This window comes from Stegostoma tigrinum, chromosome 12 (genome assembly GCF_030684315.1).
Source record: "Stegostoma tigrinum isolate sSteTig4 chromosome 12, sSteTig4.hap1, whole genome shotgun sequence".
In the NCBI taxonomy this organism is placed as follows: Eukaryota; Metazoa; Chordata; class Chondrichthyes; order Orectolobiformes; family Stegostomatidae; genus Stegostoma; species Stegostoma tigrinum.
Genome location: NC_081365.1, coordinates 13851250 through 13923338, shown reverse-complemented (window position 1 = coordinate 13923338; position 72089 = coordinate 13851250).

The following is a 72089-nucleotide window of genomic DNA, read 5'->3' as shown; positions in this document are numbered from 1 at the left end:
CAGGTTTTGGGGAGTCAGGAGGTGAATTACTCGCCACAGTATTCCTAGCCTCTGACCTGCTCTTGTTGTGACCGTGTTTATGTGGGGAGCCCAGTTGAGTTTCTGGTCAATGATAACACCCAAGATGTTGGGAGTGGGGGATTTAGTAATGGTTACACCATTGAATGTCAAGGAGTAAGACCATAAGACCATAAGGCATAGAAGTGGGAGTAAGGCCATTCGGCCCATCAAGTCCACTCCGCCATTGAAATCATAGCTGATGGGCATTTCAACTCCACTTCCCTGCAGTTATACTAGAATGGCGTGGCCAGGGGAGCGGCAAGTTCTGGAGCACAAGTCTTCAGTACAATTACTGGAATGTTATCAGGTCCTGTAGCCTTTGCAGTAGCCCGCGTCTCCAACCGTTTCTTGATATCATGTGGACTGTATCAAATTGGCTGAAGACTGGTATCAGTAATGCTGGGGACCATTGGAAGAGGCCAGATGGATCACCTACTTGGCACTTCCGGTTGCAGATTGCTGCGAAAGCTTCAGTTTTATCTTTTGTGATGTGCTGGTCTCTTCCATAATTGAGGATGGAGATAGTTGTAGAGCGCGCCCCCCCCCCCCCACCCCTCCAGTGGGTTGTTTAATTGTCCACCACCATTCATGACTGGATATGAAAAAATGCAGAGCTTAGATCTCATGACTTAGCTCTGTCTATCACTTGCTGCTTATGTTGTTTGTCATGCAAGTGGTCCTGTTTGGTGGCTGCACCAGTTTGATAGCTCATCTTCAGGTATTCCTAGTGCTGCTCCTGGCATCTCCTCCTGCATTGTCTATTCAAGCAGGGTTGATCCCCTGTTTTGATGGCAATGGTTGAGTGGGGGAATATGCCGGGCCATGAAATTGCGCTGGAGTGTAATTCCGCTGCTGTTGATGATCCTCAGGGATGCCCAGTCTTCAGTTGCCGAATCTAGACTAGGTCTGTCCCAGTAAGCATGGTGATAGTGCCACAAAACACAATGGAGGTTATTCTCAATGTGAAGGTAAGACTTTATCTACCACAAAGACTTTTATCAAAACTGTCACAGAAAGATGCATCTGCAGCTGGCAGATTGTTAACGACGAGGTCAAGTATATTCTTCCCTCCTGTTGGTTCCCTCACCACCTGCTGCAGACTCAGTCTAGCTGTTATGTCTTTTAGGACCCGACCAGTTTGATCTGTAATACTGCTGACAAGCCACCCTTGGTGGTGGACATTGAAATCTCCCATCCAGAGCACATTTTGTGCCCCTGCCATCCTTAGTTCTTCCTCCAAGTGTCGTTCAAAAGGAGAAGCACAGATGCATCAGCTGAGGGAGGCCAGTACATGATAATCAGCAGGAGGTTTCCTTGCCCATGTTTAACCTGAAGCAATGAGACTTCATGGCGTCCAGAGTCAATGCTGAGGATTCCCAGAGCAACTCCCTCCCAACTGTATACCACTGTACCACCTCCGCTGCTGGGTTGATCCTACTGGTGAGACAGGACATATCCAGGGATGGTGACAGTGGTGCAGAGGGGCACTGGCCTAGTGGTATTATTACTGGACTGCTAATCCAGTGACCCAGGTAATGTTCTGGGGACCTGGGTTCAAATCCTGCCATAGCAGATAGGGGAATTTGAATTCAGTAAAATATCTGGAATTAAGAGTCTTACAATGACCATGAACCCATTGCTAATTGATGGGAAAACCCCATCTGGTTCACAAATGCCCTTTTGGGAAGGAAACTACCATCCTTACCTGGTCGGGCCTACACATGACTCCAGGCCCACAGCAATGTGGCCAACTCATAACTGCCCTCTCGGCGATTAGGGATGAGCAATAAACGCTAGCTAGCCAGCGACACCCTCATCCCCTAAATGAATATTTTTTTTTTTAAGAACAACCTGCATGTCCCTCAATACTACGGGCAATTATCATGACCAATCCACCCTAATCTGTACATCTTTAGACTGTGGGAGGAAACCAGAGCACCCGCAGGAAATCCACACAGACACAGGGAGAATGTGCAAACTCCACACACACAGTTGCCTGAGGGTGGAATTGAACCTGGGTCCTTGGTGCTGTGGGCCAGCTTGCCACTGAGCCACTGTGCTGAAAGGAGCAAATGTTCTGTCCTCTCCACTGCTGTTTGTCTAATTGTAGAGAAGGCTGGATATATTACATAATGAAGAGGTTGCTGGAGTGTAACATCTTTCTTCATATTCTAACAACTGCGTACATTTACACTCAGCATGAGTTCGAGACTATTGCTTCTTTCTTCAGAGCCTCTCCATTATCAGCTCGTGAAATCTTTTACATCGCTACCGCCTGCTTCCTACTTACATTGTCAAGTGTTAATCCTTCCCTCTATATCTGTTCCCAAGTCAACATCTTTAAGTAATGTTTACAAAGAATGTCAGCTAAATTCTCCCCCCGGATGTTTAAATAATTTGTCTAGCCTAATAATTAGTTATTTTCTCACTGATCATCTTTGTCTCCTTCTTTTCCCCTCAGAGTTATAACTGTTTGTTTTTTTTTCTGAGATTTTTTGAGTTCCTGCTACTTTCTTGTGGTTGCATGAATTCATCTAGTAGGCAAAGATGTGAAAGCCTTTATTTCTTCTCTGAAGTTTTTGACTTCCTACTCCAGTGGATTAACTTGAATTCTTGGCAGTGTATCTTGTCACGGACCAGATCAAACTTCTCCCTCAAATTATATTTAAGAAGATTGTATAGGCCCTAGCTTTTCTTATTTTAAGGGTAAGTGTAAGAAGAATGTGGGGAGATCTTATAAAAACATATAAGATTCTGAAGGAAATAGATAAGGTGGAGGAAGGGAGGTTGTTTCTGCTAGCAGATGAAACTAGGGTTAGAGGGCATCGCCTCAAAATAAAGGGAAGCAGATGTAGGACTGAGGCCAGGAGGAACTTCTTCACCCAAAGGGTTGTGAATCTGTGGAATTCCCTGCCCAGTGAAGTGGTTGAAGCTACCTCACTGAATGCTTTTAAGGCAAGGCTAGATAAATATTTGAACAATAAAGGAATTAACGATTATGGTGAGTGGGCGGGTAAGTGGAGCTGAGTCTCAAAAAGGTCAGCCATGATCTTATTAAATGGCGGAGCAGGCTCGAGGCACCAGATGACCTACTCCTGCTCCTAGTTATTATGCTCTTATGTTCTATTAAGTGTAAGGCTTTGTATTCCAGTTCAACTGGTCAAATTATTTGACTTTAAACAAACACGCTTTATTTTTACACTCCAATTAAAATATGGACAAAACAAAAATTAAAGTGCTAGTTTAACAGTAACTCTATCAAAATGCTTAACAAAATAATAACTATACTAACCATGATGAGTTAACTGTTCCAATGTAGTAACATCCTTGGCAAAGGCAAAATCAGTAAAACAAACAGTCTCACATGCAATTCTAGCAGCAGGAAGAGAATCCCAGCTTTTAGCTGTAACAAAAAGAGGAATAAGAGCTTCCACATCCAGCTTCAAGAACCCAACCACAGCAGAAAGCTAGAACTAAAAGTCTCGGTTCTGTGGGAGCTTGTTCCTACCTATTCAGGCCATTTCTGTTGGTACATTTTTTTTTAAAAAAGCCCAAGCTTTTCAAGCCATTGGCTTATTGACTTTTGGCAGACTAGCCATCCCTGCTGTCTCAATCTTTCTCCATTTAAAAAAAAGGCAAAATACACCTTTTAAAGCCAGAGTATGGTCACAACCTACAATGGCTTGACACTTCCAAACGTATTCTGTTGTAACTCAAATCTCATTACTGTTAATGTGAACCTTTGTTTATGTAGAATTTTTGTCATTTTGACTGGTACTCAATAATGGTTTCTGCTCTATTTCTACTATAAATTGAAAGCCTAGAATGTAATCAGAAAGTATTTTTTTGCATTCCCAAATAGCTATAGTCATTTTTCTTTGTTCACAGCTTACCATTGTTCCATTCCGGTTCATGGTCTGGGACAGTTTTGTATTGCCATCTTTTTGGATTTGGAATAGCACTGCCTCTTGTTGGTGATATGCCAGTTGATAGTTCAAAATCATTATACAAGATCCTGACTGCTCTAGGACCAATGGTCTCATCTTCTTCATCTACTTAGATTGTCATTCCTTCCCCTTTACCTCCTCCACCATCACTACTTTCAACACATTATCTCCTCTCATCCTGCCAAACTATTGTTCTCAATGACTGCCTCTAATTGCCTTCTTCAATTTTCTCCATCTCACTGTCTCTCTCATTCCATTTTCATTCTTTGATATGAAATGAAAAACAATTTGCATTCAACGTTGACACCTATGTCTTCAAAGAGTAATTTACTTAGGATGTGGATTGATGGAGAAATTGTCCTATAAGGAGAGACCAGACAGCCTTGGAATGTTTTCTTGAGAGCACAGAAGACTGAGGTGGGGACATGATTGAGGTGTGTAAGATCATGAGGGGCATGGACAGGGTGAATAGAGAGCCGCTGTAAGCCTGGGTTGAGGGGCCAATCACAAGATTCAGAGGGGATTTGGTAAAAAGCCTTTTCACCTGGCAGCTGGTAGGAATCTGAAATGCTCTACTTGGGAAGGTAGTGGAGTCTGGAAACCTTATAACCTGTGAAAAATGTCTCGATGGGTATTTCATAACATTCAAGGATACGGCACAAGTGCAGGAAATTGGGATCAGCGCATTTTTAGTGGCAGTTATGTTGATGCAGACTCGATGGGCTGAAGGGTCTTTTCTGTACTGTATAACTCTATGATTTTATGATTGCCGTAGTATGACATTAGCTAGTTATATTTAGGTGGTGCCTTCATTATGGAACAAATGATGTAAAGCACTACCCTTATTCATTCATGGGATGAGGACATCACTGGCCAGGCAGCATTTATTGCCCATCCCTCATTGCCCAGAGGGTAGTCAAGAGTCAACCACGTTGCTGTGGGTCTGGAGTCACATGCAAGCCAGACCAGGTGAGGATGGCAGTTTCCTTCCCTAAAGTGCAGTCATGAATAAGATGGGCTTTTCTGACAATTGACAATGGATTCACATTAGATTTTTATCATTAGATTTTTAACTCCAGATATTTTTATTGAATTTAAATTCCACCATCTGCCATGGCAGGATTCAAACCCAGGTGCCTGGAATGTTGTCTGTTAATCCAGAGATAATACCATGAGGCCATCACCTCCCCCAATTCAGAGAATTGACCAAAATGCAGGGCTAAACCACACGCTTTGAAGATATACAATGCAAAAAAAAAAGACAGCTTCAGCGTTTAAGAAGCTAATTCCTAAACTGTGAGATTGTTCTTCTACATCAGTTGGGGATAGGGGATAAGAAGAGACAGGAAGCTGGACTGAAAGTCATTGAAGAGGTTAAGTGGGTTAAGGTTGAATTGAACAGTGAATTGTGAGTGAGATGTTTGCATCAATGTTATAGAGAGAGGGTGAATTAGAATCTAATGGAGACTGTTGACAGGAGAGGTGATTGACTCGAAAATTTGAACAAAAAATGTTTGGGTTCTAGCTCAGGATATTGATAAGAAAGTTTAGATTGGATAATTACAAAATGTACATCATAGCGGCAGAAACCAAAGGTGCATGATCTTGCAGAAATAAGCTGCCTTGGAATCCAAGAACAGGGGCCATTTCATTTGGCTCCAATTTGAAGAGTGAACAGTTGATCAGAACATGAGCAAGAAATAGAAGCCCTACAGTGTGGAAACAGTTCATTTGGCCTGTTGAGTCCACACCGACCTTGCAAAGGGCATCATACCCAGACACACACCCCGACCCAATCCCTGTAACCCCACATTTCCCATGGCCAACCTACCCTAACCTGCAAACTCTGGGCAATTTAGCATAGCCAATCCACCCTAAAGTGCATAGCTTTGGACCGAGGAAGGAAACTGGCAGTCAGAGGAAACCCACACAGACACAGGGAGAATGTGCAAACTCCACACAGACAAGTGCCTGAGGGTGGAATCAAACCCGGGTCCTTGGCACTATGAGGCAGTGATAACCATTGAGTCACTGTGCCGCCCAAGCATCCGAACTGCTTCGATTTCAATAAAAGATTTCTGAGGGATTGGTGGGACAGGAAGTAAAAACGTTAATTTCCTGTGTCATGCAGTATAAAAAAACGGATTGTGTTAAAAGCTGTGAAGGAGAGATGTGAGGGCTGATTCAATGCTGAATTCTCCTAATATACTTGGCTGCAGTGTGCAGTTCAGAACTGTGATCTGTTCTGTCCAATAGTCTAAATACAGACAAATTGTGGTTAAGTTAAAGATCATTCCTGACAATCTGGCACCTAATATCCCTCTAGTTAAACTTCAATATTGACATGGCAAAAATATTTATGTAAAATGCAGTTGGCAAATTCCAAATCTTATACTTGCGAGCACACAATATATGATCTTAACTAACAATTTACTAATCATTGTGAGGAATACCATTAAATCTTAACTCCTGAATGAGTAACACAGCTTTGGTGATTTAGAATACTTTCAAGTAAGAAATAGAAAGGCCACATCAACTGAAAAGACTTTGCAGGAGTGAAATGTGAATGATACAAAAACAGTGTCCAGCATTTCAAAACAAAAGGAACTGCAGATGTTGAAAATCTGAAACAAACAAAAATACAAAATGCTGGAGAAACTCAGCAGGTCTGGCAGCATCTATTGAGAGAAAACCGAGTTAACCTTTTGTGTCCAGTGGCCCTATGGATGCAAAATATTGATTCTGCTTTTGCTTCACAGATTTTTCCAGACTTGCTGAATTCCACCAACAATTTCTGTTTTGTTTGTTTCAGATCGCCAATATCCACAGTTCTTTATCCTATTAAAATATGCAACATTCTGTTGATATTGTACAAACTGCAAACTAACACAATCAAATGATACACAGGCGTTAGAGTTGATGTATATATTTCTGATGTAACTTCTGAAAATTCAAAACACCGTGCTTTTATCAAGCCAATAAAACACAAAAGGTACAGAATCTGAAAATGGTACAAACAAAGTTATGTTCAGATGGACATAGCCACAGGGTAGTTTGCTGGTGTTTGACTAACAGGTAGATTGCATTATGAAGTCAGGGTTGAACCCTTCTAATAACTAGACAAACACCCAGAGACCCACGCCTTGCCTCATAATCTGTTAAAAGGAGTGTAAAAAGTAGTATAACGTGCTTCTCACCTTCACCACCGCGCCCCCCCCACTCAGTTAAAAAGGAGTAGTTAGATAAAATGAGATCCTTTCAATTAGTTCACAATCATCAAGTGACAATTTATTTATCTGACTCTAACAGTGAACAAATTAACAGAACTACTAACAAACCAAACAATTCCCACTTAACAATAAATAATCCCAAATAAAATAAAATTCTCATAGTATACTGCTCCGAAAAATACATGTCTCACTTATATAAACTAAAAAAAACAAACATAATATCTTAAAATTACAGCCAGGATACATCTGCCAGAATGCTACACACCCTTTCTGCTGATCTTCAGTCAGCAGCACCTTTCTCTGTTGAATTCTGTGTCAGGAACATTAGCTAGGATTGCCATGATATCTTTTGTTAGGTGATGGTTGTTCTGAGAGCTGAGGGAATTCTGTGAAAGCTAGTGGTTTTCTCTTTAGCTGGTGGGTTGTTTACTGTATGAGATGGAAGTTGCTCTCATACTGACTTTCGAACATTGTCTTCTTTTACATACTTGATGACCTATTAATTTCTTACAAAAGGACTAGTCCTAGGTTGCCAAAATTATCATATTTAAATTTCATTGACTTTTTAGTTTCTAAGTGCCTGACTTAAATTAGTTGGCTGATTTTCAAACTGGTTGCCTTAATAGCAAATCAAACTAATATTTAGGTTGTTAACCATGTAACCATTAGATCGAATGTTTCAATTTCAGGAGCTCTGTGCACTTGCAAATTTTTTTAAAATCTCCGAGCCTAGAAAAATACACCATCTTTTAAAAGGACCATGTGCTCCCCCCTCCCCACCACTTTATGATTTTAAAAACATAACATAATCTACCCAACGTTGCAACTGCCCATCTCTTTCCAGTGAAGTCATGGGTAGATCAAATAGTGAAGAAGCTTGGTGGCTTGCCTTTATTGGTCAGTGCATTAAATAAAGGAGCTGGGAGGTTATTTGTGGCTGTATAGGACATTGGTCAGGCCACTTTTGAAACACTGTATGCATTTCTGGTCTCTCTGCTATAGGAAGGATGTGAAACTTGAAGGGATTCAAATAAGATTTACAAGGATGTTACCAGGGTTGGAGGGTTTGAGGGTTGGGGAAGTCTAAAACTGGAGGGCATCGGTTTAAAATGAGAGGGGAAAAATTTAAAAGAGATATAAGGGTCAACTTTTCCATGCAGAGGGTGGTGCATGTATGGAACAAGCTGCCAGAGGAAGTGGTGGAGTCTGGTACAATTACAATATTAAAAAGGCATCTGGATAGGTATATGAATAAGAAAGATTTAGAGGGATATGGGCCCAATGGTGGCCAATGGGACCAGGTTAATTTCGGATGTCTGGTCAGAATAGATAAGTTGGACTGAAGGGTCTGTTACCATGCTGTACAGCTCTATGACTCTATGACTCCAAGTGACCTGGCAACTATTGACGTAATTAAAGGTTCGTTTAAGAAAGGTATCCACAATTCAATTTTAATGAAGGTCAAAAGGAGGGCACCCCATCCTCCTCTCCAATTAAGTGCAGTCCCTTATCACCACACCAACCAGCCCTGCCACAGAGGAGGGAACAAGATTCCATGCTGGCTGACGCTAGTTCAGATCAGATTTGAATCAGTTCCTTAGCTAGTTTGAAGAAGCCCAACCAGCCAAGTTGTTGCTCAGTAAAATCTCAAAACCTTTTAAAATCATTTCCAGACTTTAACCTCAGAATAAACGCTATAAAAATGCTGTTTTGTAAATGTTGTTTTATTTTTATATAAATATATAGTTGTATATTACAGCTAGAAACTAAAGGGCTATTTTGAGGTGTTTTAATGGGGAACATTTCAAATATTTCAAAGCACATAATGTGTAACAAATCCATAAGGAGCTAACTGGGGGCAGTCTGAACCAGAAATGTCTTCCTTACAAGAAGCCTGAAAAATTGTACAAGATAGACTTCTCATTTCTTCAAGCTTGGAATGAAATGAATCACAGAACTCAAATCAATACATGGTGACAATGCCATCAATAATTTTCACTGAAAAGTGTCCTTAACATCAGAAGGAAGCCTATAGCTGCCATGTATTTTGGAACCAAGTACAGTTGGCTTGGAGCTGCCATTCTACACTGAATCTAGCAGCCCATCTAATTGCCAGTGATAGGGCATACAGCACTGTTGAGTTTTAATAAGAGAAGACAATTTGCTTACACAAGGTGTAGTCTTTTGCATGACAGCATGAGCTATAAGTTACATTGATTAGTTGGGCATAATTACAAGGAAAATCAGAGTTCTGAGATAACATATCTGTCTTCACTGGGACCTTATGCTAGCTTTCTTTGCCTCCCAATGACTAAGTCTGTCATTGGAGTGTGTGAAACTTAATGCAGCATCAACATTAACTCTTTCATAACCATTGCCTTATACCACAGTAGTTGCTTCATCAGCAAACTGAAGGTGGGGGAGTGGGATTAGCAGAACTGCTCTTGATGTTCAGAATGACCTTGCTTTGCACTGTAATTGTTCAATGACGTTGTAGCTGTCATGGGACAAAAACTGCATCAGGAAAGGGGGATTAGGAAAACTGACTGGAAGCTCAGACAAGTTGAAAAGTTTCGAGGGACTTTTAAAATTGAAATAAAATGGAAGAGGCAGATGATTTTAAGGACAGAATAATGGTTTGATGAAGCAGACTACCCATATCAGCAAGGGTGGCACCAAGAGTTGGACACAAAGCAACAGGCATTTAGTCATCCTCAGTGACAAAATCAAACCAATCTCAGTACATCAGAATCGAAGCCAGAATGGGTGGCCTTGATCATGCAATTATAATGCTTTCCAGCCAGTTCAAAACACAGGTGTAGTTACTAGTTTGAAATTTGTTTCTATGCCAATTAATCTTCTGCCCCCCCTTCCACTGGCAAACAAAATATTTGCACACCTACAAAACAAAGGACTTTCAATATCAACCAGCTGAATCTTTTAGCTCTGTCGAAGCAATACTAAAATGGATTTTCTGATTGAACGAACCTCTTTAGCCAATTAGAGTAGCTATCTGTTCCTCTGTAGGGCCCAGGATTTTATTTCGTCCAGTTGTGAACTTTCATACAATCCTTAATTTAATCACTGTAACATTGGTGAGTATTCGGGCAGCTGCCTCGGTCATAAGCTCAGGAATTTCCTCCCTAAGAGTGGAACCTTCCAGACTCTGACAAATGGAGGAAGGAGGCTAGAAAGCTACTTCATAAGATGGCAAGGCAGTGTATCAATTTCATGGCACTTTCTTGCTCAGATCTTCCAAATGGAATAACCCAGCTGCTAGATAGCTTTCCAAAAGGCAAAATTTTGATTCTGGGCAGCTTATTGGCTATGTGGGCGACATGCGAGAGGGTTGTGTCAAGTGGCCAATCGAGGTCATGGTGACAAGGCTCTGGGGTGTCCACTGAGAACTATCCCATTGCCTGTGATTCTGGCCACTCTTGCACCCCTCGCCCACCCTACTCTGGACATGATGCCACACCTGGAAAAACTCCCTCACAAATCACTTCTCTCAGCCCCAGAACTTTGGAGTCCAGGGGTGTTATACCAGAAGCATCAAATCTGTTCTACATGGATCTGTTGGATATCTGTGGAGTCAATCCCCTCTGATTGGTCAGGAGGTCCAGGAGAGAGGTCAAGCCTCCTCCCCCAGGACCTTATTGATGAAGCCTAGCTTAGAATTAACTGTTTGAGAGGAAATCCTCCAGGCCTCTCTCAGAAGATTTATCGCAGATTTCTCCTTGATACCACTAAGGTGATAACTACAGTATCACCAGAAAGTTCCACCCCAAGACTTTCTGCATCTCTATTATTCTTTAACGTAGAACATAGAACATGGAACTGTACAGCACAAGAATGGACCCTTTAAGTCACAATGTTGTGCCAAACATGAAACTAATCCCTTCTGCCTGCCTTTGGGCCATATCCATCCATTCCTTGTGCATTCATGTGCTTATCTAAAAGTCCCTTAAATGCCCGTATTATATCTGCCTCAACCACCAGCTCTGGAAGTGCTTTTCAGATTCCTACCACTCTCTATGTAAAAAACTTGTCTCTCACATCTCCTTTGAACTTTCCCCCGTCACTTAAATGCATGCCCTTTAAAGTCTACTGCAAGCACAAAACCTCTACTCATCTGTCTGAGTACCCCCTTATGTGGCGAGGTCTTAAATTTTGACTGAGGACACTCCCATGAAGCATCATACGACAGTTGACTGTATTAAAGGTGCTATATAAATGCAAGTGATGTTGGTGGAGCAGATCTGTGGGCCGCGAGCAACTTATTTGGCTTCAGTTTGTGGACAGTTCTGTCAATCATGACTGACAATGGAGTGATCTTGTTTCTGACCTCAGTTCAAGATCCTCAGAGCCAAAGCTCAAACTCTGGCGTGAATCCATCAGCCTCACAGAGGTTTCAGAACTGACCTCCAAAACCAATGCATTGAGAGCCAGATTCAGACTGGCCGTAATCCATCAGCCTCTGAGGCAGATCCGTAACGACTGACCTCAGACTGTGGAACCTGCGCCAACTTCAATTTGGCCTTGGTCCAGCAGCTTCAGAGACTGAATGGGATTCCCTGGTTCAAAAACCTTTGAGCAAGCTAGCCCTGGTTCGTTGAACACATGGGTGCATTTTAATAGAAGCCATAATTGCTTCCACACAAGAAAGAAAGAAGGGTGAAACATATTTTCTGTGGCCTATCACGACACTAGGATATTACATAAGGACTCAAGAGATTGTGGATAACACAGCCGATTTAGGCTTGGTTAATGAGCAGAAAACAGGCAGGAGAAATAAACAGGACACATTGAGATTAGTGGTTTTGACGAGATGTCTGTTGTAAAGATGGACTCTTAGGCAGGGTGTTACAGTGGCTCAGTAACAGGGACCCAGGTTATAGTTCACCCTCGGGTGACTGTCTGTGTGGAGTTTGCACATTCTCCCCGTGTCTGCATGGGTTTCCACTGGGTTCTCCGGTTTCCTCCCACAGCCCAAAGATGTGCAGGTTATGTGCTTTGGCCATGCTAGATTGCCATGTGGGTGGGTTAGCCAAGGGAAATGCAGGGTAACAGGGAGTGTGATGCTGTTTGGAGGGTGGTGAGGATTCAATGGGCCAAATGACCTGTTTCCATTCTATAGGGATTCTAGTCTATGGTCTCAACTATTCAGAATCTATTGCCTGAATGGTCATAATGGATTAGCTATAGGGGCTCCAGAGACCTGATTCTGGGAGTCCCATTCACAAACTCAGCACCCACCATTGTATTTGAGGGCAATACGGTAAGGAAGCAAGATGATTTGTATTTTGCACATCTGTGCTCACAGGGTCAACTTAGCATGTTAAGGCACAGTTGCCTTCAAATAGATTCCACGTTGCTACTAGTGGGCTTTCCATCTTTCTGGCCGTGTTATTTGGACGGGGCCAGAAGCAACTTTGGGAGAGATAAAGTGTCCTTTTGGAAAGGTTATCTTCCCAATGGGAGAAGTAATGATCTTTGGGATTGTTACAATCACACGTAAGTGTGCACAAAAAAGGAACAAACTGAATGAAATTGTCAGTTGCATTGAAACTGTCGCACTGCCAGGGGAAGTGTGCAGCTGTCAAGGCATTTAAATTATCGAACCATTGTATTTTTGGAGAAAAGGTTTCTTCAGTATTAAAACAGACCAGGAATTGACATTCACTCTGTTGACATAAGCTTGAGGACTATTATTGTACTATTTGCGCTACTTGACTGATTTCACAATATATCATATCAGATTGGGTTATCCGGTATCAGATAGAGCAACAAAATGCCAGCAGACTAATTCTTAGGATGAGCTGGCTGCCCAGTGAGGGGGATTGAGGAAAGTAGGCCTACATTCTGTGGAATTTAGAAAATGAGGGATGACCCCCAGTGAAACCTTTGAAGTTCTTAAATGGCTTATGGTGCTAGGGAGATGTTTCCACTATCTGCGAGTCTACACCTAGGGTTGCAAAATCAGATCGAGGGATTAGACATTTAGGACTGAGATGGGAGAACATTCTTTACTCAGAAGAATGTGGATCTCTGGCATTCTCTGCCCCAGTGAGCCCAAATTGTTAAGTATATTCTAGACAGAGATTTTGTTTTGGAGCATCGAAGGAATGAGGGGATTTGGGATTAGTACAGGAAGGTGGAATTGAAATTGAAGATTAACCATGACCATGCTAAATGTAGAATAAGCTGAAAGGAATGTTGGCTTCTCCTGCTCCCATTTCTGGAGATCTTATATGACCCAGTTGTTCCAAAGCACTTTTGTAACAATGAAGAACCTTTGACGTGTAGCCACTATCATAATGTTGGGAAAACAGCCACCAATTTGCAAAAAGTGAGATCACCTGAACAGCAATTTAGTAACGGGATAATCTTCTCAAGATATTGGTTATGATTAGATATATCTGTCCTGTTTATCTTTGGTCCAAGCCCGAAACATCAGCTTTCTTGCTCCTCTGATGCTGCTTGGCCTGCTGTGTTCATCCAGCTCTACACCTTGTTATCTCAGATTCTACAGTATCTGCAGTTCCTAGTGTCTCTGAAACTATTTTCTAAAATGTGACTCGCAGCGAAAATTAATGTTAATAGTAATTGTAGTGGCTAGAATGAGGTCAGCTAAGTGGGCCTCATAAAATATAAATTCCATGATTAGTACTGTCAACCTGGTCCAATTAGGGAGCCCTGGCTGACAGATATAAACAGGAGTGTTAGAGGTTCTGCCCACTTAAGGAGCCAGCACTGAGCTACCTGGGTCAGTGTCATGCACTCCGCACGTGTAAATAAAGGATGACTTGATGATGGGATCTGGGCCTTCAAGGAGTTCTTTCAGTAAAATTAAGCTTTTTCTTATCTTTTAGGAATTCTTGTAATTGGAGAATCACACTATTTTACAAGGGATCAGCAATAAGGCATGATCCAGTTAAATTATTCAAGTCCAAAGAATCATGAATTAACTGTAATCTATTTGCTTTTTGATTCTGCATTTTACAGCTGATGGTCTATTAGTAAAATGTGGCGTGCCACTTGCCTTTAATACTGAGTGACTGAGTGAATTTATATCAGATCCTTTGGTTTGTTCAAACTAAGCCAGTTTACCTGGTCACATGCCAACTAAAACCCATAATGTGTAGTTTGATGGAAAATCGATGATGGCAGTGGTGATAGAGGCCAGCTTTTGCCTCTTTTTCATGAAGCATTCTGTGGTTGGCCAAACAGACTCATAAAACAGACATTGATCATTTCAAAAATGCACTTCTTGCACGAGGGAACAGTAATAGTCTATAGTGTCACTACAATACGCATGTGCAAGATAATAGGTTCTTTTATATATTGTATATTTTGAGCGTACTCTCACAGCAATTCAAACACTCTCAAAATCCACTTGGCTGCTCAGTAACCGAATATACCATTGCCATATGGGTGGCTTTACTGGCTATCAATCCTTAATCCATGTTGCTGTGATTATCCCAGTTGGGGTCCTGCAGTAAGATGCACAATAATTCAATTCTTTTACAATGGCCTGCTTTAAAATTGTCACTGTGCAACTCCGTAAATCATCCTACTAGTTTTAAACAGTTTCTCTGAGGCTCAAACCTCCTACCTTGTGCATTTGGGCCAAACCAGATTTTCTTTTTGGGGAACTGATTTGAATGCCAAGTTTCCAAAGGATTTGCTTCCAAACCAATTTTCAGAAACACAGCCCTGAATCTACTTTATATTTTTCACCACTGGCCAAGTATAATTCACATCATTTGATCCAGTTAAGACTTAAATCAGGGTTAAAAACAACATTGTAGGGAAAATTAAAAAAAATAAAGAAACAATTTTGAATCAATACATTTTTCAGTTTGAGCAATCATAATATAACTATAACATGATACAAAATTATAAAAGTTTCAGTATTTTAATATTTTCAATGGTTATCCTGATTGTGTGCTATGAAAATCCACTTCAACAGCTCAGTTACAAAGCATCTAACCGTCAAAACTCATAATTACGATCACAGTCGACAGACATTCTATAGCAAGACTAATCTTTTTCCTGCTATCTGTCCAACCTCTTTTGACCAGTCACTTAAAGAGGGTCTGTCTGTTCATGGATTCATCATCTTGGCAGTGCATGGTTCACACAGAAGGATGTAGGTCATGCAAAGGAGAGAAGTGCATGCCACCGGTGCAGCTACGGATGCCCTCTGGCAAGGACAGCATCAATGTTGGGGAGAGTCAGTGGGGTCCACAACTAGTGGAAGGCAAAGGACGTCCAACAACCAAGTTACTCGGGCCAGAAAGGTTGCTTCTGGCAGCAATGGGATAGAACTATTTGGAAAGATGGGGTGGAATGCAATGGGACAAAGTTAGCATGGAGGGAGGGTAAGACTTGGAAGAGTTGGCATTGATTGGGTTGGTTAAGTGAATTAGTTCAATGTAGCAAAATGGCTTGAACAATTATTTGATATGACTTGTTTTTAGGAATTAATTTGTTGTGCTAAGAATGAAAGTTCACTCAATCTGGAAGATATTTTAGAAAAATAACCAGGCCAAAAAGATCAGCTTTGCTCCATGAACAAAGACAATGTTGCCATTTAAGCCGTTGTGAATTTTCTATATAAATGCGTAGATTTTAAAGGCAGATTTTGTCAGACGGTAACAGTTGTAATAAGGACATTGTCTTTAGATGCTGAAATTATAACAGGTAGGTACCAAAGAAATTGACTGATCATTGATTGAAAAAAAACGGAGCCCTTCAGATGTAAAGCTACCTGTCCAATGCCAGGGGAATTCCCAATTAGACTTTGATTAGGTCAGGATGACAATCATAAACAAGTCACAAGACCAGACTTGACAAAATTTGTTAACCTGCTTTTACACATGGACAGCTTTTACTAGAATGAGAAATGTTGATTCTCTTAAGGCTTTTTGTGGGAACGTAACTAAAATGACCTTATTTTAAAATGTCCTGTAGCAATAAAATGATAAATTTGACCGCAAATACTCACTAGCTTAAGAAAAAAGAATCACGTATTTTTAAATGATTTTATTCAAGCAGCAGAAGGTATTTGATGGATAATAAAATGTGAGGCTGGATGAACACAGCAGGCCAAGCAGCATCTCAGGAGCACAAAAGCTGACGTTTCGGGCCTAGACCACTCTGATGAAGGGTCTAGGCCTGAAACGTCAGCTTTTGTGCTCCTGAGATGCTGCTTGGCCTGCTGTGTTCATCCAGCCTCACATTTTATTATCGTAGAATTCTCCAGCATCAGCAGTTCCCATTATCTCAGGTATTTGATGGAGTTTGGATAGAAAAGCAACAGGGAGGTTGGCTCAATGTGAAACTAAAGCTGTAGAGTCTGCCCACAATGGTGTCAGATGTGACTCTGGGACTCTTACTTCTAAAAGTTGTGAGTTAAAATCCCAGTCCTGAGAGTCAAACACAGTATCCAGGCTAAAGCTATCAGTGCTAAAAGAAGCATGGGTACTGCCCTTAGAGAAAAAGTAAAAGAAGGTTGCAAATATCCTAGAGAACAAGGTGTAGAGCTGGATGCACACAGCAGGCCAGCAGCATCAGAGGAGCAGGAAGGCTGATGTTTCAGGCCTAGACCCTTCTTCAGAAATGGGGGAGGGGAAGGGGGTTCTGAAATAAATAGGGAGAGCGGGAGAGGCTGACGGACGATGGATAGAGGAGAAGATAGGTGGAGAGGAGACAGACGTGTCAAAGAGGCAGGGATGGAGCCAGTAAAGGTGAGTACAGGTGGGGAGGGAGGGAGGGGTAGATCAGTTCAGGGAGGATGGACGGGTCAAGGGGTCAGGATGAGGTTAGTAGGTAGGAGATGGGGGGATGGGCCTTGGGGTGGGAGGAGGGGATAGCTGGGAGAAGGACAGGTTAGGGAGGCAGGGACGAGCTGGGCTGGTTTTGGGATGCGATTGGGGGAGGGGAGATTTTGAAGCTTGTGAAGTCCACATTGATACAATTGGGCTTCAAGGTTCCCAAGCGGAATATGAGTTGCTGTTCCTGCAACCTTCGGGTGTCATCATTGTGGCACTGCAGGAGGCCCATGATGGACATGTCATCGAAGGAATGGGAGGGGGAGGTGAGATAGTTCACAACTACGAGGTGCAGCTGTTTTGTGCAAACCGTACATAGGTGTCCTGCAAAGCGGTTGGGGTCCTTCTAAACCCTGACTGTCAATGGGTTGTGGGGGAAAGTAGTGCAGGCTTGCTGTTTTCTGGTGTACTTTCTTATTCATTCATGGATGAGGGCATCACTGGCTCAGCCAACTTTAATTAACCATTCCTAATTGACCACAAGGTAGTTAAGAGTTAACAATGTTGCCGTGGCTCTGGAGTCACATTTGGGCTAGATTAGATCAGGATGACAATTTCCTTACCTAAAGGACTTTGGTGAATGAGATGGGTTTTTCCAACAATTGATAGTGGTTTCATGGTCATCATTAGACTCCAGATTTTCATTGAATTCAAATTCCACCATCAGATGGTGGGATGTCACCTTGGGTCCACAGAGCATTGCCCAGGCTTCTAGATTAACAGCCCTGTGATAATATCACTAGGCAGTTGGCTCTCTGATATCTAGCCTACAGAGGCTGAGCACTCACTCTCAAGCACTTCTTCCTATCTCCAACAGACAATGAATCCACCATTGAACATCAGGCTGTAGTTTCCAGGACTGTCACTGACCTCATCTCTTCCGAAGATCTCCCCTCCAATGTTTCCCGCCCCATAATCCCCTGACTATGCACGGCCTACTTCTACCTCCAGGACTGCCCTGGCTGACCCATTGTTTCAGACTGTTCCTTCCCCACTGAACTTATATCTTCCAATCTTAATTTGTTCTTCAGGTCTGGCAACATCTGTGAAGGAGAAAACAGAGTTAACATTTCGGGTCCAGACCTGCTGAGCTTCTCCAGCAACTTCATGTTTTTGTTCCTGATTTACAGCATCTGCAGTTCTTTTGGTTTTTAATTTGTTCTTCCCCCGGCTTTCTTCAATCTCTTCCTACTTACATTCTTGATTCTTCTGATGTCTTACCTCAGCTCCAGAATTCCTGTCTGCTGGCCCCAGCTACCTTGTTCTTTACCATGGATCTGCAATCCCTCTACACGCCCATCCCGTCAGGGTGATCTGAAGGATCTCTATTTATTGCTTGAAAAAAAAGCCTGCGCAATCCCCAGCCACCACCTCCCTCCTTCTCCTAGCTAAGCTTGTTCTCTTCTCCTTTAATTCATCAAATTTTCTTCCATTTAAAAGGTGTCAATACTGGTACCCATATGTTCCAGTTACACTTATGTCATTGTGAGGTATATGGAATGTTTCTTGTTTCTCTCCTACCCACCCACAATTCTTTCTCTGATACAGCTATGAGTCTTCAGTGCTGCTTCACACTCTTTATCCAGAATTGGAAAATTGAGCAGTTTTGCTTCTAATTTCCACCCTCTCTCAACTCCACCTGGTTTTCCCTTCACATCCTTGACTTCACTATTTCCATTTCTTAGGATAACCATTATCTATTACAGGCCCACTGACACCAGCAATTATTTTCACTGCATCTCCACACACCCTGCTTCCTGTGAGGAGTCCATTCCATTCTCCTAGTTTCTCTCAATCCATTCTGATGATGCCACCTTCCAGAGTTGCCTCCCACATGACTTCTATTTTTCTTCAACCAAGGATAGCCCCCACACTACTTCTGCTGTCACCCCTTCCTCTTCTCCACAGACCACAGATCGAGTTCCCCATGTCCTTACTTTCCACCCTACTAAGCTCTACAATCAAAGGAGCATCATCTGCCATTTCATCAGGGCTTCACTGCTAACCACATCTTGTCCTCTCCACCACCCCAGTCCCACACCTACTGCCAGTATTCCACAGGAACTGTTCCCTCCATGACACTTTGGCCCACTTTTCCATCAGTCCTAACACTTCCTCATTCCTCTATGGCGCCTTTCACTGCTGCACTTGCTCATTCACCTCCTCATTGTCCAAAGCCCCAAATAAGCCATCAGGTGAAGCAACAATTGTCTTGCACTTCTTTCAATCTAGTTTACTGTACACACTGCTCATCAAGTGGTGTCCTTAAAATGGATGAGCCCAAATGTGGACTGTTTTGTGGAACACTTTGGTTTTGTTCGTAGGACTGGCTCTGACCTCCCAGTTGTTTGCCATTTAAAAAAAAAATCTTGCTTTCATGTTAATGCTCCTGCAATATTTCAATGAAACACAATACAAGCTCAAGGATCAACATCTCATTTTCTATGTAGACACTTTACAGCCTCAATGTCTCAATGTTGAATTCCACAGTATCAAAGCCTGACTGTGTGATGTCAGTTCTCCATTTTTCTTACATCCTCTGGGGCCTACCCACAGCCCTGTCTTATTTGTGCCTTGTTTACTCTAATGTGGAGGTGCTGGTGGTGGACTGGTTTAAAGAAGGACAAAAAAATAACACGAGACCAACCAGTTACTGTCCAACAGGCCTATTGAAACTCATTACCTTTCAGATCATTGTTCCTTCATCAGACGTAGTGAGAGGAGGCATATAAGTAAAAGATCTTACAACTGATGCTTTCTTGCATTTCTGTAGATACAGACATCAAGTTTCTACAGAAATGCAAGAAAGCATCAGTCGTACCAATTTTTGATATTTTACTTATAAATTTTGTGTCTCTCACTACACCTGATGACGGAGCAACACTTCAAAAGCTCGTGTTTTCAAATAAACCTGTTGGATTATAACCTGGTGTCATATGATTTTTGACCTTGTTTACTAAACCCAGCATAGAAGACGCATTCTTTCACTCCCATGCAATAACTTTAACACATTTCACATTTCTCTTCTGCTTTCACCATAATTCGCCTTTTTGTTTTTTCCACTATTTGTTCCCTTCGCCCCTCCTCCACTTCTTGTCGAAAATATTTTTAAAAAATTTCTAGCCCCCTTCAATTCTGATGAGGAGTTGCACTGGACTCAACATTAATCCTACTTCTCTCTCCACAGATACTGTCAGACCTGCTGAATATCCCCAGCAATTTCTGCGCTTATTTTGTTAAGAACAAGTCTGCACTCAAGAGCTAAATATTAACAAGCATTAAAAACACAAGTATATTCAAGAGAAGGAGAGCTTCTCTGGAATTCTAATAGAACATAGAGCACGGAAAAAACACAACACTGAAATGGGCCCTTTGACCTACAATGTTGTGCTGAACATGATGCCAAATTAAATTAAACCCTTCTGCCTCCCCATGGTCTATATCCCTCCATTCCTTGCTTATTCATGTGCTTATCTAAAAACCCCTTAAACACCCCTATTGTATTTTCCTCCATAACTACTCTTGGCAGTGTGTTCCAGCCACCTACCACTCTCTGTGTAAAAGCTTGTCCCTCACATCTCCTTTGAATTTCTCCCCCTTCTTTACCTTAAATGCAAATAGTTCCCACTTCCATTTCAGTCTGGGATTTGGACAAATGTCTTCAACCAGAGAGTGTTGAATGTTTAGAATTTTCCACCCTAGAGGGCGATATATAATTGATCATTGAGTGCGCCCAAGAAAGAGATTGGTAATTTTCTTGCTACTAGTGGCATCAAGGGGTGTGGGATAACACAAAAATAGTTTGATGTAGTTGATCAGCCATGATGTAGAATGGTGGAGCAGGCGTGAGGGGCTGAATGGCCTGTTCTTACACTAGGGTTCCTGTCTGATGCCTCTGTAGCATTGCTGTTGATGTAATGGCTCAGTAGCTATTCTGAAACTAAAGGCACATTTACTCCTTTATTCCATAATATGTTCCATATGTTCCCAAAGGGCTTCACCTTAAACAGCTTAAAGGAGTCACCAGGAGAAAGAGAGTTCTTGATTATCACCATCTTGTCAGCAATGTCAAGGGGCAGTCATCTATTGGGTTTAATCCTTTAGGATAAACTTTCCCATGTGAACCAACATACATTTGGTACCAGTGAAATAAAGGCCACTGAGCTGGAACCTATGAATGTTCCACGTGCTTTTCCCTGCTTTACAATAATAGAAGCAGAATATGGTGGAACTGCTGAGGCTGTTGTGCAGCATAGGTGGAAAGAAAATTGAGAGTTCAAGTCTGTGAACTTTCATGTGTAAAAACAAGGCAGAAATGATTCACCTGGAAGTGTATCATCTGAAAGATTTGCTTCTTATTATCGATGACTGTCCGATCCTCACCAAGTAACACCCCACCTCGCTCACTCCCACACCTTCAAAGGGACCTCAGCCTTTCCCTGACTGAGAGTGCTGTCACTACTACTCAGCATTGTAGCTGCCTCTTCATTATATTCCCAAGAAACTAGCCAACGGACTTCATTGAACTGAAAGTTAAACACTGGTTAGAAGACATGGGATCAGAAGTAGGCTATTCAGCCCATTGAGTCTGCTCTACTATTCAATTAAACTGCAGCTGATCTGATCAATCTCAGAGACAATGGGAACTGCAGATGCTGGAGTATCCAAGATAACAAAGTGTTGGGCTGGATGAACATAGCAGGCCAAGCAGCATCTCAGGAGCACAAAAGCTGACGTTTCGGGCCTAGGCCCTTAATCAGACAAAGGGGATGGGGAGAAGGTTCTGAAATAAATAGGGAGAGAAGGGGAGGCAGACCGAAGATAGATAGATAGAGGAGAAGATAGGTGGAGAGGAGAGTACAGATGTGGAGGTTGGGACGGAATAGGTCAGTCCGGGAAGGACGGACAGGTCAAGGGGGCAGGATGCGGTTAGTAGGTAGGACGTAGAGGTGCGGCTTGAGGTGGGAAGATGGGATAGGTGAGAGGAAGAACAGGTTGGGGGGGCAGGGACAAGCTGGGCTGGTTTTGGGGTGCAGTGGAGGGAGGGGAAGAACTGGGCTGGTTTTGGGATGCAGTGGGGGAAGGGGAGATTTTGAAGCTTGTGAAGTCCACATTGATACCATTGGGCTGCAGGGTTCCCAAGCGGAATATGAGTTGCTGTTCCTGCAACCTTTGGGTGGCATCATTGTGGCACTGCAGGAGGCCCAGGAAGGACATGTCATCTGTGGAATGGGAGGGGGAGTTGAAATGGTTCGCGACTGGAAGGTGCATTTGTTTATTGCGAACCGAGCGTAGGTGTTCTGCAAAGCAGCCCCCAAGCCTCCGCTTGGTTTCCCCAATGTAGAGGAAGCCACACTGTGTACAGTTGATGCAGTATACCACATTGGCGGATGTGCAGGTAAACATCTGTTTGGTGTGGAAAGTCATCTTGGGCCTGGGATGTGGGTGAGGGAGGAAGTGTGGGGGCAAGTGTAGCACTCCCTGCGGTTGCAGGGGAAAGTGCCGGAGAGTGGTCTCTCTGGAAAGCAGACAAGGGTGGGGAGGGAAAATGTCTTTGGCGATGGGGTCAGATTGTAGATGGCAGAAGTGTCGGAAGATGATGCGTTGGATCTGGAGGTTGGTGGGATGGTATGTGAGGACGAGGGGGATTCTCTTTTGGCGGTTATTGCGGGAGCGGGGTGTGAGGGATGCGTTGTGGGAAATGTGGAAGACTTGACTGAGGGCATTCTTGATGACTGCGGCAGTTCCACTTTCCGGCCTTATCCCCATACTCAGTTCCCTGACTGATTGAAAATCTATCTCAGCCTTGAATATACTTCCCTTACACAGCCAGGGAAGACAATGGCGCCTCATGGTATTATCACTGAAATGTTAATCCGAAGACCCAGGTCATGTTCCAGAGACCTGGGCTCGAAGGATAGCACAGCAGATAGTCAAATTTGAATTCAATGAAAAGTCTAGAATGAAGAATCTAATGGTGACTACAAAGCTATTGTTGACTGTTGGGAAAAAGCCCATCTGGCTCACTAATGGCTTACATGCTTAATTGGTCCATGTGCTAGTGGCATCACACTAAAGTGCTGTCCTTACCCAGTGTGGCCTACATGTGACACCAGCAACGTTGTTAACTCTTAACTGCTTTGTGGGCAATTGAGGATGGGCAATAAATGCTGGCCTTTCCAGCGATGCCCTCATCCCATGAATGAATAAAATAAGAGCTTCAGCAGCTATGTGGGATAAAGAATTGCACAGATTCACAATCCTCTAAGAGAAGAGCATCACCATCTCTATCTGAAATGTGTGACCAACTTGTTCTGAGAAAATGCCCTCTGGTCCTACAATCTCTCACAAGGGGGAAAAACATTTCCACATCTACCCTGTCAAGTCTTCTGAGAGTCTTGTGTGTTTTGATAAGGTTGCCATATAGGCCTGGAAAATGATTACAAACTCTCAATGCTTCAATTCACAGATGGAGAACGGTTATTAACAACTCTGCAAAGGGCGGATGATATCTTTTAGGCCCTTGATAGGCTGGGAAAAGATCACATAATTATATCATTCAAAATAAACAAGAATGCAGCTCAAAGACTAAGGACCTTCTGGGACTGTATTATGGAAGGTGGTTCAGCAGCAGTGTGGAAAATGGAAGCATTGTTTGGTTACTGCATCTTGAAGTGAGCTACGAGCCATTAGATCCCAAATGAGAGGGATGCTGTCTCTTGAGATGTTTTGTGGGGGAGATGAATATGAGTTCCTGTAGACTCTGTTGCTTCTGTCGTTCAGTTGCTCTTCTGTGTGTGATTCCAATAAAACCACTGTAGTTTGTGGTAGAGACGGACTCTGCAATGAATCATCACCACTAATTGCATGATAAGAGGGCACTCTATTCATGATGAGAAAATTCCCCACTTTGTGCTCACGATGCCTTCATGGGTATTATCAACCACAGAAGCTGTCTCCTTGGAGACAATTAGTTCCTGCGTGTTACAGACCTCTCGCCATCTCTGATACTTGCGTCATTGCAACCAGCTTTAGGTAATGTTGGTGACTGCCTTTTAGCATGTTTCTGTTACCATGGAGATAAGTGTCTTTGACAGGACAGATCAAAGCTCCAAAGTTCTATTTGTGTCAACCTGAACAATATCACTCACATTAACTACCTACCACTCATGTTGATTACAAATTGGACAATCCAATTGAGTGGCGTAATGATGTTTCCAATTCAAACTAATTACGCACATTTAATTAAAGCAGAATGCTAATGCAGAAGTCTGAATGCACAGGCCTTCAGCAAATCAGGTGATCTTTGACTCTGAGTGACCATCACTTTATTGTCATTGTCTGAATAGGGTGAATGAGAACACAATGGCACAGTATGACATCTTCCAGGTCTTTATTCAGGGCTTCATGCCACACACACAATAAGAAGATGGAAACTCGCCCAACATGTTTTAGAGATTAATTCACAAGTTTATTTATTTTCCACTTACGAGTGCACTCTGTTGTCAGGCACAGCACAGTTTTAGATTAATAAGCCTTTTGCAACACAACATACTACAACCCAACCTTTAAAGAAAACTCCTCCTGCTCACACTGTGACATTCATTTTCCATTTTCCATCCCAGCCACCACCACTCTCAATGAAAGAGTTTGCTAATTGATGGTTAATTGGTACCATATTAATGTTCTGGTTCTGCAACCCGATAGTAACTGGATTGAATGTCCTGAAACATTTTATGTAACTCCTCACATGTGGAGAGGCGCCCCTACCAATATTCAGCAGCTTATTTGAGCCATGATTCCAGAGCTCAGGGAAAGACCCATGTTTTAATTTACTCAACACTTCAATCCTCCCTTCCAATTTATTTAATTCTGTACTAATTGAGCAAAATGATCCTCCAACACTAAGGGAGATTTTCCTTCGTTTACATCTGGAATTCAGTAGAGGTCTCAGATAGAGTGGTAATTCGGAAAAATTGAATGGATGGGAAGATGTTTCTTTTCCAATTCATTCGGGGGATGTGGATGTCATTGAAAATTACAGCCTATCTCTAATTACCCTTGACCTGATATGTAGATGTTGGATGTGCCAACTTCCCATTTACAGATGCATAGTTTGTAGGCCATGCCAAGAACAAATAAAAAAAACCACATTGCTACACATCTGAAACCAGATAAAGACCAATCTGTGTTAGAACCTGTTCTGAAGGACATGATGGAGAGGATAATCTAACAGTTTCATTCTTACCTCAACAGAAATTGGCTTCATTTTTTATTTCTGATTGTACTTAAACAAAATCAATTACCCAGCAATTCTGTTAGTTGGTAGGGGTTGTGGCGATGGGGTAGTAGGTGGGCGAATGCAGAGGCCAAATTGTTTAGAAATTAAAGAGAAGCAATTTCTCATTTTTCTTGCTCCTTGGTTGAAGAAAATCACTGAAACGTATTATGCTGTAGACAATGCCAGGATGGAGAAATGAAACTCATATCTCAAGCATATCTCATCACCTCAGGGGACCTCCCACCCACAGCCTCCAACCTTATTATTCCCCAACCCCGCACGGCCCGTTTCTATCTCCTTCCCAAAATCTGCAAACCTGCCTGCCCTGGTCGACGCATTGTCTCAGCCTATTCCTGCCCCACCGAACTCATCTCCACCTATCTGGACTCCATTTTCTCCCCTTTGGTCCAGGAACTCCCTACCTATGTCCGTGACACCACCCACGCCCTCCACCTCCTCCAAAACTTCCAATTCCCTGGCCCCTAACACCTCATTTTCACCATGGATGTCCAGTCCTTATACACCTGTATTCCGCATGCAGATGGCCTCAAAGCCCTCTGCTTCTTCCTGTCCCGCAGGCCCAAACAGTCCCCCTCCACCGACACCCTCATCCGCCTCGCCGAACTCGTCCTCACCCTCAACAACTTCTCTTTCGATTCCTCCCACTTCCTACAGACAAAGGGGGTGGCCATGGGCACCCACATGGGCCCCAGGTATTCCTGCCTCTTTGTAGGTTACGTGGAACAGTCCCTCTTCTGCACTTACACAGGCCCCAAACCCCACCTCTTCCTCCGTTACATCGATGACTGTATCGGCGCCGCCTCTTGCTCCCCAGAGGAGCTCGAACAGTTCATCCACTTCACCAACACCTTCCACCCCAACCTCAAGTTCACCTGGGCCATCTCCAACACATCCCTCACCTTCCTGGACCTCTCAGTCTCCATCTCAGGCAGCCAGCTTGTAACTGATGTCCATTTCAAGCTCACCGACTCCCACAGCTACCTAGAATACACCTCCTCCCACCCACCCTCCTGCAAAAATTTCATCCCCTATTCCCAATTCCTCCACCTTCACCGCATCTACTCCCACGATGAGGCATTCCACTCCCGCACATCCCAGATGTCCAAGTTCTTCAAGGACCGCAACTTTCCCCCCACAGTGATCGAGAACGCCCTTGACCGTGTCTCCCGCATTTCCCGCAACACATCCTTCACACTCCGCCCCCGCCACAACCGCCCAAAGAGGATCCCCCTCGTTCTCACACACCACCCTACCAACCTCCGGATACAACGCATCATCCTCTGACATTTCCGCCATCTACAATCCGACCCCACCACCCAAGACTCTTTTCCATCCCCACCCCTGTCTGCTTTCTGGAGAGACCACTCTCTCCGTGACTCCCTTGTTCACTCCACACTGCCCTCCAACCCCACCACACCCGGCACCTTCCCCTGCAACCGTAGGAAATGCTACACTTGCCCCCACACCTCCTCCCACACCCCTATCCCAGGCCCCAAGATGACTTTCCATATTAAGCAGAGGTTCACCTGCACATCTGCCAATGTGGTATACTGCATCCACTGTACCCGGTGTGGTTTCCTCTACATTGGGGAAACCAAGTGGAGGCTTGGGGGCCGCTTTGCAGAACACCTCCGGCTCAGTTCGCAATAAACAACTGCATCTCCCAGTCACGAACCATTTCAAATCCCCCTCCCATTCTTTAGATGACATGTCCATTATGGGCCTCCTGCAGTGCCACAATGATGCCACCCGAAAGTTGCAGGAACAGCAACTCATATTCCGCTTGGGAACCCTGCAGCCCAATGGTATCAATGTGGATTTCACCAGCTTCAAAATCTCCACTTCCCCCACCGCATCCCAAAACCAGCCCGAGTTCTTCCCCTCCTCCCACTGCATCACAAAACCACCCAGCTCGTCCCCTCCCCCCACTGCATCCCAAAGCCAGTCCAGCCTGTCTCTGTTTCCCTACCTGTTCTTCCTCTCACCCATCCCTTCCTCCCATCCCAAGCCGCACTTCCATTTCCTACCTACTAACCCCATCCCACCTCCTTGACCTGTCCGTCTTCCCTGGACTGACCTATCCCCTCTCTACCTCCCCACCTATACTCTCCTCTCCACCTATCTTCTTTTCTCTCCATCTTCGGTCCACCTCCCCCTCTCTCCCTATTTATTCCAGAACCCTCACCCCATCCCCCTCTCTGATGAAGGGTCTATCCCCGAAACGTCAGCTTTTGTGCTCCTGAGATGCTGCTTGGCCTGCTGTGTTCATCCAGCCTCACATTTTGTTATCTCAAGCAAAGGAAGTAGCTATGAGTTTACATTAAAGACAAGTAGAAAGAACACTGGGAAGTTAAATATACTGGGAACATAGCTCTGCCATGTATATGGTTGCAAAATCTAAGGTGAAAATGTTTATATTTTAAATATTTTATTATTTACTACAAAGACAGCAAATATTTATTTCCTCCCTTGCAACACTGAAAGCATTAGGTTGGCCTGAGGTAACCAGGATTTGACAGATAAATTCTCTACGCTGAAAATGAGTGAATAGTTTTTTTTAATTGTATTTTTTTTTCCTCACCGTGAACTTTGCAACTTTAAGTTTGATTTTACATTCTGCCATGATGGATTTATGACTGACAGATCACCAGCCCATTACCATGATTTCTATCATCCACAAGACTGATATCAAAGTTAACTAATGTTATCAATAGATTCCACCCAAAATCTGTCAATCCTCATTGGATTATTTGCAACTACATTTTTTCACTCCTTCATGGGAAATGAATATCATGAGGCAAGGCCAGAAGTTGTTTCTCATAACAATGCTCTTCAGAAGATAATGATGAGTTGGCTTCTTGAACTGCTACATGTCTTTCAGGTGAAGGCACCCCGACAGTGTTCTTAGGAAGGGAGTTCTGGGTTTTTGACATTGCGACAATGAGGAAATAGTCATATTGTTCCATGTCAAAATCATGTGCGATGTGGAGGGAATCATAGTCAGTGGTTGTGTTCCTGTTCATCTACTGCTCTTATCTTTCAAGGTAACAGAGATCATGTTTTTCGGAAGCTGACTTAGTGGAATGTTGCAGTGAATCTTGGAGATGGTCTGCTTCCCTGGTACGGTGCATTGGAGGTGAAGCATGTAAGCTGAAGCTACTGGATGAGTTGCTGATAAAGTTGGCTGCTTTGCCGAACTACAAAGCAAAATGTAACAGGATGAGAGTCACAAGAAGACTCATGTAGGACTGTCCTGGTCAGACAATGGTTTTCACATCACACCAAGCCATTGAGGTGTAGGAGTAATATTCAGGACGTGAGGGCAGTTTAGTGAGAAATCATAAGGTTTCTCCCATCAAGTACATGGAATAGAAAATGTGACGATGTTACCCAGCAGGGTAATGAAACGTCTGCGAACTAATGAACCAGCTCAGCGAGCAAACCAACCACAGCATCCACAACCCGAGCTGCAGATCTGCTCAAGAACCAGAGAAAATATTGGAAAATTGTGAGATCATCAACCTTGAACTTAGAGAGGATGTGAGATATCACGTAGTATAGAATAATTAAACTCTGAACATAATATCAAAGTGAACTCCAATCGCACAGCCAATATAGGTTCAAACTAGCAGGCGGTCTATAGATGCTCCAGTGTCTGAATTATCCCTCTAATGGTTCAGTTGGTAGTACTGTCTCCTCTGTGTCAACATGTTGTTAGTTCAATTGCTAGCTCAATTCCAGAGATTTGGCATATCATATAAGCTGGCAGTCTCTAGTACTACTCAGGCAGTGCTGCGTTGTCAGAGGTACCTCTTTCAAATGAGGCATTAAGCCAAAGCCCTGATCTGTTATCCCAGTGGACATAAAAGATCCCAAAGTACAACTTGCGATGAATGTTCGAGATCTTCATGGTGTCCTGCTTCCTAACACCCCTCAGTCAACAAGAACAATTATAATGCAGTCTGGTGGGCCTGACTGTAAACAAACCAACTGATGAATTTCTCCATGTCTCAACAATGCGACAATTTAGTAGGACTTCATTGGCTGCAAAGCAGGCTGAGATCATGAAAGGTGCTACACAAATGCAAGTTTTTATTCTTTTATAGTATAATATGCTGGCGTTACAGAACATGAGCTATAATATTTTTATCACGTGTGGATGACGTCGGGGGGAAAGGGAAGGTGGGGCTCGGGAGATGGTAAGGAAAAGCGATTTTATTGTCTTTTCTGTAAACTTTTCTTGGGACCATTGCATCAGTGCAGGTGAACCGAGCTCTGTAGCACAGCTATAAAACTTGCCAAAGAATTTTGGCTGATGTAAAAAGTAAATAAAACCACCTGATTTGCTCTGCAGCCAAGGTTCTGCTGGAAAGTTTTCCAGCACAGTTATGAAGCATGGAGTGTTCACATGATGATGTAATAGGGACGAGGACGTGTTACATGAAATGAAGACAGAAGCAGCTCCGCACCCCCGCCAGGACCCCACCTGTCTTGCTACCCTGAGAAGGATCCTGTGATCATTCTATCAGACTGAGTGTGGTCTTTGGGGAAGGAGAAAGAAACGGCCCAATTAAAATAACAAGGAGTTTGAATCGATCTCATGGTTCAGTCGGCAAATGTATCATAACAATCAGGGGATACAGCCAAGCAGAACTGAAAAGCTTCCCATGTGTTCGGTAATTAATGTTCAGGGAGTCAGTCACATCCGTGGCATTCAGGGTGATCCGTTGCTATTTGCCTTGGCAATCCTCGTCCGCAGTAACAGTGGGATTTTCTGTGCCTTCTCTAAGTGTTGTTTGTGGAATCTTGCTGTGCACAACTTGGCTGCTTTAAGACAAGTGTCAGGCATGAACACCTCCAACAAGAGAGAATATAGTCATTGGCCCTTGATATTCTATGGCATTACCATCACTGAATACCCCTCTGTCAACATTCTGAGCGTTTCCGTGGACAGGAAACTGAACTGAACTCTCCATACAATTACTGTGGCTAAAATAGCTGGTCATAGGCAATCTTGCAGCCTAAATTAATGACAGAAGTCAGAAGTAAGAAGAAAGAATAAAGTAAAAGTTCATCGCAGTTCAATTAACGGCTCCTCGGGTTCGGGATATGGTGGAATACCACGCCAAAACACTATGCAAGACCAAGCCGAGAAGAGACCTGCTCACCGGGACTAGCCTCCACACTGTGCCATTTAAAGACTTGAAAGCCATCCCCAAAGCAAGGACAAGGCCTCCATGACAAGATTAGACTTCTGCACCAGGACTAGGCCTACATACTGGGCTTCTGGATTCCCAGGAAGCTGCTAAAGATCTCCCTGATGGGACAAATCCTCCTCACTGGGACTGGAACACCGTTCCACACTGAGACCACCCTGCCAGGCAGGACAAGACTGTCCCACCAGGAGATCACCTTGCCAGGCATATACTGCCATCTGGGTCACTTTGTCACTGAGTTTGGGCCAGGAGAAGACGTCTCCTGCTGAAGTCATTAAAAGAAGGGAAGGTGCCAAAATAAATGGAAACATTAAAAGTAATGAAGCTAAACGGGGAGAAAAAAATCTAAAGCACTGGGCTCCTGGGCTGAGGACGTTCCCCTGCTACGCCATAGCCATCTTGAAAAGAAACTTGGCTGACACCACATCCACAAAACTTTATTCCGTCTACCAGCAGCAGCAGTGTGTGCCCTCTGCAAGATGTACTGCAGAAACAGTGCCTTCCATACTCAGAACCACTACCTTCTAGAAGGACAAGGGCAGCACCTCCAACCTCCCCGCCAATTCACTCACCATCCTTATTTGGAAATATATCACCATTCCTTCACTGTCACTGGGTCAAAATCCTGGAATTCCCTCCTGAAGAGCATTGTGGGTCAACCCACAGCAGGAGGTCTGCAATGCAACAAGAAAGCAGCTCACCACCATCTTCTCAAGTGCAACTCGGATTGGGCAATAATAGTCCAGCCAGCGAAGTCATCACCTCATGAATGAATAAAAAGAACACCAAAGGAATATTTTGAATTAGCTCCGAGCCTTTAGTTCCCTGATGTTTTCTGGATTTCAGCCAATCAGAGTCGACACGCTAATTTTTCTCCTGTAGTGTAAACTATTCTCACCCTTTGAAATTTGGCATTCTTGCATTTGTCCTGAGAAGTGCAAGATGAGAGGTGTTAGTACAATTCTCTTTTAGAAATTTTGAGGAATTTGATTCTTTTTTGCATTTTTATGCAAAAGAAAAGCATTTTTTTTTCTTTAAAGCATAGCATTGTGTATGCTGGCTTGGAGTAGCAGCTCATTTCAACAGCATAAGTGAGCTGAATTTAACACACACTGTCCAAACAATAAGATCCTTGCAGCATTTCAAAGCTAATCGCTCCATCTTGCCTGATGTTAAATCAACATCTCTGTACTGTCAGTGTTCTCTGTGCCAGCACCAAAAATAAGTAAGTGAAATAAACAAGACAGTAAATAGAAAGATGCTGTAGCATGTCACGTCAATTTGCAGTACTCAATTTTTTTAAAGGGATGATGCTACTATGAATAAATGCCTGGTCAATACAAACATACTTGGTATGCTTAATACCAGGTGTAAAATTGCTTTGATGCACATTATGGCTTACCGCGTAGAAAAATATGAGAAGGAGCTTTCTTGAGAAGCAGCGGAGGAGATTTACTGAACTAGCACCGAGGATGAGAGCCTTTGATGATGTGAAGAGTTTAGAGAAACAGGGTTCATTCGCTTAGAGTGGAAGAAATGAAGAGATTTGTTCCAAGAGTTCAAAATATGGAGTTGACTTAATGCAGTAACAAACAATTGTTGGAGGAAATTACTACAGATGCTGGATTCTGCACTGAAAACAAATAATGCTGGAAATCACATCAGGGCAGGCTACATCCATGGAGAGGAAGCAAGTTAACATTTCCTGCCTCGATGACTCTTCATCAGAGCTATCAACTGTTAGTCCTGGAGGCTCTGCCATTCCGCAATGTTTATTTTTATTTTATTCTTCCACCGGGTGCAGGCATCCCTGGAAAGGCAAGCACTTGTTGTCCGTCCTTAAATGCCCTTGAAATGATTTGGCCCTTCAACCATTTCAGGGCAGTTAAGAGTCAAACGCATCAGTCATTCAGACTCACAGCAATGTGGTTGGCTGTTAACTGTCATCTGAAATGGCTTAACATGTGCTATAAGAGGTGGGCACCAAATGCAGACTTTGCCAGTGACACCCGAATCTTGTAAAGGAGATGAGGAGAAATTTTTTTTTGCTGCAACGAATTGTTATGACAGGGAATTCACTAATTGGGAATATATTCAACACTAACTTTCAAAGTGGAATTAGATATTCAAGTGAATGAGAAAATAAAAATGAAATTGCTGTAAGAAAAGAGCAGAGGGGGTGGGACTAATTGGATAACTTTTTTCCACGAACTGGCAGAGGTACCATGGACCAACTGGCTATATTTGAATCGTAGAATCCCTATGTGCAGGAGGAGGTCATTCAACCCCATCAAGTCCACACAGAACTTCTGAGCAGCATCCTGCCCAGATCCACCCACCTACCCTCTCCTTGTAGCCCTGCATTTGTCATGGCTAATCGACCTAGACTGTACGCCCCTGGACACTGTTGGCACTTTAGTAAGGCCCGTCCACCTAACCTGCAAATCTTTGGACTGTGGGAGGAAACCGGAGCACCTAAGGAACCCATGCAGACATAGGGAGAACATACAAAACTCACACAGTCGCATGAGGCTAGAATCAAATCCAAGTTCCTGGCTCTGTCAGGTAGCAGTGCTAACCATTGAGCCACTATACCACTCGTGGGCATGATATTGACAGTGCACAATCCGAATGCAAAGCTTTAGTTGTTTTCGCATTATAGGGGCTGATGGACATTGAACTCAGGGTAGGTTGAGTGATGGGGTATGAAACTCCCAGCTACTTCCAGCATAACCTTGATTCCAGTGACCTTCGTGTTGTGGAGTGCAACGCTGCAGGCAATGTCAGTGTGAGTTGGAAATGTGTTGCTCATGATGTCAGCCAGCATCAGACACTGATTTTACACACATACCATCATTCCAGTCAATACACTTTCAAAAGGCACTCCCCTAAGGATATCCTGCACACTAGTGCTGTTCACAGGCATCACTATTCAATTTGCAGTTTAGTTGGTTTTGCCTATCGACTTGCTATTGTCAGAGTTAGTGGAGGTATGGGCTTACCAGGGCTGTTTTGTTTAACCAAGAAGGATGTTTAACAAGAGCTGTTTTTCTGAAAGGCTTCCAGGTAAACCATTTGTTCCCAATCTCAGTGAAGGGTGTGGGGTGATGTTCAGGTCCTACTCTTACAGTGCAACTTGGGCTGCACCAGCGAATGTAGCACAGAGGATGACCTGTTGGTGGAGTGTTCGAGTTGGAGGTGAGCTCTCGGCAATTTTCCCATGTAGACTTTCAGGAAGAACTTCTACCTGTACTTAAGACAAAAGCAGTGTGTGAAGCTAGTTGATAGAATTTTGCATTTAAAGCACATTTATTGGCCTTGACACTGGCTATTCATGTGAAATCATTCAACTTCATAGGGCACCACATCCTTACACTAAATTGTTGTCAATAGAGCCTCTTTGATCCCTGAGGAAAGAGAAACCTCATTCGCCCAGTAATCAGCAACTCCAGTGTGACATCTAAAAGCCTGTTTCCTCGTTGCGTCATTTTGGCTCCTTCCTAAAGGTGTTCCCCGACAATTTCGATCTCCACTGCAGCCAGAGTGCACCTCACCTGTAAGGAGATGTCTTCCGGTAGAAAAATTAGTCTGTTGGCTCTGTCTCTTCGGTGAGATGTGAGAACATTATCAATCACAATCCCGGACCCAAATTTCAGGGCTCTCTGGAGTGATTCCCCTCATTCTCATTAAACTCTTGTCTGGCCGAAACAAAATAAATAACTTGTCAAAAGTGAACCTGTTACAACTGTGTTCACACAGCACTAAGTACAAAAGGATCACCCCTCCATTTGTCACAGTGGAGAATAATTAACTAATGTTTAATCGGAGTTTGAATGTCCAATTCTTTCAGAGTCTTCAGTAGCCTGTTGTCTAAACCAGCAGTAGAAAGATCTGAATTGTTCACAGAAAATCAGATCATTCCCCTTTTAATGTCAAGAGCCAAAGAATGAACATTCCCGCTTTAAGGAATCCAGAGTCAAGTGGCTTCCCAGAACTAAGGCGATGATGTGACAGAAATAGATAGCTTTGTAGTTTATCACAACTATGTGATATTTCTAGCTGGTTCCCACACTCACAGTTCATTGAAAGAAAAATGACTGATGAGACAAACAGGCTGAAGGGTTTCAAAAAAAGATTGCTCTTTGGGAAATCTACAACTTCCCGTACTTTCATGAAGTTTCTCTTAACTAAACTTACCTTCACTCCCGAAAGCAATGTGTCGTGGGAATGTCAATCAGTAACAATAGTATGACATCACCCTGACCTTGATGGAAAAATGTGACTCCAATGATCTATGGATTTTCTATTGTCGTCTATTCTATGTGTGTGGTTGTTTTTAATACAGATCTAATGTACTTTAGGAAAGGAAATCTGCCATCCTTACCCTGTCTGGCCTGTATGTGACTCCATAACCACAGAAATGTGGTTAACTCTTAACTGCTCCTCTGGAAAATTGGGGATGTACAATAAATGCTGATCTAGCCCTCATCCCATTACCCTTTGCACCACATCAAATTCCAGATGACTAGATAACAAAGTGTGGGGCTGGATGAGCACAGCAGGCCAAGCAGAATCTTAGGAGCACAAAAGCTGACATTTCGGGCCTAGGCCAAACGTCAGCTTTTGTGCTCCTAAGATGCTGCTTGGCCTGCTGTGTTCATCCAACCCCACACTTTGTTATCTTGGATTCTCCAGCATCTGCAGTTCCCATTATCTCAAATTCAAGATGATTGCCTTTTTTAAATTGTAATGCTTTTGAAGGGGTAAATGTTCATCTTATATTGGCTCCATCCATTCGACTGATGTCATACAAATTCTGTGGATAGAGACAGGGAGTTTTGCTTTAACTTTCAAAGGGAGCAGAGGGATCTGTACAAGCTCCCTAAGGCCCCAGTGATGATGCCTGACCCAATGTAATTGCATTTATTACTATTATGTAATTAGCTTCCTTTTTTTATCTAGGAATAGTGTCTTGTGTGGAGACATACAGCAGTAGTGTATCCTGCACCACTAACCACCAGATAGGCCCAAGACCAAGGAGAATTGGTGGCAGAAAACCACCTCAGTCAACCCTTAACCAGTACCACATTCTATTAAAAAAAGAAAATTCTACAAGTGGTCATCTGGGAAGATACCTCTTGCTGTTACCTGGAGAGGCTGAGTGAAAATATCAACTTGTGAGGCAAGTATTCTATCAGCCCTGCTCAACTCCTTACTAGCATCATGGTCATTATACTACTGGCCCTGAGCGCATGAATAACTCTGGACTGTATCGCCTTCGGGGGCAAGAGACGCGTTACACCTGAGCAAAATTAAACCACATCTCAGGGTTAGAATAAGTTAGGGGAACCCACTGTGCTGTAGTAATGTCGCAAGGCAATTTGAAAGATAGGCTGATATTGTGAGAATATAAGCTCAAATCCCACCTTGTTAGCTGATTTAATTGTGAATACTTCCTCTGGAATTGAAAGCTACTGTCAGTAATGTATTTCATAACAACTATAATTCATCATTATAGAAAACACAAGTAACGTTTAGGAAAGGAAATCGACTGTTCTTGCCTGGTCTGGCCGCGATGGCACTCCAGTTCCACAGCAATGTGATTAACTCTTAGTTGCCCTCTGAAATAGATAAACAAGTCATGGATTTCAAGGGCATTAACTGATGTGCACAAACATTGGCTTTTGCCAGTATGACCTACATCCCAGGACTGATGCAGTGAAGGAGTGAGGGGAAGAATTTCACACCAGGATTATGTGTCACTTATTGAATTATAATAGCATCCAAAAGTAAAGACAAACACACATCAGGGAGATAATGGCGTAGTGGTATTATTGCCAGACTATCAGTCCAGAGATACAGATAATGTCCTGGGACCTGACTTTGATGCCTGCTGGGGTAAGATGGTGGAATCTGAATCCAGTAAAACATCTGGAATTAAGTATGTAATGATGACGATGAAATCTTTGTTTGGAAAAACCCATCTGGCTCAGCAATACCTTTTATGAGTGGAAACTACTTTACCAGCTCAGCTGTGAATTGAAAAATGAAGGAATTTAAAAGGATAATATAATAAACCAGGGTACAATTTCCAATCACCTGTACTGTGCACAACTGGAGTAAAGGTACAGCAGCTATACAGTATAAACATACGGACATGATGTCAGCTATGGCTTAGAATTGATACAACCCATCTCATAACAAAAATGTGCTTTAAACATCAGGCAGCACTTTGTAATAGCTTGAACAAACACCAACACTCACTCATGTCAGGACAGGTGATCAAAAACTTGGCCAAGAGGTAGCATCTTAAAGGAAAGAAGGGGAATGGAGAGGTTCAGAGTTCCAAGATTTAATGTAAGGCTGCAAATGGTGTGACATTGAAAATAAAGATTACACAGCAGATCCAAATTGGAAGTGATCCAATATGGGATGCTTTTCATAGTTGACATGATTAAGAGCAAATAGGGGCTTCTGTAAGTTTTTGTTGTTTGTAATGGGCAAATATTAACGTGATGATCTCCCACACCCTCGATCTATGGTTTTCATGGGCCATCTACCAACTGACAACAAGTGTAAAGGAGTAGTCAAGGCCATTACCAGACTTGTGCAAAATTCTTATCAGAAGAAATTTTTCACAGCATCCTTTGTTTCACACTCACTCTCCTGTTAAGTCCATTGATGGGCAGTTCTGAAAATGGACAAGGCCTGGTCTCGAAGTTTCTAAATTCAGCCTGAATGGTAAAATGCAGAATAGGGTGAATTGTGCAAACACAAAGGAATGGCTCATTGAGGTTGCTTTAGTTCCCCTTTTGAGTGTCGTAAATCATTAGCTGACCATTAGACTGAGTGGCAGAAGTGAAGTAAAATCATAGAATTATGGGAAGGTTACTGCACAGAATGAAACCATTTAGCCTATTATGCCCTTGTTAGCTTTCTTCAAGAACAACACAGGACAAGTAAACATCTTGAAAGCAACCTATCCCTAATTTAAACCTCTGTTCTGCATTGTACCATATGGAGCTGAAGACCAGTTGGATCATATCCCACTTATTCATCATTCACCTCCAGGACCTCAACTTTAAGGACATTTTAATTGCCAAAGTTTTCTCTCCTTACTGGAGATTTACAGACTTTTACAACGTGAACTTGAATTATCTCTGCTGAAAATTTGTACACAATTAATGTAAAATGTAAAAATGTCAAATTAATTCATGAGATATGGCCATTGCTTGTCAGGCCAACATTTATTGACTATCCTGAGTTGCACTGGACAAGTGATAGTGAGCTGCCCTCTTGAAACATAGTTACAAAGTGCTGTTTGGAATGATGTTTGAGGATTTTAATCCAGTGACAATGAAGGAAATGGTGACCTAACTCCTAGTCAGGGTTTTTCTTTTTAATTATTCATGGGGCATGGCCATTGCTAACTAGACCAGTAGTTATTGCCAATCCCTAATTGCCCAGAGGACAGTTAGGAGTCAACCACATTACCATGGGTCTGGAGTCACATGTAGGCCAGAACAGGTAACGACAGCAGATTTCTTTCACTAAAGGTCACTTAGTGAACCAGATGGGCTTTTCCTGACATTCAACCATGCTTTCATGATCATCATTAGACTCTTTTTAAATTAATTCATGCAGTGAAGGCATCACTGGCTAGACCAGTATTTATTACCCATCTCTAATTGCCCTGAAGGCAGTTAAATGTCAATCACATTATTGTGGGTCTGGAGTCACACATAGGCCAGGCCAGGTAAGGATTGCAGTTTCCTTCCTAAAGGACATTAGTGAACTAGATGGGATTTTCCTGACAATTAACAATGGATTCATGGTTATCATTAGACACTTAATTCCAGATTTGTTTTATTCCTTATTTCCAAATTATTATTGAATTCAAATTCCACTATCTGCCATGGTGGGATTCAAACCCACATCCCAAGAGTATTACCTGTGTCTCTAGATTAATAGTCTACCAGTAATACCACTAGAACATTGCTTCCCCTTTGCAGCTTTGAGCGCAACTTGCAAGTGATAGTGTTCCCCTGCATCTGTTGCTGTTGTCCTTCTAGATGGTAATGGTTGTGTGTTTGGAAGGCACTGCCTAAGGAGCCTTGGGAAATTTCTGCAGCATGTCTAATTTCGGCACCATGTTTTCTGGATGATACACACTGCAGGAACTGAGCACTGGTGGTGGAAGGATGGAGTGTTGAGGACGGTGAATAGCATGGCGATCAAGTTGGCTGCTCTGTCCCAGATGGAGTCAAAGTCCTTGAGTGTTGCCGGAGCTGCACCCATCCAGACAAGTGGGGAGTATTCTATCACACTCCTGACTTGTGAACAGGCTCTGGGGAGTCAGGAGGTGAGTTACTAGCTCAGGATCCCAGCCTCTAACCTGTTCTTGTAGATACAGTATTCATATGGCAAGTCTAATTCAGTTTCTTCAAACAGACAGTCAAAAAATATTACATGTATCAAGACAACAAAGAATTTCTTGATAAAACTAGATGTTGGGCAATTTTGCCTCAGCTATTATGGTTCTAGACAGATAACCCAAATCACCGAGCTCCTGGGTGAATTGGTTCTCCTCCTTTATTTACTCAACCCCTCAATTTGTTACAGCAAGGTTCATTTGAAAAAAGATTCCTTCATTGTAGAAGGGGTTATAACTCACTCATAGTGAGAACTGTAGATGTGGACCTGGAGGAACACAACAGCCCAGAAGAAGGGTCCCAACCTAAAATGTCAACTTTACTGCTCCTCTGATGCTGCCTGGTCTGCTGTGCTCCTCCAGCTCACCTGCTCTATTGTTGAAGCCTTTCTCCCAGACCAAATTAATTAATATTTTAAAAGGAGCCAATTCAGCCTTGCTTTCTTGAATTAACAAAACAATAAGTTTATTAATCACTGAACTATTCATTCAATGTAAAAAGAATTAATAAGACAAGACACATACACAGATTAGAAATAAAAAGTCTGTGCAAAAACAAACTAAAAAATATGCAGATCAGTCTCTCTGGGTGATTTGTCAAGTGTAGCTAGTGAACGCTGATAGTTGATTTTGGAATTGTTGGCTTTTTGATTATTTGAAAGCCTTCTGTCCTGCTTCCTTAGTGATGAGATGATTGCCATCCTTTTACCGACAATGCAGGGGAGTCGAGTGGGCTCTTCAACCGAATCCTTCACAGGAGCTCTCAAGCCCAGGCAAGTATGTGTGAACATCAATTTGCAAGAATACCTTTACCCTCGAACATATCTCTCATTGGCACACACCGATCAATGTTACAGTTGTTTTTAAACCCCTTTTGTATATTCCTGGAAAGGAAAAACTCAAAAGCAGGTTTACAAGTGGCACATTTCTGCTGTGATGATCAGCCCCCTTATTGTCTCTTCCTATTGTATCTCATTCTTCTGCTTGAAGTCTACCTGACCTCTTAAAAGGTACCACAAGCCAATGGTGTTACACAGGAATTTGCCAGACTGCACTGGATGTACATCCGCAGTCCTTTCACTGTTGGTAGTCCTTTTTAAGAAAACATTTTGGATTTAAAATTTGAAAATATCCATTGTACTTTGAGTTCTAATTCATTTTCATGACAATATAAATAACGGAAGTAATAATTCTGTCAAAGTAGTGATTTTAAGGATGCTTATAAAGCAGATGAAGGAAACACAGTTTAGATGATTAAAGACATGGTAAGTGAGAGACAAATGGCCAAAGGACAGAGAAATGGAGGACTTGTGGGGTGTCAGTTGAATCTATTTAAGGAGGTAGCAAGAAATGAAGGTTTTAAACATAATTTTACATTGTTGGAACAAGGAACTCAGATGTAGGCTAACAGAGAGAGGAGTGAGTGGCAATATAGAACATAGAACATTACAGCACAGTACAGGCCCTTTGGCCGTCGATGTTGTGCCGACCTGTCATACCTATCTCAAGCCCATCTAACCTACACTATCCCATGTACGTCCATTTGTTTATCCAATGACGACTTAAATGTACTTAAAGTTGGTGAATCTACCACCGTTGCAGGCAGAGCGTTCCATTCCCTTACTACTCTCTGAGTAAAGAAACTACCTCTGACATCTGTCCTATATCTTTCACCCCTCAATTTAAAACTATGCGCCCTCATGCTCGCCGTCACCGTCCGAGGAAAAAGGTTCTCCCTATCCACCCTATCTAACCCTCTGATTATTTTATATGTTTCAATTAAGTCACCTCTCAACCTTCTTCTCTCTAATGAAAACAGCCTCAAGTCCCTCAGCCTTTCCTCGTAAGACCTTCCCTCCATACCAGGCAACATCCTAGTAAATCTCCCCTGCACCCTTTCCAAAGTTTCCACATCCTTCTTATAATGCGATGACCAGAACTGTACACAATACTCCAAGTGCAGCCGCACCAGAGTTTTGTACAGCTTCACCATAACCTCTTGGTTCAGGAACTCGATCCCTCTACTAATAAAAGCTAAAACACTGTATGCCTTCTTAATAGCCCTGTCAACCTGGGTGGCAACTTTCAAGGATCTGTGTACATGGACACCGAGATCTCTCTGCTCATCTACACTACTAAGAATCTTACCATTAGTCCTGTACTTTGCCTTCTGGTTACTCCTACCAAAGTGCATCACCTCACACTTGTCTGCATTAAACTCCATTTGCCACCTCTCAGCCCAGCTCTGCAGCTTATCTATGTCTCTCTGCAACCTACAGCATCCTTCGTCACTATCCACAATTCCACCGACCTTAGTGTCGTCTGCAAATTTACTAACCCATCCTTCTACGCCCTCATCCAGGTCATTTATAAAAATGACAAACAGCAGTGGACCCAACACCGACCCTTGCGGTAGACCACTAGTAACTGGTCTCCAGGATGAACATTTCCCATCAACTACCACCCTCTGTCTTCTTTCAGCAAGCAAATTTCCGATCCAAATTGCTATATCTCCCACAATTCCATTCCTCCGTATTTTGTACAATAGCCTATTGTGGGGAACATTATCGAACGCCTTGCTGAAATCCATATACACCACATCAACCAGTTTACTCTCATCTACCTGTTTGGTCACTTTCTCAAAGAACTCAATAAGGTTTGTTAGGCACAACCTCCCCTTCCCAAAACCGTGCTGACTATCCGTAATCAATTCATTCTTTTCTAGATGATTATAAATCCTATCCCTTATAACCTTTTCCAACACTTTACCAACAACTGAGCTAAGGCTCACTGGTCTATAATTACCAGGGTTGTCTCTACTCCCCTTCTTGAACAGAGGAACCACATTTGCTATCCTCCAGTCATCTGGCACTACTCCTGTAGACAATGACGAGTTAAAGATCAATGCCAAAGGCTCGGCAATCACCTCCCTGGCTTCCCAGAGGATCCGAGGATAAATCCCATCCTGCCCAGGGGACTTATCTATCTTCACCCTCTGAAGGATTTCTAATACCTCTTCTGTGTGAACCTCAATCCCACCTAGTCTAGTAGCATGTATTTCAGTATTCTCCTCAAAAACATTGTCGTTTTCTAGAGTGAATGCTGTTGAAAAATATTCATTTACTCTTCCCCTATCTCATCTGACTCCACACACAACTTACCACTACTATCTTTGATTGGGCCTAATCTTACATTCGTCGTTCTTTTATTCCTTAAAAGCCTATAGAAAGCCTTAGGGTTTGTCCTGATCCTATCCACCAACAACTTCTCATGTCTCCTCCTGGCTCTTCTGAGCTCTCTCTTTAGGTCTTTCCCGGCTACCTCGAAGACTTCAAGCGCCCTAACTGAGCCTTCACATCTCATCCTAACATAAGCCTTCTTCTTCCTCTTGACCAGAGATTCCACCTCCTTTGTAAACCACAGCTCCCGTACTCTACAGCTTCCTCCCTGCCTGACAGGTACATACTTATCTAGGACACACAGGAGCTTTTCCTTGAATAAGCTCCACATTTCTAATGTGCCCATCTCCTGCAGTTTCCTTCCCCATCCTATGCTCCCTAAATCTTGCCTAATCTCATCGTAATTGCCTTTCCCCCAGCTATAACTCTTGCCCAGTGATATACACCTATACCTTTCCATCACTAAAGTAAGCATAACAGAATTGTGATCGCTATCACCAAAGTGCTCACCTACTTCCAAATCTAACACCTGGCCAGGCTCATTTCCCAGTACCAAATCTAATGTGGCTTTGCCCCTTGTTGGTCTATCTACATACTGTGTCAGGAAGCCCTCCTGCACACACTGGACAAAAACTGACCCATCTATAGTAGTCGAACTATAGTGTTCCCAGTCAATATTTGGAAACTTGAAGTCCCCCATGACAACTACCCTGTCTCTCTCACTCCTATCGAGAATCAACTCTGCTATCCTTTCCTCTACATCTCTGGAACTATTCAGAGGCCTATAGAAAACTCCCAACAGGGTGACCTCTCCTTTCCTATTTCTAACCTCAGCCCATACTACCTCAGTTGACGAGTCTGCAAACATCTTTTCTGCAAGTGTAATGCTGTCCTTGACCAACAATGCCACACCTCCACCCCTTTTACAGTCTGTTCTTACTGAAACATCTAAATCCCGGAACCTGCAACAACCTTTACTGTCCCTGCTCTGTCCATGTGTCCGAAATGGCCACAACATCGAAGTCTTCGAATGTAGGACATGATGCAAGCTAGAGTAAGAGCAATACAGATTGAGAATGTGAGACTGGTCAGGGGCATATTGAGATGGCTGACTTTGTGCCATTTTTCAAAGTAATGGGTCCTGGTACCTTGTGGCATTTGCCACCTCTACCAGTGTGTGGTACTGGCTCAGGGCTGGTTGAGGTAGTCACTGTCAACCCTCTATTTGTTGGTCCTATCAAATGATTTTTGATTAAAAAAAACACACCAATATAGGGTATTTCCAGAAGAAGCACTGTTTGAAGATAACAAGATGTTTTATTGCATGTAAGCAACAATTACAACTGCATTTGGTTAAACATAATCATTAGGAGCTGAGGAAGCTGGCCCAGATACCTCTGCTCCCTCTGAAAGATGGAGTAAAACACCTTGTGTCCACTCACAGACCATGTGTGCCATCAGTAGAATGCGTGGAGCCAATGTAATATGAACATTAACACCTTCAGAACCATTATCTTATGTCATACAGTTGACATTGCATGCTGCAAGTATGAGGGAACCATATCATTGGAGCATGAAAATGACTAAAGTTAATGCACATGACAGGCACTGCGCAATTGTTCAACAGGGATTTGTGAACACATCTCTCAAAGCAAATTCTCAAAGCAAAAATGACGTCTGTGGGTGCACTGAGGAAAAATATTTTGTTCTGACAGAGCTGTTGTCCCCATTGTCATATTGAAGAGGAGGAACACACAGTATAAGCAACTCACAGAGCTTTTCCTTGTGAGCCTCGGTGGGGAGGCTGATGGACTGCTGATGCCACAGTGTCTCTTGAATATCCTCCTGGCCCTTTGTAACAGTTGAATGATTGATACTGCTGATATGCCCAGAATAGGTTTGGAGTGAGCCACACTCACGATTTGGATGCACAGTAACTTTTAGTGGCACATGCAACTCTCTCCGGGACTCCCTTGTCAGCTCCACACTCCCCTCCAGCCCCACCACACCCAGCACTTTTCCCTGCAACCACAGGAAGTGCTACATCGGCCCCTACACCTCCCCCCTCATCACCATCTCAGGCCCCAAGACTTTCCACATCAAGCAGGTGTTCACCTGCACATCTGCCAATGTGGCATACTGTATCCATTGTACCCGGTGTGGCTTCCTCCACATCGGGTAAGCCAAGCGGAGGCTTGGGGACCGCTTTGCAGAACACCGACACTTGGTTCGCACTAAACAACTGCACCTCCCAGTCATGAACCATTTAAACTCCCCTTCCCATTCCTCAGACGACATGTCCATCCTGGGCCTCTTGTAGTGCCACGATGATGCTACCCAAAGGTTGCAGGAACAGCAACTCATATTCTGCTTGGGAACTCCGCAGCTCAATCGTATCAATGTCGATTTCACAAGCTTCAAAATCTCCCATCCCCCTACCACATCCCAAAACCAGCTTGTCCCACCTCCCTAACCTGCCCTTCCTCCCACCTATCCCCTCCTCCCACCCCAAGCCCCACCCCCATCTCCTACCTACTAACCTCATCCCGCTCCCTTGACATGTCCATCCTCCCTGACTAACCTATGTCGTCCCTACCTCCCCACCTACACTCATCTTTAATGGCTCCATCCCCGCCTCTTTGACCTGTCTGTCTCCTCTCCACCTATCTTCTCCTCTACCCATCTTCTGTCTGCCTCCCCCCCTCTCCCTATTTATTCCAGAACCACCTCCCCCTACCCCATTTCTGAAGAAGGGCCTAGGCCCGAAACATCAGCCTTCCAGCTCTTGTGATGCTACTTGGCCTGCTGTGTTCATCCAGCACCATACCTTGTTATCTCAGTTTACCCAATTGGTATTGGGTTCCAGTACTCACTACAACAGATAGCTCATGTACACCTCACCCAGTGCTCCTCTCTGACATTCAGCAACGGTGATGGATTTCAGATGATCCATGTATCTGCCTGCTGATCCATCTTCATACTTTCTGTGCAGTCTTTGCTGCTCCTCATCCTCATTTAGTAGGATCAGTGGGTCAATGGCTTTATCTTCAGTTGCAGAGAAGAGTGTTCAATACACCAGCTTCACAATGAATGATGTAAAGCTATCAAACGAACCCAAGAGCAGCTTGGCAAGCCTAAACAATTGAACTCATTACTATGGAGATCTGCACTGCTGCTCAGGGTTCTGACAGAGATAGTGTCAGTGCCCATGAGGCAGCCTGCCATCTGATTACCTGGGTGAAGCAGAGGATTACTGACTGCCACAGCATAAAATCATCATAACCGCTGACAGGAATCTGGGCACAGAACTGCATGAGTTGCTGCCATTGGTGCCCATCGATAGCCTACACTGCCATTGATCTCTAATGTGATTTTCTTTTGAAAGTTTGTCATGAGCTAATCATTAGAATCATTGAATCATACAGCACAGACGAGTGCTTTTGGTCCATCGAGTCTTTAACATCAAAAATTAATTTCTACTTACACTAGTCCCACTTCCCCACATAACCTGACACTTTGTTATGTTGTGAGTGTTTATCAATGTACTTTTTAAAGGTTGAGGCCTGAACTATCTAACCAGGCAGTGCATTCCAGATCCTCACCACCCTGTGGGTGAATTCGTTTTTCCTCAAATCTCCTCTAAACATCCTGCTTTTAACTTTAAAGTTACGGTCCCTTGTCATTGACCCTTCAACTAAGGGGAACAAATGCTTTCTATTCACCCTCTTTAATCTTATACATCTCTATTTCCCCTCAAGGTTCTCTGCTCTCAAGAAAAAATGCATGCTTATTCAGCCTCTTTTCCTCGTGGTCCAATGTCCACGCTTGTCTCTCTTTAAGATACCTTCAAGATATCTAACAAGGAACTCTTGCAATCTTCTTTTAGATTACTAACTAGCTTACTCTTACGTTTCATCTTCTCTCTCACTTGCCCACTCCAATTTATATTTCAGTTATCCTCTGTTGGCTTTTAAAGGTTTTTCAATCTCTTGGCTTCCCACTAACCTTCACCACATATCTCTGACTTCCCTTGTCAGCCATGGTTGCCTCATCCTTCACATAGTAGGTTTCTTCTTCTTGGGATGAATTTCTGCTTTGCATCCTGAATTACTTGCTATTGGTCCTGTTATTAATGTGCTGCTATTTTCCCTGCTCAGCTCCTTTCCAATCAACTCTGACCAGCTCCTACTTAATGTCTTTGTAGTTACCTTTACTCAACTGCAATACCATTAGATCTAATCCCAGATTCTCCCTCTCTAACTGCCAGGTGAATTCTATCATAACATGGCCACTGCCTGTAGGAGCTCCTTCATCTTAATCTCCCTAATAAAGTTTATCTCATTATGCATTAGGAAATCTAGAATTGTCTGTCCCCTAGTGGGGTCTACCACAAGCTGCTCCAAAAATCCCTCTCGTAGATGTTCCATGAATTTCTTTTCTTGCGATCAGCTACCAACCTAATTGTCCTAATCCAACTGCAATTTGAAGCCCCCTATGGCTGTTGTAATAGAGCTTTTCGTTCATGTTTTTTCCATCTACCGATTTATTTTCTTCTTCGCATCCTGACTATTGCTAGTAGGCCTTTATACAACTCCCATCAGTTTGTTTTTTTCGCTTTGCAGTTCTTCAACTCTAGCTACACAGATTCTACACTTTCTGGCTCTGTTTTGCTTCTTGCTATTGATTTAATTACATTCCCTACTAACAAGGCAAACCCATCCTCTCGGTCCACCTTCCTGCCCTTTTGATAAGGTGTATAGCCTTGAATATTCAGTTTTCAGCCCTGAACCCCGTGCAGCCATGTCTCTGTGATATCTACAATATCGCAGCTGCCAATTTCAATCTGCGCTATGAGCTCATTGACCTTGTTTTGTACACTACATGCATTTAAGTGCGACACCCTCAGCCCCACATTGACTGATCCCTTTCTCATAGTTATCCCCTTATCTACTGTGCCTGAGGTTGGATCCCTGACTGTGATCTTGACACAGACCTGGGCACCAATGCCAATATTTGAATGGTTTTAGAAGGTACCCCTAAGGATTCCTGTTATCTCAGACCAATAGATTAGGTATGAGAAAAGAAATCCGCATGCACATGGCATAAGTAGCAATGATAAAAGAGATTGTAGGCAATGGGGGGATGAAGCTGACATGCACACTAGATTAACAAAGAACTCAGAATAGAGGCCTGGGAAAGTGGAATATAAAATAACCAGTTCTCGAGGGAATATGGTAGATGGACTCCTGACACAACCTGAAGTTCTAATGATTTAAGACATCAGAGGTTTGGAGTGATTGACGTGTTGCTATCGGTGTGCCCATTTTGAAAATCATGCCTTCAGTAGTCTTTCAAATCTTTCAACCCACTTCAGTGCTGTTTGCTTAATTGAGTATCCCGTCTCACCCCAACCTCAACCTGACTTTGACAGCACCTCCATCATATTGGCTTCACCCCAACTTTTAAACCAGTTATCAGAAAAATCCTTTGTGAAGTTACGCTCACTTTGTCACGTAATCTTGCTGGGTTATCGCTCCTAATGCACTTCCCCAAGCTGCAGCAGTCCTTCGGGGCCTGGCTTCCCAAAATCATTTACACTGTGAATCCTTTGATCGCCTTACCAATTCAGAGCTGCTTGCAAGCAGCAGGAAGAGAGTAGAAGAAAGCAGTTTAATCAGTGGTTCATGTATGTGCAGACGGAATGCTTTCCCAACCAAGTGAAATGCGAACCAAATCTTCCAAGTGACAAGGAATCTGCTAATGCACAGAAACACATCAATTATATATATAGATATGTGTTCAATAGATGGGGTTGGCTGGTTGGCAGCACGTAAATGATGCCAACAGCATGAGTTCAATTCTCACACCAGTTGAAGCTGCCATAAAAGACCCTCCTTCTACAACCTCTCCCCTTGCCTGAGGTATGGTGACTCTCAGATTAAGCCACCAACAGTTATCTCATACTATTAAGAGAGTAGGCTGCAGACCCGGGAGGACAACGGCAAACTTACTTTTATCTTCTAATATTAAAGATGATCTTTTCAGAAGAGTTTTCAACACAGACAGGGTGGAATAACAGCATTGAGTGTAACAGCAATTAGCTTGGTGGTGGGGCCTGACAGAGCACAGGGTCCATTGTTCCTAGGGGCAGCACTGCAGTCCTTGGTCAAGAAGTTGCATGCATGAAGAGAGGCCCTCTGATCCATAAATAACCACTGTACTCTCCAGACATATTCTTAAGAAGTTAATGTGAGCAAGTAGCCTTCAGATCAATGCTAGGAATGTAGACACAAGAACTTGAAAGCTGTCCCAAAAAAGTTCAACAATTTCACTCAAGTGGTCAGGGTCGATGAATTTATTTCCAAATATGAAATTGCACTGATTCTCATATACAATGTACGATGTGCCTAGAACTTATAGACTAACAATTTCCATCAAACATGACACATAAAACATTTGTAGTTTTAGATTTACCAATTTGAGCTCAGTACGATTCTTCCTCCAACTCTTCTTCAAGGTCCAAAGAAAAGTCGTATGGGGCTCAAACAATGAAATTTCTTTCTCTAATCAAACCTGAAAGAACTGTGGATGCTGTAAATTAGGATCAAAAACAGAAGTTTCTGGAAAAGCTCCACATGTCTGGCAGGAACTGTGAAGAGAAATCGTTTCAGGCCTGGTTATCCTTCCTCAGAACTGATGGTAGATAGGAAAATGAGAGAACACAATGCAGAGCTGGATGAACACAGCAGGCCAGGAAGCATCAGAGGAGAAGGAAAGTTGACATTTCAGTTCTGACATTTCCAGCTCCACACTGTGTTATCTCTGACTCCAGCATCAACTGTTCTTATTATCTCTATAAATAGAAAAATTTCAGTTTACATACAGAAGATGGGGTAGGGGGAGTGGGCAAGGAGTAAATGGTAGGTGAGGATAGAGCCCAAAGAGAGAGAAGAACGGTTGGACAGACAAAGGAGTTGATCATGATCTGGTTAGGACAATGAATAGCTGTGAATGGAGATGGTTAGTGGCTAACAGTAGGTACTGGGTAATGGCAGGCTATATGATTACAAGGCCTGTTGTGTGGGGTAGGGGGCTCGGACGTGGAAGAGTTTAGGCCCTAAAATATGAACTCAATATTGAGCCCAGAGGGCTGCAGTGTCCCCAAGTGGAAAATGGTCTTCCAGCTTGCATTAAGCTTCGCTGGAACACTGCAGCAAGCCTGAGACAGAGACGTTGGCCAGGGAGCAGGGTGGTGTGTTCAGGTAGCAGACAAATGGAAGCTCAAGTCTTTTTTTGCAGGCAGTATGTAGATGTTCTGTGAAGCGGTCACCCATTCTATGCTTGATTTCCCCAGTGTAGAGGAGACCACTTTGTGAGTAGCGAATGCAGTAGGCTAGATTGTGGGAAGTGCAGGTGAAGTGTTGCTTCACCTGGAACTTTGCTTCTCTGTTGTACTTTGCTTTTAATCATTGTTTCATTTCGCCCTCACAGATTTAACACTGTTACAAGCTTTGAATTCACACCTTGTGACTTGTACACATATTCAACCATTACAGTCATATGACAAAACATTAAAGCACATGCATGGACTATACTGTCCTCTCTCTGGCAGGGTTTGGTGGCACACAAATGAGGGCAGCAAGAGATAGCCAGTGGGGAAGACACATGGGCATATGCCTTCATCTGACAGAAAAAGACAGTGCTCACCATCAGTGCACTGATTATAACTGAGGCTGTGGCCAGTGGCAAAGACTGAAAACATCGAAGGTAATGTGTGTTCATATATAATCCTCCCACATACACTCCACTTCTCTACCATCCCACAATCTCTTCTCATTCCCAAGCTGGTAGACAAGTACAAAAACAGAAGTTGCCAGAAAATCTCAGCAGGTCTGGCAGCATCTGTGAAGAAAAAAGAAACACAGTTAACGTTTCTGGATCAGTGTCCTTTCCTTGAAAGAGCTTTTCCAGCAACTTCTGTTTTGGTTCCTAATTTACAGCAGCCGCAGTACTTTCGGTTTTTATTTGGTAGACAAGTACCACTTGTTTCTACCTTCTCTTATGAGGTTGAATTTCAATGAATTCTCACTGAGTTTGAGGGAAGGGAATTGCTTCCCCTATGCCCTGGACACTTCTCCCTGAGGGTATCTTCTCTTGACCTCCCTGTCAGTCTGCAGCCCAGGAGGGTTTGGTGACAACAACATCTATCTTTCAGAACATGTTGTCTGGGAGCCTTGAAGTCAGAGCCATGTGCTTCACCACTCCTTGTAAACATCTCCAAACTTAATGGTCTAGGCCTGAAACGTCAGCTTCCCTGCTCCTAAGATGCTGCTTGGCCTGCTGTGTTCATCCAAGTCTACACCTTGTTATCAGCAGAAAGAAGTAGCATTTTTGGACAATTCAAATACAAGAGCCATTAAAAAGCAACAGCTACTAATCTCACAATAGTTGATAGCCTTTTTGACGTTGATTTTGATGGGCGTGAAGTATTGGCTTAGGGATTTCATCCTGCGGCTGAGCACATTTTCAGGTGTGCTTGTTTAAAAGGGGCTGTTAGTTCGAGTGCTTGCATCAAAAATGGCAGTGCTGCAGCCAAACTGATTCACCTCCTGTCTTCCCTACACAATGTTATTACAGCATGCACTCCAAGCACTCACAATAACGCACTCACCAAAATGGAAGCTGCACATGCAGCATTTTTCACTTGCAATAGTGACTATTGTGCCGAAAATAGCACACTGTGTTCACCTATACCCATCAAGTTCAGGATTCAACACATCATCCTCCGCCATTTCTGCCACCTGCAATCTGACCTCACTACCAAGGATATATTTCCTTCCCCATCCTTATCTGCCTTCCAGAGGCACCGTGCTCTCCGTGACTCCGTCGTCCACTCCACTCTGCCCACGAGCCCCAACATACCTGGCATTTTTCCCTGCAACCGCAAGAAGTGCTACACCTGCCCCTACACCTCCCCACTCACCCCCTCCCAGGCCCCAAGAAAACCTTCCACATTAAACAGATGTTCACTTACGCATCTGCTATTGTGGTATACTGCATCCACTGTTCCCAATGTGGCCTCCTCTACAATGGGAAAACCAAGCAGAGGCTTGGGGACCGCGTTGTGGAGCACCTACTCTCGGTTTGTGACAAATGACTGCTCTTCCCAGTCGCGAGTCACTTCAACTCCCCCTCCCCCTCCCCCTCCTTGGACGACATGTCCATCCTGGGCCTCCTCCGGTGCCCCAATGATGCTGTCTAAAGGCCTTAGAAACAGCACTTCATATTCCACTTGGGAACCCTGCAGCCCAATGCCTCTACGTGGAATTCACAAGCTTCAAAATCTCCTCATCCCCAACATCATCCCAAGACCAGCCCCTTTTGTCTCCACCTCCTTGCCCTGTCTGCCTTCCCTCCCACCTACCCGCCCCTCCCACCTACCCAAACCCCATCCCAACTCCCTCCCTACATTCACCTTTACTGGCTTCATCTCTGCCTCCTTGACCTGTCTGTCTCCTCTCCACCTACCTGCTCCACTATCCACCTTCTATCATCGCCTCCCCCTCTCTCTGTTTATTTCAAAGCTCCCTTCCCTTCCCCCATTCTGAAGAAGGATCCAGACCCAAAACGACAGCTTTCCTGCTCCTCTGATGCTGCCTGGCCTGCTGTGTTCAACCAGCTCTACACCTTGTTATCTCAGACTTCAGCATCAGCAGTTCCTACTATCTCCACGCTGTACAGTCACATTGTGCACCAGTGCTCAGAAATCTGTTAATTTGGGCATGCAGTCTATTTTTAGTGCTACCTTTCAAGCATAGTCAGGAGCTAATAAACTTACTGAACATGAAGCTATTTCCAGAAATTGCTAGCAAATGGCATTTTCACCAGAATACTTATTTCAGCATGCAGTCATTATTCCATGCACCCATTCAAATACACAGCCGTTAACACATGCACATCCATTAAAAATAACTCAGCATTTACTGCAACGCGTTATCATCAACTCAAGTGGAATTCTATTCTGGATTGAAACAATGCAATCCTCTGCAATGTTACCTCCTTATGTTAAGTGTCGTGTACCTTAAATAAACAGTTCTTGAAGCAGTGGAACTGGGTGATTTTGGAGTGTTAACTGAATATTACAGAGGCTGGACAAAAGTATGCAATAACAGACAGAAATGGAAACACTGAGTAAAAAAGGTGAAGTTACCATAGACTTACCATAGACTAAATTACTCTTTCATTAGAGAGAGATAACTGGTGGTCTTTTAATATGAGGAACAGTATACCTCAGGTGAGGGGACAGGTTGAGAAGGAGAGCCCATCATGGCAACCTCAGCTGCTGTGCGAATTGAACCCATGTTTCGGCATCACTTCTGTATTGGGAGCCTCACCAAGTCTAGTCAACTGAGCTGACAGCCCCAGCCCCAGTCATAACTATATATTGGGTACTCGTATGGTGACACAATTTTGTGAAGATATCGATGCAAGTATTTACATTGTAGTGATTTTCTAACATTGCATTCCCAAGGGAGCCTTGCACCCACTTGGAACGCATGCTGGGAAGTCAAATATTGAAGCTGATAGCTGGAAAATCATGCTCAGCATGCATATAAATGACAGAGATATGTTTCCAAATTGTAGGACTTGCTGCCAGGAATGAAAACTTGGAAAACTGCACGTATTAAGCCAAGCGCCCTTCCTGCAGTCATATCTTACTGTTGCAACGTAGAAAAGCAAAATCCTGGAAGTTCACGTTTCATAACAAATCTCTCCTTTATTACATTGAAAGTCCTACACCTGCACAAATCTACTGTCAACTAATTTTATGGTAAATTTTTTTGCATAATTCTATCACACTGCAATTACATGCTCCTGCCAGTGAGGTGTTATAGTTACTCACTGACAGGAAGCTATCCTTTCAACACAACGATGATCTCCCGTATTCAGTGAGGTCATGAACATTTATAATTGTAACTCTGTGTCCCTGTTCGTACGTGCAAGACCAGGGCAATTTCTGATGCGCGGTACAAACTTCAAACTATCTTCAACAGGAGAGACTATAATCATCTCTCTTTGCAGCGCCCTGGAGAATAAGGAATGTGTGTAATCAAATCAACCATGATCTTATTGAATAATGATGTTGTATGTTCAGGTACCACCACCAGCCTATGGCAAGCACGTTGCCTACCAGTAATCCTCTTTTCTCTATGTTGAGTCTAGGCTTCTTTCACTGTTTATGATACAGTATCATACAGAACAGAAAACGTTCTTTGGCCCATGAAGTCTGTACCAACAAGAAAAGTTCTAAATATACACCCATTCCACTTTCCAGCACTAGGTCCATAATCTTGAATTGTATAGCATTTCAGGTGCTTATCCAAGTACGTTTAAAGGTTATGACGATTCCTGTTCAACGACCCTCACAGGTAGTGCATTTCAGGCCTTCACCACACTCTGGACAAGAAATATGCTCCTCAAATCCCTTCTAAACTACTCATGAATCTGAACTGAAGTGACCCTTGTCTTATGTGATGAATTATTGTATGACAATGATAGGTACAATTTATATTAACTTGCTATGCATAATTCCTAAAGTTGCTCAGGAGCTGTACAGAATACAGCTGCTTCCATTAGGTACTTGGACAAAACTCAACTGTCTTCACGCAAACACGATGGAACATCAGATTCAGTGCAGCAATATGAACATTAACTCCTTTAGCACCAATACTTGCATAACTATTTTTCCCCTTCAAGATTTTTGCTTGGAGTTAACCATTATACATTCATATGCTCAACTATAATGCATTTTCCATTGCTCCATTAGCTTCATTCTCTGGCATCTGGATATTATACAATTTTCACAGAATGCACTCTCCTTTTAAACTGGGAAGAATGGTGGGTTCTGTGCCTGAGGACTGTTGACTGTGATTCTGGCCTATGAGCATTTTACCACTGAAGGATCTTTAAGTTCCCAGATGTCCTTCATGGAGAATATCACACCCTGGTAGAACTAGTGGTCAGTGTATTGCCTTATCTAGATGACTGTTTATCTCCTTAATTCCCTTTAAAGAGGATTTCCTTTTGATAACTCAAGCAATTAACCCATAACATCATCTGAGGAACCTTTAATCTTACGAAAATTCGTGGCTGTTCCATTGAAACAAATAATTTCTTCTTTTAACGTCCGGGATTTATGGATCAGCTGATATCTTTTTAATTAAGGCACGTACTTTTTTTCAGTTTTTTTGATGCTGAGACCAAGAAGATTTCTTTCTCGTTGATCACATCCTGAATTAATGGGCATTGGTCTGGCTTCTATGGATTTGTATGCAGCTCGTCTCAGTTTCATTCAAGCAAATCTTTATTGTGAATTTGCTGTTATACTTGTGTTGGTGCATACAGCATTTTTACTTCAATTGGTTGGATGTCTTCAATCATGTTCAGTGATTGTTTGTGTGGAGAACTAGATTTTTTCACATCCTCAGTTCAGTAACTGGAAGATTTGTGTTCATACAGCTCTATCTTTGTCACTGAAATTGACTGTCCTCCTGCCTGAGCAACAGCAGTTATGGATTCATGTATGACCTCAAGTGGATTATGTTGCTCACTCTTAGCCTCAGCATTTGCTTCTTTGTACTAACTTTGCTTAGTTTACTCTACTGATCTGATCCAGTGACGACAGCAATGTTTTCCAGACTAGACAATCCTGTCTAATCCTGCACAATTAATTATGAGATCTTTAATCTCTTTTGAGATGTCTGATCACCATGCCACTTGATGGAGTCCTGATAGCAAGGCAGGTAATGTCTAAGTGTCCCCAGCATATCCTTTCTGATACATTTTCCTGAAGGGATTCTGGAATAGTTAGTTTTCTGTCACGCACAACATGTCTCTATGACTATGAAATGAGTGGCAAGTTTTGTTCCAAGTCATTTACCATCCAGACTTGAAAACATATTCCCATTGCTTCAGCGCCACTGGATTAAAATCTTGGAAGTCCTTTCTTAATGCCATTGTGGGTGCACTTAAAGCTAGTGGGCAGCAGCAGTTGGAGGAGCAGTTTATCACCACCTTCTCAAGGGCAGTTAAGGATGGACAATAAACATTAACCCAGCCAGCAATACCTACATTCTGTGAGTTATTGCTATCAGTGCTCAAAGCATGGGTTCCTGGCCAACTTATTGGACCTTTGTACTGATTGTTCTTCAGTACAATACGGCCAATGATAGCAGTCGTGGTCCCTGTTTTGTTCTTGTTCAATTTAGTTGAGGTTGCCTTGGCTTGTTGGCCATTTTTTCTTCTTGGACATATGAAACATTTTCTTCCCACCATAAGAGGTAATCTCAACAGATTCTTATTTTTGGCTCCACCATGAGTCTAGGGAGCCTTACAAAGTAATCTGCAAGTTACTTCTTGACTGGATGGTTGACAATGGTTTGTTTCTAGACCAGTTGTTCTTTTGGAACTAATAGGACTCCTTCTATCTCTGATACTGTCAAATTACATGTTGAATTTTAAAAATAAGGAACGATGATTGTGAATTATGTAAACATTTTCAATTCTTTTACGCGTTGCAATATTACCTGGATCATCTCTAAGGTCCTGACAGTTATTCCACCTGTGCTACATATTCTCAGTTCTATAGGCTCTAGCTTTTTACTCCTCAGTCACACTCATACTTGTACGTACCTCAAATTTTAGGCAGTGTCCTTTAACAGGGTATCATCTTTTCTGCGATAACTCAGTTGTTGGGATCACAAAAGTTCCCTGTAAACGGCTTGGTGGTCTGTTCTACAAGAGACTTCTGAACCATATTGAGCTCTTCACCGTGTCCTTTTTTTGTAGCTCTATAACCATGTCTTACTCTTGCATATCTTCTGGAAGTGACCTATAGTTTTATAAAAGTATCATTCCTTTGTCCTGGCTGGGCAGTGTCTGTGTCGGTAAGGCCTTGTTGTTCCGTAGTGCTGAGAGTGACTCATAGTATCTGCTGTTTTTAATCTTGTATTATTGCCTTCATTAATGCTGTATTAAATTCACTAACTGAAAACTTTGCTCATGCTTTTCAACTCTATTAGAACAATACTGCAGTCAATTCTTCCAAGAAAAGCTCTAAATTTTGCTAAAAGCTATTCTGCAGTCATTAACTGTTTGAAGCTTTTAAATTGTTTTCTTGCAATGCTATCGCTGCGCTGCTTACTGGAGTTTTTCCACCTTTTGTAATGACTTTTGAATGGACATCTCAAACGTTAGTGTTGATCTCTCTGTCTGCACCTTCTCTGCAGCTGTAATATTGCATTCTGCACTCTGTTCTGCAACCGGATGCACTTGTAGAGTATTATCTGCCCGTAGATCACATAAAATAACTCTTTTCACTACATCTTGATACCTGTGACAACAATAAATCAATTCAAATCAAATCAAAAAAGTAAAATAGTTGCTCTGTGTGTTTATCAGGGTTTTCCCACCTTCGGTGGATGGCACGTTCCTGTTCCTTCCCAGGCAAAGTGGGCTTTTTGTTATCTTTAATGGTCCAAAACTTTTTCTTCTACACAAATGATTAAATAAGACTCATGGTTGCACCCTTTATAAATCTTCCCCGTACCATACAGAACCTAAATCAGAAATTGCAGGAAATCTTCAGCAGGCCTGGCAGCATCTGTGGAGAGAAAGCAGAGTTAATGTTTCAGGCCTAGTGTCTCTTTTTTAGAACTGATTGTTGCTAGGAAAAGTTTGACATATAAGCTAGAGAAAGGGTGGGGAGGGGGAAGGAGTAAATAATAGGCGGACATATGGAGCTCAGACAGAGATTAAAACAGTTGGACAAACAAAGGATTTTTTCCTTCTCTCTGGGCTCCATCTCCACCTATTGTTTACTCCTTCCCCCTTCCCCACCCCTTCTCCAGCATAAATACCAATGTTTTCATAGCTCCAATCAGTTCTGAGGAAGGGTCACTGGACCCAAAAGATTAATGCTGATTTCTCTCCAAAGATGTTGCCTAACCTGCTGAGCTTTTCCAACAATTTCTAGTTTTGTCTCTGATTTCCAGCATCTGCTTTTCTTTGGTTTAACATACAGAGCCTTCTTTGCTAAGTTCGTTGATTTTATCTTCGTGTGATTGCTTTTTCTTCTTGGTTAAGCCCTTGCTGTTGTCCTTGTACTTCTTTCCAGCTTCTTGATGAAAGTTTGTCTTTGTAGTGCTGGACATACCCTACTGCTGCTCTAACCACTGCTGGTTGACTGTTGCTTTTGCAATTCTGCTGATTACTTATGTCTTCTTAAAGCAAAAATGCTCTTAAAATGTTAAACAGAGCAGGTTTTTGAAGGATAGCATTATTTACAACTACATTAATGTGTTTATCATAACCCAAAAGCCCTTTCTGGAGCTGTGTGGAGTAAGGTTACTTATTGAGTACTCAAGTGAAACTCAGCTGTCTCCAGCTGAAGACTGTTTGATGTTATCAGGCGCTCAATGTAACATGACCCTTAACTCTGTCAGAACTGCTGTCTGCAACAAACAAAACAGGCTCAGCAGCCTGAGCAGCTTACTTCTACAAATAATTCATACACCTATACGCAAGTCTACCATAGAATGAAGACTAAATTACTCTTGATCTGTGGTTTAGTTACCTCCTCCCCTCAAAACATCCTTCAGTTTAGAACTTTCAGCGTTTAATCTTGACTTACCATGAAATATCTTGGGAACACAACAACTTATATGTGTTAACCTGAATGGTATAAATACAAAACAAGCATTCACACAATAACTTCTCCTAAAAGTAATTCGGAATATTCTGCTAACTTTGAAAGATTTGATTAGAGCGCTCACATCGACAAAAGTTTTTGACAGAGTAATAAGGAGGAAATGCTTCCACAAGCAAAGTAGACCAATGAGAGAAGGTTTTAAGATAACTGACAAAAGAACCATGGGAAAATAAGGAATATTGTTTATATTCTGAGAATTAAGCAAATTCAATGCACTTATGATCAATCTTCAGGTATTTTGTTGTGTCAATTTTATTGAACTGCACAACTGGTTTCTCCCCATGAGGCCTAGTGAGATTTCTCACTGAATCACACCAAATTTGTCCCACTTACAATCTACTATGTTAGATGTGGAAGATATAGACAGGTTAGACAGTAAAAACATGGAAGATGGAATAGAATTTCGGTAACTATAAGGCTATGCACTTTAGCAGGAAGAGTAGAGGAGCTGAATATTATTTAAATGGGGAATGACCATAGAAAATTACACAACAGAAGGATTTGGGAGCCCTCACCTATGAATCACAACATATTGGTAACCGTATTCAGGTGGAATAAGGAAAGCAAATGGAATGTTGGCCTTTATTTCAAAAGAAGTGGAGTATAACAGTAAGGAGGATTTGCTAAAAATGATACAAGACACTAGTCAGACCACAGCTGGAATACTGTGAGCAATTTTGGCCCATTATTTAAAGAAAGATATATTGGCATTGAAAGCAGTTGCGGGGAGGTTCCCTAAATTGGTACCAGGTATGGAAGGATTGCCTTAAGAGGAGAGATTGAACAGAATGGGCCTATTCTTATTGGAATAAACCCCACCTTATTGAAACAGACAAGCTTTTTTAGAGACAAAGAAAAGTTGCTGGAAAAGGTCAGCAGGTCTGGCAGCATCTGTGAAAGAGAAAACAAGAGTTAACATTTCGGGTCTGGTGACCCTTCCTCAGAACTTAGAGATCGTGACTAGATAGATGGGGAAAGTTGTTTCCCCTTGTGGGTAAGACGATGATAAGAGGGCATAACCTCAGAAAAAGAGGTCACATATTTCAACAGAGATGGGAGGGGAGGCATGGTGTGGAATCTCATCTCTCAGAGAGTTGTGAATTTGTGACTTTTTTTTACCACAAAAGGGCCCCTAAGGCTGGTCCATTAATTATATAGGTAGTTCTGCTATAATGTGAGTTTCATTAATGCAAATTGGCTGTAACACGATTGATGAATAGTGTTTGCTGTTTGGATAACGCAAATTTTCTGCAGCTCAGGTACAGCAATTTCCCTATAACACAATTTTCTACGGTGATTTCCTTTCATCCGATTTCCTGCAGCGCAAGGTCACACAAGAAAACAACTATCATGTTATAGGAGAACCACCTGCAGTCTAGACTGAGATTATCCAGATTTTGAGTCAGTAAGGGAATCAAGCTTTATGGCAATGAGACTGGAAAGTGAATTTAAGGATTGCCAGATCAGTGTTCTGGTCTCTTCTAACAGTGAAATGTTCAATGGGCTGAATGGCCTACTTCCGCTCCTATATCATAGGGTCACATGGCATCCCTCCAGCCTGATGCTAGCTCAGTTCTACCGTCACACCAAACCCGGAACAATTCACTGCTGCTCAGACATAGACCCAGGTGCCTGTACAAGCTACAAGAGTTTTTGGAATAGATTTGTAGCTCGGGATGTGGGTTTTGAGGTTGGTTGGCTCGCCGAGCTGGTTTGTTGTTCTGCAGATATTTTGTTACCGTGCTGGGTAACATCCTCAGGGCAGCCTCCGATGACGTTGGTGTGTTCTCCCACCTGCTTTTTAAACTCTGGGTCCCTTGAGCTGGATTACCTCACTTCCAGTTTTCCTGCATAGTGGAGTGTATATGGGGCTGTGTTCAATGTGTTTATTAATAGCATGCTTTGTGGAGTGCTGGGCTTCCATGAATTCCCGTGCCCATCTCTGCTTAGCTTGTCCCACGGTTTTGGTGTTGTCCCACTCCAGTTGGTGGTTCTCCTTACTCATGTGGATTGAGATGAGTGAGTATTGGTCATGTCTTTTTGTAGCCAGTTGGTGTTGGTGTGCCCTTGTTGTTAATTTCCTTCCTGTTTGTCCGATGTAATGTTTCTCGCAGTCTCTGCAGGGGATCTTGTAGATGACATTGGTCCTGTCCATGGCGGGGAATGGGTCTTTAGTTCAGGTGAGCAGTTGTCGTAGGGTTGATGTGGGCTTGTGTGCCACTCTGATGCTCAATGGTCATAGGAATCTTGTGGTTAGTTCCGCTGTGTCCCTGATGTAGGGTAGTGTGATGAGTGTGTTAGGGTGGTATCTTCCTGATGTTGTTCATGTAGGCATCTTCTGACCCAGTTTTTTGGATATCCATTATCCTTGAAAGGCTGGACGAGGTATTCTTCTTCTTCTTGGTGCCACCTACACTACATCAGGAACACATCAGAACTAACCACAAGACTCCTATGATCTCTGGGCATCCCATCATAAAATCGAGAGGGGCATAGAAAGGGTGAATAACCAAGGTCTTTCTCCCAGGGTGGGGGAGTCCAAAACTCAAGGGCATATATTTAAAGTGAGAAGGGAAAGATTTAAAAGGGACCTAAGATGCAACTTTTTCACGCAGAGGGTGATGCGTGTATGGAATAAGCTGCCAGAGGAGGTGATAGAGGCTGGTCAAAGACAACATTTAAAAGGCATCTGGATGGGTATATGAATAGGAAGGGATTAGAGGGGTTGGGGCTAAATGCTGACAAATGGGGATAGATGAATTTAGGATATCTGGTCAACATGGACATTTTGGACCGTGGGGTCTGTTTCCATGCTGTATGTCTCTATGACTCTAAGCGGGCCTATGTGCAAGTGCATGTTTGGAACTCTGATGAAGGGTCTAGGCCCGAAACGTCAGCTTTTGTGCTCCTGAGATGCTGCTGGGCCTGCTGTGTTCATCCAGCCTCACATTTTATTATCACGTTTGGAATTGTTTGGTGAAGCTGACTGTATATTATGAATGGTTTAGCAGCTGGTGTGAAATTCCCCCATCTCTACTTTTAAAGAGAATGTTGTGTGTCCAGAATGTGCCCATTTCAGATTTCGTTTTATGGAATCGTGTGAAATTGCCTGGGCCATACTACAGCTGTTATGTTCTGTTCTGACTGTTTTTGTTTTATCATGAGGTAGCAGACAAGTAATAAAAAAAGTAGCTTCCTGGATAAATGCCAAGGCTTTAATATAATTCTTGAGCTTCTCTTGCCAAATATCCAAATTCAAAACATGTCATTTTATTCACGGCAGTTATTTTTTAAGTAGTTCTGCTTTCTGTATGTTTGACCATAGAATCATAGCTGTTTGCAGCATATACAGAGGCCATTCTACACATTGCACCTGCCGTTGTTATCCCATTTCAGTCTCCTTCCTGCACAGGCTGACTATCGCTGCCGCATACACCACCTACACTACACTTTAATGAAAGCCACAAGGCTTAGAACATAGAACATATAAAAGTACAGCACAGTTTAGGCCCTTCAGCCCACGATGTTGTGCCGTGGAATAATCCTAATCCAAAAATAAAATAACCTCACCTACATTCCCCTCAACTCACTGCTGTCCATGTGCATGTCCAGCAGTCGCTTAAATGTCACTAATGACTCCACTTCCACGACTACCACTGGCAAACTATTCCATGCGCTCACAACTCTCTGGGTGGAGAACCTCCCTCTGACGTCTCCTCTATACCTTCCTCCTAACATCTTAAATCTATGACCCCTCGTGGCAGTTAATCCTGCCCTCGGGAAAAGTCTCTGGCTATCGACTCTATCCATGCCTCTCATTACCTTGTACACCTCGACCAGGTCACCTCTCTTCCTCCTTCTCTCCAGAGACAAAAGTCCGAGCTCAGATAACCTCACCTCGTAAAACAAGCTCTCCAGTCCAGCCAGCATCCTGGTAAACCTCCTTTGCACCCTCTCCAAAGCCTCCACACCTTTCCTATAATAGGGCGACCAGAACTGGACACAATATTCCAAGAGGGGTCTCACCAGGGTTTTGTAGAGCTGTAGCATAACCTCGCGGCTCTTAACCTTGATCCCCCTGTTAATGAAAGCCAAAACACCATATGCTTTCTTAACAAACTTATCCACCCGGGTGGCAACTTTGAGGGAGCTATGCACTTGGAACACCAAGATCCCGCTGTTCCTCCACACTGCTGAGAATCCTGCCTTTAATCCTATATTCAGCATTTAAGTTCGACCTTCCAAAATGCATCACTTCGCATTTATCCATTGAACTCCATCTGCCCTTTCTCAGCCCAGCTCTGCATTCTGTCAATGTCTCGCTGAAGCCTGCATTAGCCCTATACTATCAACGGCACCTCCAAACTTTGTGTAATCAGCAAACATTCTAACCCACCCCTCATCCTCCTCATCCAAGTCATTTACAAAAACTACAAAGAGCAGAGGCCCAAGAACAGAGCCCTGTGGGACACCACTCAGCACTGACCTCCAGGCAGAATGCTTACCATCTACAACCACTCTCTGCCGCCTTTCACACCATGCCCTATCCCTTGAATGAACAATAAAAAAAGGTCCTAATAACTTGAAGGAATCTTTAAGAGATCCTGGCACGCAGATTTACCAACTGAGGACACTTACAGGAATTCAGGCAGACATTCAGTTAAAATAATCAGTGATTTCTGCTTCTTAAACAAAAAACACATTTCGCAATTTTTGGATTCCAAAAGATTCTGGAATTCACAAGGGTGATTTAAAGTGTTTGTTTCACACTGCAATGGCCGATTGGAACTATTTGGCAGTTGTGACCAATTTAACGTCATAACATAAAACAGATTCTTTACATTGTTGATGATATATAAAACAAAACAATGGCTCCTGGTTAGTTCAGTCAGAGTAAAAAAAACTGAAATGCTGAGGTTCAAGGAGAATGGAAAAACACCAGAAGCCAGGCAGCATCTGGAGGAGGAGAAGTCAAAGTTTTTGAGTAGCAGCAGAGATGATGGCCTAGTGGTATTATTGCTGGACTGTTAATCCAGAGACCCAGATAGTGTCGTGGAAGCCCAGGTCTGAATCCTGCCATGGCAGATGGTGGAATTTGAATTCAACAAAAAATCTGGAATTAAGAGTCTAGTGATGGCTCTGAGTTGATTGTCATGGAAAAACCCATCTGGTTCACTAATGTCCTTACCTGGTCTGGCCTACATGTGACTCCAGACCCACAGTAAAGAGGTTGACTCTTAACTGCCCTCTGGGCAATAAATGCTGGACTAGCCAGTGACACCCTCATCCTGTGAACGAATAAAGAAAAATAAAATCCACCTTTCGACAACCTGGTTTAAATGGATTCTGTTACCACATTTTCCAGCAGCACAGTTCAGATTAAACTCTGTCCTTCCTGTTCCTTTCTCCCTCATGTGTTCACCTGGCATGGATAAAGCTTCTCCTTAAATTAATTCATGCAGTTTGCCTGTGATAACTTTTTGAAAGTTTCTCCTTTCTTTTTCCAGAATTTCAAAAACATCTTGTTTTATTTGTTCACAGGGTATGAGAATCATTGGTTAGGTCAGCACATTTTGCCCATCCCAATTGTTAGTGTTAAACCACATTGCCGTGGGTCTGGAGTTACATGAAGGCCAGACCAAATAAGTATTTCAGACTTGCTTCCATAAAGGATGTTAGTTAATGGCATGGGTTTTTCCCCAACAATCGGCAATGGTTTCATGGTCAACATTAGACTTTTATTTCTAGATTCTTAATGAAATTGAATTCAAACCTGCCATGGTAGGACCTGAATCCCTAGAATACTACCAGGGTTTCTTGATTAGTTTTCTGGCGATAATACCACCTACTGAGTCCTCTTCCATCACCATTTAAAACAGCTCCCTTCATTATAAACCTATTCCCCTGACCCCACGTGTGCATGTGTGTGTGTGTGTGTGTGTGTGTGTGTGTGTGTGTGTATATGGTGCGTGTGTGCATGAGTGTGTGTATGTGTGTCTGTGAGTGTGTGTGTTTGAGTGCATGTATGCTGTGTGTCTGTGTACTTAGGCAAGAAAAACAACAGAGACATCTGCTAGCAAAAATCTAGCCACGCACTTTAAGTTCTCTAGGTATAACGTCAGTGTGTCTTTCCTAAGAAGTGAGTGGAAAAAGTGTTCACAGGAAGACACAGGGCTTTCTTTTTGAATAAAAAGAGGTCCTTTTCTTTCTGCTCTGGGCAGGCGTGAAGCTGGAGAACTACCTGTTGCCAGAATGTGTATTTCTAAATGACTTCTGCAATCTGTCTGGCTCCAGCAAGTAGGGGCGAAGAAGTTGTACCTAGTTTGTTTATACTGCGACTTTGAGCAAGCATTTTCTGTTCTCACCTTTCTGTGGAAAACGAAGTACTTGATCAGCATTTAATACACATAAATATATATTTATCTGCTACAAAGGAAAGCTCTGTGTTCTAAAGTACGATTTCTCTTGATTGGAAAAGAAAATTCACTTGAACGCTTTTCATGGAAACAGTTTTTTCTACCATTTACTTTTCTTAAAAATATATACACTGTATACACTGGTAACGCGCTATTAGATTGAATATGGTGCCTCAGTGACAGACAGGGCGTCAATAATCCTTAAGAATAATTATTTCTTCAGATTTCCAACTGCTAACCATGGTAACCCAGGAATGCTGGTTACTAAAATATACAAGGCGCGATGAGGAGTCTACATTAAGGATCCTCGAAGATTCCATTGGTTTTGGTAATCCAGAAAGGCAGTGGTTCAGGGAAATAGACCCAGATACCCTCTGCTGGAATTGTTTTTCAATGTGTTTTTTTGTTCATGGGATGTGGGTGTCACATGTGGGTGTCAACATTTACTGTCCATCTCTAGTTGCCCTTGAACTGAGAGGCTGGCAAGGATCATTTCAGAGGGCAGCTTCAGAGTCAACCACATTGCTGGGAATGTGGAGTCATGTATAGGCCAGACCAGGTAAGGATGAGCACTTTCCTTCCTTAAAGGCTATTAATAACTCCATAAGCCATAGGAGTGGAAGTAAGGCCATTCGGCCCATCGAGTCCACCCTGCCACTTAATCATGGCTGATGAGCATTTCAACTCCACTTACCCAAACTCTCCCCGTAATCCTTAATTTCTTGCAAGATCAAGAATTTCTCAATTTCTGCCTTGAAGACATTTAATGTCCCGGCCTCCACTGCGCTCCTTGGCAATGAATTCCACAGGCCCACTGCTCCCTGGCTGAAGAAATGTCTCCTCATTTCCATTCTAAATTGACCCCCTCTAATTCTAAGGCTTTGCCCACGGGTCCTAGTCTCCCTGCCTAACGGAAACAACTTCCCAGCATCCACCCTTTGAATGAACTGGCTCGATACTTACAATCATTAATGACCGTTTCATGGTCACCGTTGCCAAGACTAAATTTCAATTCCACATTCGTTGAATTGAATTTAAATTCCTCCAGCTGCACAATTGTCACTATCTCCCTTTATCTTACAGTCAGCATCATACTCTGAGCCAATAGATTTTGGGTCAAAACAGATTTAGATGTTATTGGAAATCCTAAGCAAACTGTATGTGTATAGTGCCTTCACTGAAACATAACAAACCTGGAAAATTCATGGGCATGTTCTCAAACAAAATCGGTCGATGGGGACCAATAGCTGGATCAAAGACTTTTAAACAAGGAAGCAAGAGAGAGTTAAGAGGTGGAGAAGAATTGCAAAGATTCCAGATCTTAGGGCTAAAATGAAGCCATGGGCCATCCATGGTGAAAGAAGGAAGTGTACAAGAGACCAGAATTGGAGGCGTGTAGATATCACAGATGGATGTAGAGTTGGATGAGGTTTCGGAGCTAGAGAAAGCTGAGGCGATCCAGAGGTTTGAGGCAAAAGTGAAATTTTAGAAGTGAAGAAAGTGGCTGGGGCGGTACGGTGGCTCAGTGGTTAGCACTGCAGCCTCACAGCGCCAGGGACCCGGGTTCAATTCCAGCCTCAGGCGACTGTCTGTGTGGAGTTTGCACATTCTCTCCGTGTCTGCGTGGGTTTCCTCCGGGTGCTCTGGTTTCCTCCCACAACCCAAAGATGTGCAGGCTAAGTGGATTGGCCATGCTAAATCGCCCGTAGCATTCAGGGATGTGTGGGCTATAGGGGGATGGGTCTGGGTGGGAAGCTTCAAGGGGCAGTGTGGACTTGTTGGGCCGAAGGGCCTGTTACCACACTGTAGGGAATCTAATCTAATCAAAAAAATCCACTGCATTCTCTGTTGAGGCTTGTGCTTAAGGAATGGCTGTTGGCATGGGTTGTTTGAAAGGCTGTGAGCTCCTGTCGAACCAACACTCAACAAAGTTCAATGCTTTCAGTAAACTGTGTACAGTTCTGGTCACCACATTACCAAAAGGATGTGGATGTTTTGGAGACGGTGCAGAGGAGGTTGACCAGGATGTTGCCTGGTATGGAGGACGCTAGCTACGAAGAGAGGTTGAGTAGATTAGGATTATTTACATTAGAAAGACAGAGGTTGGGGGGGACCTGATGAGGTCTATAAAATCATGAGAGGTATAGACAGGGTGGATAGCAAGATGTTTTTTCCCAGAATGGGGCACTCAATTACTAGGCGTCACAATTTCAAGGTGAGAGGGGAAAAGTTTAAGGCAGATATACTTGAAAAGTTCTTTACACAGAGGCTGGTGGGTGCCTGTAATTCATTGCGAGCAGAAGTGGTAGATGCGGGCACAATATCATCGTTGAAGATGTATCTAGACAGATACATGAATAGACAGGGAGCAGAGGGATGCAGATCCTTGGAAAATAGGCGACAGGTTTAGATAGAGGGTCAGGATCATCAGGATGTTTACTAGGATGTTGCCTGGTATGGGGGGAAAGTCTTACGAGGAAAGGCTGAGGGACTTGAGGCTGTTTTCATTAGAGAGAAGAAGGTTGAGAGGTGACTTAATTGAAACATATAAAATAATCAGAGGGTTAGATAGGGTGGATAGGGAGAGCCTTTTTCCTAGGATGGTGACGGCGAACACGAGGGGGCATAGCTTTAAATTGAGGGGTGAAAGATATAGGACAGATGTCAGAGGTAGTTTCTTTACTCAGAGAGTAGTAAGGGAATGGAACACTTTGCCTGCGACAGTAGTAGATTCGCCAACGTTAGGTACATTTAAGTCGTCATTGGATAAGCATATGGACGTACATGGAATAGTGTAGGTTAGATGGGCTTCAGATCGGTATGACAGGTCGGCACAACATCGAGGGCCGAAGGGCCTGTACTGTGCTGTAATGTTCTATGTACAACCCTCTATGTAGGATCGGGGCAGGCTTGGAGGTCCAAAGGGCCTGTTCCTGTGCTGTAATTTTCTTTGCTCTTTGTTGTTCTTTTGAGACAATCAGCTGACATGACTGACCTATAACTGAATTCTATTATGTTGGCTGAGTAGATCACTGTTTTGCCAGGAACTGTTTCTGGCAGATTTAAGCAAAGAATTAATTAAAAAGCCTCTGTGCCCCTTTTAGAAAATTCATTTTACACTCACCACGAATGTAGAACAACAGGGCTGGTTAAATTTTTCATTATACCAATATTCTTTCGCAACCATGTCTGCTGCACATTTTATTTTTAACACTGACTTGCTCAGATATGTTAGAAGACACCTCTAAACATAGGTGGGACTTGCACCCAGAGATAGAAACACTACCCCCATGACAGATGAGTCCGTTATATGGAATACATTTTGAATCAATCTGTGTTATTATCTCATTTCAGGGCACCTTGGACTTGAATGCAGAAATTCTGGCCTAGAAGAGGGGGGACCAATACTGTACCACAAGAGTCCTCTATTGTGGCTGCTGTATTCTGGCATTCGCTCCCCCGTAAAGACATAAGAACATAAGAAGCAGGAGGAGGGTAAATCCATCTGGCTCCTTGATCCTACTCTGCCATTCAATAAGATCATGGCTGATCTTTTCATGGTCTCAGCTGCACTTACCTGACTACTCACCAAAACCCTTAATTCCTTTACAGTTTGGAAATCTACCTATCTTTGCCTTAAAAACATTCAACTGCTTCACTGGGCAGGGAATTCCACAGATTTACAACCTTTTAAGTGAAGAGGTTCTTCCTCAACTCAGTTCTTAACCTGCTCTGTCTCTGTTTTGAGGCAATGCCCCCTATTTCTAGTGTCATTCACCAGTGGTAACAGCCTCCCTGCTTCTATCTTATCTGTACCATTCATAATTTTGCATGTTTCTACACAATGCCACACTCATTCTTCTCAATTTCAATGAGTATAGTCCCTGTTTACACAATTTACTCAATGATTAGTCCAGGAAGCTGGAACAGATACAGTTAGAGTTGCTTGTGTTCCCTCCTTACATGGATAGTTTGTGGTATTTGACACCTGATCCTTTTGTCCTGTTCTTTCTGGTCTCTCAGAGCTTAGCCTGGATCATCAGCACCCCATCCATTGGTAAGTTATTGAACTATTGTATCACATCTGTCATATCAGCACTATAATGTGAACCAATTGATTACATTAACATTGAATGAAGATACTCAACTCAACCTAATTTTACTCCAGCCTGATCAACACATTGTTCTTACTTCTCAGGAGATGTAAGGAGGAGGCCACAGATACAGAGGGGAACAAGCCCATGGATGGATTTGAAAGCAATGATGGTGCTGCATCTTCACTGACAGTTATAGATCAATGAATACAAGGGTGATGTGTAAACAAGGATGGACGGCACTGAGGGCTCAGCCAGTAGAATTTTGCCTGATTCCAAGTTATGGAGGTTGTGAAATGGATGAGATACCTCCGGCTTGATGTTTTGTATAAACGCTGCCATAATAACCTGAGGCATTTTTCTGGGAATGAAAGCAAAATAAAAGCTTTTTTTATGGTCCTTGTTCATTTGAGGTGTTAATTTGAAGGCCTTTTGAACCCAGTACTCCATATATGATGTGGAGATGCTGGTGTTGGACTGGGGTGGACAAAGTCAGAAGTCACACGACATCAGGTTGTAGTCCAATTGGTTTATTTGAACTCATAAGCTTTCAGAGTGTGGAAGTGCTTTATCACCTGACTGGTTCGGCCACATCTGGAGTATTGTGTCCATTTCTGGTTGCCTCATTACAGGAAAGGTGTGGAAGCGTTGGAATAGGTGCAAAGGAGATTTACCAGGATGTTGCCTGGAATGAAGGGAAAGTCTTATGAGGAAAGGTCGAGAGAGCTACAGCTTTTCTCTTCAGAACGATGAAGGATGAGAAGTGAATTGATAGGCCTGTACAAAATGATCAGAGGTAGACATAGAGAGGACAGCCAGAGACTTTTTCCTAGGGTGGAGGTAGCTATTATGAGGGGACGTAGTTTTAAAGTGAGTGGAGGTAGATATAGGGGAGACGTCAGAGGAAGATTCTTCACTCAGAGAGTGGTCGGGGCGTGGAATGCATTGCCGGAGAGGGTAGTGGATTCAGCCTCATTACGGATATTTAAGGGACTATTAAATAGGCATACAGATGATAGTATAAGGTAGGGGTGGAGGTGAGATAAAACTTAGGTTTAAGGTAAAAGTTCAGCATAATATCGTGGGCCAAAGGGCCGGTACAGTGCTGTACTGTTCAATGTTTTATGTTCTATATTCTGTGTTCTATAAAGGGGCAGTACTCTGAAAGCTTGTGATTTCAAATAAACATGTTGGACTATAACCTGGAATAGTATGACTTCTGACTTTGCCTATATATGATAAACTGCCTATGTGGTATAGTCTAAAATCAGTTGTTGTAGGCTCCACAATCCCCCAGTGCAATTTCAGTCAACTCGGCAGTGAGCCAGATACCATTTTGGCACAGAATGTAAACCAGAACCCCTCAACTTTTGTTGTTTGCTCCTGCTTCTATTATGTAGATGAAAAATGATATTTAAACACAGGCATAGTATTCCTATGTTAGTATACAATCTAGCTCATAATGAAGATCAAAGATCTGTTGAGTCAAATGTCTGTTCATTGCACTATGACCCTCAACAACTTCATGGGCTCCTGTGTGACAGTGACAAAACTGAGATTTCAGTGTCTTCAGTGAATGAAGACAAAATAATGTTGACCAATGGCAGGAATATCTCAGCCTCATTTCTGAAAAAAATGAGGGTGGCCTGTTAAAATGTAATGGTTTGATTATGGTTAAAAAAAACCAAATACTATGGATGCTGGAATTCTGAATCAAACACAAGGAATGTTGGCCAGATTGGGCAGATCTAGCAATGGATAGAGAAACAGATTTAACAATTTGAGACCAGTATGAATTTTCAGAAGAGTTTTGTCTAAAGAATCTGAAATTAAAAGCTGGTCTAATGGCAATCATGCAGCTTGATTGCTATCAAAACCTATCTGGTTCACAAATGTCCTTTAGGGAAGGAAATCTGCCATCCTGCCCTGATCTGGCCTGCAGCGATGTGGTTGGCTCTTCACAGCCATTGTGTGCAATTTAGCGATAGCCAGTAAATACTGGCCCAGGCAGTGTTACCCACATTCTTGGAAACAAATTAAAAACAATTGGTTTTTGTGATTGATTTTTTTAGAGTTATTATTTATGTATTTTCATTCTAGGGGACTGCCCTGCAATAAAGGACAGTTTTATGAACAGTCATGGCTTGGAAAATTATAGGCATAGACTTGTGGCTCTTCAGTCTCTCATCCCATTCTTTGGAGAGCTCCTGAACCAGTATCCCCCATTAGGAAATATTGACCATTCACTGTGACCTTTTTCAGCTTTATGTAGTGCCCAGGGACAGTAGATTAGCTATGGTTAAAAATCCCATGTGGGGTTACGGATGTGGGTCAGGCTGGGTTGTTCTCCTGAGGATCGCTGAAGACTCAATGGGCCAACTAACCTCTTTCTGCACTGCCAGGATTCTATGAATATTTTATATATCCGTATTTAATTGCCAAACATCCGTCATCATTCAGTAATTAAGAAAGAACATTCACAAGGCCAAAATGTACTTGCACACTCTGCATCTTGATCTCCAACTTTATCACCAATGGCACAAGAAGGTTATGTTCACATGCAGTGGTCATTTGGTTTTTACTAACTGGACTGGAATTTAATTTGTCACTCACATCTGGATTTCTAATTCGCCGCATATGATGAAGGTACCAGACATATTGTCTCAACCATGATTGGAATTGTAGCCTTTACAAAAGGTTATTGAGAAATAATGAGCAAGTTTGGAAGCTTCACTTACGTAGAGGGACAAGAGAACTATTTTAACTGGAATATAGCAATAAGAAGAGAATGGATGAATATTTTCCAATTATGAAAGATTTTAGTAATGCAAGCGAAAGGCATTCGTTTAAGATTGTCAATAGTTGAATGAAAGAAAATGAGATTGGGTTACTTGGAAGAAGAAAAAGGCAACAATTACTGGGGCCATAGACATAGATGCAAAGAGGTTTACAGCATGGAAACGAGCCCTTTGACCCAACTTGTACATGCCACCCAGTTTGGCGTGCCTATTTTGTACTCTGCCAACTTTTAAATGGAAGTCAGGGAAAATGTAAACATGGTAGTCAATGCGCTATTGTTCATTGTTATTTTTTTTACCTCTCAGAAAGTCCTCTCAGTAGCAATGGTGGAATCAGCATCCATGGTATGATTTTCAATTAAAAGGGACATAGATTCAAAATTTGCTCGTAAAGAATTTGATGAAGGTTCAAGAGGCATGTAAGTTAATTATGCTTCTTTCAGAAAATTATCAGAAGCAGTTGGGCTGAATGGACTGCTTCAGCACAGCACCATGCAATATCATTTACTGCAATTGACTGGGAGGCAGAATGGAGACTGAGAGCTCCAGTTAGTCCCAACCCTGCTGTGCCTGTCCACCCAATCAAACATCAAATGTCCTGGTGTGGTATTATAGTGGCCATGTCACTGGGTTAGAAATCTGGACACCTAGGTAATATCCTGGGTTTGAATCTCATAACAGCAAAAGGTTAAAAATCTGGAATTAAAAGTATAATAGTGACTACGAAACCAGTATTGGTTGTCACCAAAAACTATCAGGCTCTCCAATGTCTTTTAGAGTTTGAAACTTTCTGTCTTTAACCAGTTTGGCC